The sequence below is a fragment of the Nuphar pumila genome, chromosome 16, assembly GCF_984573655.1.
Source record: "Nuphar pumila chromosome 16, dmNupPumi1.hap1.1, whole genome shotgun sequence".
Classification (NCBI taxonomy): domain Eukaryota; kingdom Viridiplantae; phylum Streptophyta; class Magnoliopsida; order Nymphaeales; family Nymphaeaceae; genus Nuphar; species Nuphar pumila.
The window spans coordinates 78,053,187-78,125,275 of record NC_143264.1 but is presented as its reverse complement, the minus strand read 5'-3'; the positions used below and the strand labels follow the sequence as shown (position 1 = coordinate 78,125,275).

Below are 72,089 nucleotides of genomic sequence, written 5' to 3'. Positions count from 1 at the left end.
TATGGTAAAGTTTATACTCAGAAGTCTATCACCTACATCGAGCATACTTGCAATATTATTAGAGCCAAATCGTTGCTTGATTGAGTTTTAAGATCTAAATTATGAAGACACTTCATACCCAACTTGTTTAGTTGTGATTTGTTGGGAGAATTTGATGCTCTGCAACCCTCCTCGAAAGACCATTAGTTGCCAAAGGACCAACACATCTGAAAAAAATTGCTCCACTCTCTTGACCCTCTTCGCAATGTCATAGGGGGCATGTTTGCTCATGATTGAGTTGTTATGCTCAACAAGCCACTTTGTTTTAAAAGACGCCCACTCTGCTTAGAGGACCAGACCACTTCCAACTTCAGTGGCCTTGCCTTGGCTACATCAAAACTTTATGATGGCTTGTCCATACCATACATCTTTGTGAGTGATGATTCTCACACTCCATAGTGACCTTACCTTGGCCGTTATCAAGAACTTCATGGCAACTTTAGTATCTTCTAATTGATGCTTGCTCCAATGTTCGTGATGTTTATTCAAATACATAGTTGGCTCAACGACCCTCGATTGCTCGTGCCCTTGTCAAATTAAGGCCATGCACCCATCCTTCATTGGCTTGGATGCTCATACGCTAAAGACTTTGTCATTGCCCTGCTACTGACCCATTCGACATTGTTGCTTAAGACAATTTCACTGTGCTTAGTGTGCATGAGATATGCACTGTCTTGAATCCACTTCTACTAGTATTATGTAACTCCTCACCTCCAAGGAAAGATGTGTATTGCACGGTCTAAATAACTTGCCAAGTTTCTTCTCTCTGCAAGGCAAGAAGTGCAAAAAAAGGTTGTGACACTTCGCACAAGATATATGGTGGATATTGAAAATCACCTGATCCCAACCCGCTGATTTGGGTCTAACCTTTTATCATGCACCCATTTTTTGTCAACAGATGCTTGGTGAGTTTCAGTTATGGGCCTTTTTTTAATGGACATCGTGCGAGTCTCTGATGCAAGTGATTCATTATCTCCTAAGATGTGCTCCATGAAAAAGCAAACAACACTATCAACACATAGTAATGACAAAACCTTTACTCAGAGAGAGAGAGAGAGAGAGAGAGAGAGAGAGAGATTACTGGTTTGAATGAACTCAGAATTTTCTTTTTATACAGTGATCACATGACCACCTATAGGATTCAATAGGTTAATGGCTGCACAATAAAACACCTCCTATAGCCTGTCACAAGGACACGACACAAAGGACATTAGATACGCCATTAAGTAAATTTTTATTAAGAATAGAACATAAGGAAACCCGACACAACACCATCCAGGTGGTATCCCATGTGGTAAGCGGAGTCCTATGCCAAGCTGAAGGCCCAGGTTCGAATCCCTCCGCCACATAGGGCTTAAGAGATATCTGGTAATGGTCGGCCTAACCCAGGCTTGCCTTTAAAAAAAATGACATGAGAGTAAATTGAAGTATCCATGTGACGGTCTTTTTTTGTATGATGACATATGCTTTCTTGCTCTTTTTTTTTTTCTCCTTTAAGAAAACCTCTCTCTCTCTATATATATATACTTAAACAAATGCTTCTTGCATTATCTGTTGTTGAAAGCACATGGGAAAAGCAAACCCATTAGATGATGGTATTCCTTAACCTCAAATTGTGAGGGTTTCACTTTAAAAAAACAAGACAATCCATTAAAGTCACAAATACATAGAGAGAGAAAAAATAAGGTTTTCCTTTTCAGGCAACCAGATGCTTCCTACCTGTAGTGGAAAATCACATTTAGCTAATGTTGGTACCTGGCTATTCACTATCATCCAATCCACGTCCGGATCCAGATCCAGATCCGAAGTAAAACAAATGAGCCAAAACCACCAAATGTGGGAAGATAAAGATAAATCCCAACGTGCTCAGCTGGACAACCACATATGTGGTGATCTCTATTCTGGCCAACCATACCAAGATCAGCAAACCTGTCAAGATGAGAAGAAGACGGTTAGTGCGAAGATAAACAAAAGAAGGTCGATCTCTCCGGTGGACGTAGACACAGTTTGCCACTGCATTCTCTGATTTCTCTCTCTATCTCCTCTCTCGATTCTTGTCTCTCTCTTTCCAACGAATCATAAACTTGCTTACTCACCATATTGATATCTTTGACTGCAAGCGAAGCATTCAGAATTTATAAAAAAATGGTTTCTGTTACAACATTCCCTAGTGAAAGTGCCACAACTTTATCCCATCTATATACCAATTGAGCAATTGATGGCTTCCTCATTGTCTCTTGCGTAGCCCATAAAAGCTTCTTGCCATGAGCTAGCCTTTGTTTCTTCTTCTGATGGTGATCTCCAAATAGGTTTATAATCAATCTAAGAATTTGAGGAAACTTTTAAAGGTAGCAGTACATTCCTAGACCCATGAAAAGCTTTACTCATGAACATCACCAAGCTAAAGGGATGTCACTAGTTCAAAATCCACAAGTTTACGTTCCTTGCTGCTAGGCTAAAATTGAGTGGGGTGGGCAAGGGAGACCTAGGGTTTTACACCCATGACTACACGAGTTTGTGAGGTGATATTCGTTGGTTATTCAAAAAAATAAAAGAAAAAAAAAACAGTAAAAAAATTTCTAATATATGTTTTTAATCATCAATCAAGAACGAATAGTTCTACAGGAGGTACACGAAAACATACTCTCTTTTTTTTTTTAGACAAAGAAAGCTGGGATTAGGCAGACCCTTATCAGTTATACAATCATATACCATTTGGGATTTGAACTTGCAACGTCCCAACACAAAGTCACGTCCACTAACTGCTCCTACCAGACAAGCGGAGCCCCCTTTGTTAGACGAACACATACTTTACAAGCAATGCATTTATCAAACTCAGAGAACCATTGCTTTGTGCAATAGTAAAGCGCCTACACTGCCAGTGAGTTATGTGTTCAAATGATGCTGAGTAGTAGCAAATGTCACACGGTTAGAAAACTTCCCCAGCTAAGCATAGAAATGTGGTGTCGGGATCAGGTGCCATATGATGGCACACAAATTTGTGCCTTACGCAGCTGATCACCCTCCATCTTGGGAAGGGGACCTATCAGTTATGGGGCCCAAGACCTGATTGAGGGCGATCAGGTGCGTAAGACACAAATTTTTGTGCCATCATATGGCACCTGATCTGGACTCAGAAATGCGGGTCCTCACTAGCTATGGCAACTTTTATTTGTATTTACAACAATAACAGCATGTATAGGACCAAGCTCTGTAACAAATATAGCGATATTTATGAAAATCTCGTGAGAAATTGCCTGAAAGTTTAAAACCGCAATTTCTCGCAAGATTTTCAAAATATCGTGAGATTTGTGAAAAAAACATAAATACTGTGATTTAAATGCGATATTTACATTTTAAATGGCTATTTATCATGAAAAACCCATGTATTTTTTATTTTCAAATATTTTTTATTAATAATTTTTTTTATAAAAAATAAAATTTTATTTATTTATTTTTATTGCAGAGATTTTGCCAAAAATGAGAGATTTATAAAAAAATTCAATTTCTTGCGAGTTTTTGACAAACGAGATTTTGCCGAAAAAAAAAGTTTGTCACTATGGGATCATGTAGTTTTTGATAAAGTAGGGCCCACACCAGATACGACCCGCAAGCAAACAAGGGATCTTAGATCCTCATTCTCTAAAGTTCTTTAAATCCACGGTTTTTTGGATCAGACAAGAGGGTGTGGGGGTAGGTATGGAAAAGGGGTGCGACTAGAAAGACAAAAATTTGAGATTTTAAGATATTTGGACACCAAATTATTTTATTTTGAAGATGTGGTTTTTTTAATCTTCTGTGTGTGTGTGTGTGTGTGTGTGTGTGTGTGTGTGTGTGTGTGTGTGTGTTGGGGTAGGGATGTGGGGTTTGTGTGCAGGGGAGATCAAGATAATTAAGTATCACTAGAAGCAAAAATCAGCCAAATTGAAAATAAAAAAATAAAAACTCAGCCAATACATACAACAAAAGCCTCTTTGAGTTATCTTTTTTGAACTCAAAACCTCTTTGCATTAGGTGCACCCCATAATTTAAGCTTACATCATCATACTCTCTAAACTGAATCCAGCAAAGGCATTGCGATCCCAAGTGGGCCCTCCTGCAACCACTGGTTGCCCTCTCTAATGGCGACACGTATTCTAAACATGCGGTTTACGAGATCTCGGCATGGCGCCTATGGAGAACGGCCACATGGCCCCGGGCCCTGGCATCATATGTTGCACATGGGGTGTGCTGGTTTGGTCCGCTTGAGACAGTGTGGACAGCACATGCACATATGCATTGCATGAAACAAAAACAGATGAGTTGTTTGGAAGATGGATACTGACACCTTCATAAGTGAGCATGGTTGAACAAAACTTGTATTTCTCTCCCTTAATTCACTTACAAAACTTTAACAATTGCAACAAAAAATCTTAATCTGATCTATCGTGGGGCCAATGCCAGAACTTTAGTTTTGAAAACAGAGGATCTCAAATCCTTGGATCTAAGATGTTCAAAAACACCCTAAATACAAAGATCTTCAACCCGATGTGACGGGGTTGGGCCAGAGATTGGGGTATTGGAGATCCTCAGATCTCTAATTCATGGATCTCAGATCACCTTGAATCTGAGATCCAAGGCAATCAAATGCACCCTTAAACTAAAGGTTGGGTTTGACATGCTTAGAGTTGAGATCAAAGGAGCAGCTAAGTGCCATACCCAATCACATGAGAGCATTTCATGTAGGGCCTGCAGCTAAGATTTCTAATTCACGGATCTCAGATGACATTGAATCTGAGATCCGAGGCAATCAAATGCAACCTTAAGCTAAAATTAAGTTGGGTCTGACATAGTTGGAGTTTAGATCAAAGGAGCGGCTAAGTGTCATAACCAATCGCATGACAGCATTGTATGGGGCCCACAGCTACAGATGCAGGCCCCACGTGAAATGCTGTCACGTGGTTGTCTGTGTCTAATAGTGATGGCACTTAGCCCCTCTCTGGATCCCTGCTCGACATACTTCACCTAGAACTGGTCATCGGGCTCAGATGCCCATGGCCCAGCTACTATAGGAACCAAATGATGGGTCCAGTTAATTAATGTGGTTCATCCCCTCTTGAGCATAAAATGTAGTAGTATGTCACTCAAACTAGTTCATGCCAACATGTTCAGTACTTGATATACTCAAAGTCTCGCTCACCAAGCTTAGTTACGGAACTTGTTAGCACAATATGAACGAACATAAGCGTGAATTATGTTACAATCCACAGCCATCTACCAACTATGCTCATTATATGTAAGGATGGCAGTGGATCGGGGCGGAGGACAAGGTCTCCACTCTCGCCCCCATTTCAAAATCCTATCATGCATTCCCGCCTTCATCCCCGCAGAGGTTTTCATTTTAACCTCCATTCTTGTTTCATGTTCTCCATCCTCGATCCAAACGGGGTGGGGCTCCATTTCCCCTCGGTCCACTGCCATCTCTAAAGAAGGATCAGGGACAAGGTGAGGATCGAGGACGGGAACGGAGTGGAGCGGGGGGAAAGAGTAAGTCCATCCCTGCCTCCATTCCCGCACGGGTTTTGATTTTAACCTCCATCCCCAGTCCAAACGGGGCAAGGCGGGGCAGGGCCCCGTTTCTCTCCGATCCACTGTGTCATCCCTAATTCTATGGGGGCATTAAATCTAGATTAGGAAAAGGTTTAGTCAATGATATCTATTAACCGTGTCTAGACGGGTTAGCTTTATCATAAAGGCCTCCTTGACGGTAAAAAAAAATTATGATACAATTATCGTCAATATTTGGAAAATACAAGGTTATTTTTCAAAAGCAGATACAGTATGGAAAACACGTTTTTTAATATCGCCTATTGATATTTTGAAAATATCGAATTGTTTTTCAATGGGCGATACAATACAAAAAAACATGGAATATCATTTTTCACCACGATTTTGCAGTCATTTTGTATTATTTATATCTTCCATTTCCCAATTTTTAGATCTTTCAGATATATTTTGTTTCTACATATGCCAATATTTTCTTGAGACCTTTCAAACCAAGTTTTCACGATATCGTGGGGTTTTGAATCGCCAAAATTTTCCCCATAACGGGATTTTTGACATTCAGAAACAATTGGGAATAGGGATGTCAATGGGTTGGATCTAGGAATTACTGAATCCAACTTAATCGGATCTGACCTAATGGGATTCAGATGAAAAAAGATAGAACCGAATCCGGATCTGACCAGTCCAAAACCTGATATTTACACTTAATCAGATTCAGATCCGGATTTCAATAAAAATTGATACCGAATCTTAATCCAATTTTTTATTGGATCCAGATTTAGCTACGGAATCCGACTAATCCGATTTGAGTTTGGGTCAGATATCGGGTTACATCCAACCCATTGACATCCTTAATTGGGAAGACTCTCTCTCTCAACACTCCCCTAACCTACATAACCCCACAAGGGCAACGGCTTTCATGGCGGGATCACCGGGTCCATGAAATTGCTGCCCTCCGAGAATTGCTCTGATCAGGAGCCAATGACTAAGACCCACCAACCAACCACAATTAGGCAAAATAGGAGAAAAAGAAAGCACTATGTTTGACCTACTGTGCCACGGTCAAAGACGGCAATAACCCATCACCCTCCTCAAAGGCGATCATTTCGGGTCAAATCTGGCAAAGTCGATCCGGGTCCAAAAGTCAAGTGGCGGTCAAAAGAGGGAAACCCCCTCCCCCAGAGAGCATGTGCTCGCACATGCACAATGGGCACGTGTCATTGTCACGTGACCAGCCCTCACATGATTGGCCGGTGCCTGAAGCCAGGCACGTGTCATTGTCACGTGTCATGTCTCCCTTTGATGTCTGATGGACAGTGTAACGTGAATGTCGTTTGCGCTAAAAGGTACCGGATAGGATTAAGATAAAAAGGGATCAGCTGACGAGGTGGCGAGCCCGGAGCAACCCTAAGATGTGGGGCCCAATCCACAACCAAGTGATCTGGACCTTTCATTCTGCAAGATGGGGGAGTGGATGATGAGACATCGTGCTTATCCCCAAATTTTGCCTGTTCCAATAATTGATAAATTTTTTTAGAGAGAGAGATAGTCTCATTGATGATAATTGATTTTCACATTAGTAATCTGGCACTACCAATAATTTATAATTTTCTAGAGAGAGAAAGGAGAGTATTAGCGTTTGACACAATGCAGATCTTGACAACCGTAATTTGGTTGTAAACCAATATTGTTATTTTTTTAGAGAGAGAGAGTATTACCGTTGACACATTGCATGGGATAGTCTCGTTGATGATAATGGATTTCGACAATTGTAATTTGGTAATAACCAATAATGATAATTTTCTAGAGAGAGAGAGAGAGAGAGAGTATCAGGGTTGACATATTGCGTGGGATAGTCTCGTTGATGATAGTGTGTAATAAATTTTTTTTTTACCATGGTAATTTGGTACTAACGTGACGATATCATTTGTAGCCATCTACAAAAAAATTAGGCAACTAACATGAATTTGGTTATTCGTTGAATTCATGTCTTTTTTTTTTTGTTTTTTTCCAAAATGGTCGCCACCTTTTCACCGATTTTCAATTAGTCATTTCTAATACGAATTTGCAAATTGGTCATAGCCTTTTTCACCAGTTAATGCAAAATGGACCTTGCATCAGTGTTTTAAAACCCAATGACTCGTCACACCACTTATCTTTTAGTGACTCGTGACTCGACCCGGTCAACTCGGTGACTCGGCCTGGTGATGTTAACTTTATATTTTACCTGTCTATAATTTATAGTATTTTATCAATATATTATATATAATATATATTATATGATATTTTTATAATATATTTAATGTATAATTTTATTAATACATGTATGACCATATTTATATATAATATACATAATATTTATATTATAATTTATATATATATATATATGCATGACTCACCCATGACTCGGTGGAGTTTTGTAAAAACCAAGTTAAACACATTTTCTTATTCAGTGACTGGGCTACACAGGTCGAGTCATTGAGTCAACCCTATGAGTTTTTAAACTATGCCTTTCATTAAAATGGCATCAACCTGACTAGGGCCAAACGTTGATTATAGTTAAATGCCACGTACAATGACTAATTTGCACTCGTAAGTTTCTTCCCAAAACCCTATGCAATCTCTGAAGAGATTCAAGAACAATGGTGAAGTCTCAGTTTCACTTGTACACCGTGAACTGAGATAATATATTGATATATATAACAGAGTGTACATCCAAGAAAGGCTAATAAACCTTTCCAACAAGCAGATAATGAAAAGATCTATGTATAACCAATACATAACCAAATTTATCAAGATATTCAACTACAATACACCCTTCCTTCTCTTGAGGATTCGATCTTCAACTGCTTCCTTGAATAGCACCTGAGATATATCCCTACTCGTTGATCAATATTCTATAATTATGGTATAGGACTTATCTTTATCCTTTTCATGCCCCTGCGAGCTCAGTGTGGGAGGACACACGTTGAGCTTGGCTCGTAACTCAAAGAAGCAATTTGCAGGTAAAGGCTTGGTGAGACCATCAGCAACTTGGAGAGCAGAGTTGGTAAATCGAATTTGAATATTACCTTTTGCAATATGATCCTACACAAAATGAAAATTGACTTCTATATGTTTTGTGCAGGCATGGAAAATCGGATTTGAAGCTAGATACAATGCCCCCAAGTTATCACAACACAATTCTGGAGCAGTATGAAGAGGATAAGATAATTCACGCAAAAGAGCTGACAGCCATAAGACTTTAGCTGCAGCACATCCCAAGGCTTTATACTCAACCTCGATACTGGACTGAGCTACGGTTTGTTGTTTTCGTGATGATCAAGAGATAAGGTTCAAACCAAAATAAACAAGAAAGGCTCCTGTTGACTTTTGATCATCTGGGCTCCCAGCCCAATCTGCATTGACATAGGCATATAGACTCATTTTCGTAAAAGGCTAAAAATGGAGTCTGAAATCGAGAGTCCCTTTAAGATAACGCAGGATGTGATTCACAGCTGCCCAATATGATGTAGTGGGCTGATGCATATATTGACACACTTTGTTGACTGAATATGCCAAATTCGGATGAGTAATAGTCATATATTATAGAGCACCCACTATGCTTCGGTAAAGTGTGACATCATGAAAACTAACTTCATGTGAAAGCTTAGAAGTCGTGCTCATAGGCATTGGATATGGTTTAGCGCCCGTCATTGCAGCTCGTTGAAGAATAGATAACACATAAGTGCATTGAGATAAGATCAACCCACATCCATAAGGAATCACTTCAATTCCTAGAAAATAACTAAGTCGCCCAAGATCCTTGATGGAGAAGGTTTGCCCAAGGCCAGATATTAGATTCTGAATTTCGTTGTCAGAATTACTTGTGATGATAATATCATCCACATAGACTAATATGTATAAACAAATTTTGCCCTTTTTAAAAATAAATAAGGAAGCATCAGAATGAGATGTGATAAAACCAAGTTACTCAAGATAAGTGCTGAGACGATGATACCAAGCTCTAGGGGCTTGTTTTAGCCCATATAGAGCTCGATCTAGCTTGCATACGTAATCTGGGTAATCAACATCTTCATACCCTTTTGGCTGTTGTATGTACACATTTTCATAAAGAAACCCATTTAAAAAAGCATTGTTAAAATCTAGTTGATGTAGAGGCCAAGAATATTGAACTGCAAGGGCAATTAAAACTCTAATTGTAGTCGGTTTTATCATCAGACTAAAAGTTTCTGAATAGTCGATTCTGGCCTCTTGACGAAAACCTTGAGCCACTAATCTTCCCTTGAATCTTGCCATAGACCCATCAGCATGATGCTTTATTTTATAAACCCATTTTGACCCTATAACATTAAACTTAGGATCAGGAGGAACCAGATGCCATGTGTGGTTTTGCCTAAGTGCCTTGTATTCCTCATCCATAGCGTTTTGCCAACAAAGTTGAGTTGAAGCTTCTTGATAGGTTGAGGGTTCAACTTGGAGAAGATTAATATTTAGGCAAGTAGGACGTATAGGATGGAGTGTATGGCTAAAAGCTTTTGGTTTTAAAGACCCGGTCATGGATCTTGTGACCATAGGGTGAACATGACAACTAGGACGATTTAAACTAGGAACATTTAAATCAGTTTCTAAAATAGGAGATTCAATGGGAAGGCTAGTAGATGTCGACATCTCAGAGTCATTGTGTAGACCTTCTGTATGAAGTATAGGCTCAGATGGGTCAATATTAAGGTTTCCTAAGGTTTGTGAGGATTGTCTTAATAAAATTGTAGGATCCATAAGGTTAAAAGAAACTTGATTTTTGGACTCAAGTTCGGCAGTTGACAATGAATTTGTTGACTCAAATTCGGCAGTTAGCAAACCAGTTGCTTCACTTTCATCATTAGAGACAAAAGATGAGAAATATATTTCTCACTGACTTAGATCCTTGAGTTCCTCTTCCGAATGTGGGATATTCTTGAATCTATTATATTAATCAAAATAAACATGGCAAGATATATACATTCTATGAGAAGATGGATCATAACATAAATAACCATGATGTCTTGGATCCATAACCTATAAAAATACATGGCTTAGTTTTGGGCTGAAATTTGTTTGCATTGTACGGCGTCAATAATGGATAACAAACTGATCCAAAAATTCTGAGATGCTTATAATAAAAAATAGTCTTGAAAACCATCTCATATGAAGATTTTTGCTCAAGAATGAGTGTGGGAAGTCTATTAATCACATATGTGGCAGCTCAAAAAGCTTCTACAGAGAATTTATAAGATAAACCAGCATCATAAAGCATACTTAAACCAGTCTCTACTACATGGCGGTGTTTTTGCTCCACTAGCCTGTTTTGCTCAGGAGTATGCAGGCAAGAAAATTGATGCAATATACCATGATTTTGTAAAAAAATCTTCAAGATGACTGCTAGTAAACTCCCCTCCATTATCTGAATGAAAAACTTTAATCGCCACTTCAAATTGCCTTTCAACTATATTCTTAAAGTTCATAAAGCATTTAGCCACATCTGATTTATTTTTCAAAGGAAATAACCAAGTGAAACAAGAAAAAATGACAACAATTAACAAATAAAATCTAAAACCTTTTCTAGAAGCAATTGCCCCCCCCCCCCCACACACACACATCAACATGAAGAAGGCTAAGAACACGAGTGGCACGAGTAGTAACAAGCTGAAAAAGAAGTTTGTGAGCTTTGCCAACAAGACAATGTTCACAAATTGTATTCTCCTAATGGGACTTGACTGAAATCAACTTCTTGGAATGAAAAAATGACACAACTTTCTTGTCTGCATGTCCTAGATGTCTATGCCAGTCTTCAAAGGTGTTGGTGTGCTTTGATAAGTCTGCCATAGACGCCTTCCTTTCTGCCTTAATTGGATATAGTCTCCCGTGAGATTTCGGCCCCTTGTGCAGAATTTTGCTTGTCTGAAGATCCTTAACCAAAAATTCATGAGGAGTAAATTCAAAAACATAATTGTTATCTACAGTAAACTATCCCATAAATAATAATTTTTTTGCAATTTCGGAAACATGTATAACACGATTAAGCTGAAATTTTGAGTCTTTAGTAGGCAGACAAAAATCACCAATATGAGTGATAGGAAAAGAATTAAAGTTGCCAACTATTATGGAATCTCCACCTTGATAAACAGATTTGTTTGACATCTGAAGATATGTGATTCGTAGCTCCTGTATCAGGATACCAGACCCCTTCACTACTTTGTTGAAGAGACATTGCTGAAAAAGCTTTCGGAATGTCATAACATGTTTTGGCAGAATGTCCCTTGCATCCACAAAATTGACACTCTATTGTTGATTTTGATCTTGATTGATTGTTAGAACCAACATATGAGAAATTTTGATTTGACTGATTGTTTCTTAATTCCTCTTTCACGACCTCTAAAAAAGGCTCGCCCTCTCCCTCTTCAATGGGAGGAGAAAAAAACAGTGTGAGTAGCTTCGATGGTCTCAGGCTTCTTAGTCTGCATCATCAGCACCCATTTTTCTTGGTTCAAAAGCAAATCCTATAGCTTCGGGAAGGTAAGAAACATTGTGGCTGATTTGGTTGTGATACAAGTCACAAAACTCTCGTACTCTGGTGATAACCCATTTATAGTTACATGAATCAAATCTTATTCATCAGCAACGTGACCAGTTGTTGCTAAGCTATCAACAAGAAATTTAATTCGATCAAAATAAGAGATCATATCTAAATTCTTCTTCTTGATGAAATTCAGATCACGCTTGAGTAGCATCACATGCAGAGGAGACTGAGAACCATAAGCTCTCTCCAACATAGACCACACTTCTCTTGCGGTACTGGCTCGCATAATTTGGCCAAGGACAAATTCTGAAATAGTGGCCTTAATCCAGCTTAAGGCTAGTTGGTCTGACCTTCGCCACACCAGGAACTCTGGAGTCGGTTCCTGTTTATCACCTTCCTTGGCTAGAACAAACTGAGATGGAACGGCAATCGAGCTATCTACATGCTTCATCAGATCTTGACTCAGCATCACGGACTCCAACCGAGTCCTCCATAACAAATAGTTTTCATAGTGTAGTTTCACATAAACTAGGGAAGCAATAGCATTCCACTAGGCCACATGAGAAGAGGACTCCATGAGCAAACTCGTAAGAGAGCAAAAGCTCTAATACCATGAAAAGATTTAAGAACAATGGTAAAGTCTCACTTTCACTTGTACAACGTGAACTGAGATAATATATTGATATATATAACAGAGTGTACATACCAAGGAAGGCTAATAAACCTTCCCAACAAACAGATAATGAAAAGATCTATGCATAGCTGATACATAACCAAATTTATCAAGATATTCAACTACAATACACCTTTCCTTCTCTTGAGGATTCGATCTTCAGCTGCTTCCTTGAATAGCGCTTCCCTAACCCTCCTTTTTTTCTAACTACATCCCCATTCCTCTATATTTTTTATCCTCTCAACTCTCCAAAATCTAGCAATTGGGCGGATCCTCCGACATGTCCCATGTTTTTTTATATTTACACAGAGAAACCGTCCTCAAGAACAGATACCTCTGTCTCTGACCGCTGTACTTACAGTCACTGTCCTGTGTGTACTTACAGTCACTGTCCTGGCAGCGTAAAATTCTGAGGGCTTACCCCTTCCCCAATGGAGCCTCCAACCATACCTTAGTTTTCAGGTTTTTCAGCTGCTGAATAGTGCTCTCTATTGGCTGTTGGTCCTACGATTCTCTCACATGGTGATTTTCATTATAGCTGAGAGACGTTCCCACGAGCCACAATACATTGATAGTTTCTCATGCATGATTCTAATTAGCTGTGGACCACTGTGCATAAGTTAAAGACAGAACTGTTAATTTTCTTATCATTAAAAGAAAACATAACTGATGCTAACTTTAGGGACTAATTTTCAAGGGTTAATGAAAAGGCAGGGACCGATTTGTAAATTTTCATAATATGTGACTGATTTGCAAATTGCTGAAAAGGCAGAGACCATTTTGAAAAAAACACCCTTTTTTTTTAATTTTGTGTGCAATTGATTTGGTTAATTTTTCATTGATTTTTGTGAGTGGGACGTGCTGGTATATTTTTGACATTTTTTCACATGAAACTCTCTTGACACGTACGCAACAATTAGGGATGTAAATGGGTCGGACAAGGGCTGAAGATAATCGGACTCAGAGTCGGATTCACTTAGAGCCATAGTGAAAAACGTTTTTTTCGGCAAAATCTAGTTTTTCAAAAACACTCGAGAAATTGAAAAATGTTCAGAAATCTCACATTTTTTTTGGCAAAATTTCGGCAATAAAATATGAAAGATAATTTTTATAAGAAAATATTAATAAAAATGATTTAAAAATTAAAATACATGGGTTTGTCACGATAAATAGCCTTTTAAAACGTAAATATCATGTTTAAATCACGATATTTATGTTTTTTCATAATTCTCGCGATATTTTGAAAATCTCACTAGAAATTGTCTTTTTAAACTTTCAGGCAATTTCTCGTGATACTTTGGCAAGATTTTCATAAATCTCGCATTATTTGTCACTATGCATAGAGCTTCTTTAAAATTAGGGGTATCAACGGGCCTGGTTTACCCGGACCCAACCTGAACCAAACCTATAGGATCCGGGTATGGTGATGAATAAGATGACCCGATTAAGACCTTGGTCCAGACTTGAAGGACCGACTAATACATTGATCCGAGAATAGTTTGTGAAATTTTATACCAAAACTGGACTCGACCAAAGTTTCGATTAAGACCCGCAATTTTTAATGTAAAAGTGATAAAATTTATGGCTTTATCGAGTATGGTCCGGGTTTGGCTCATGTAGTTCTTATTGGGTCTGGGTATGATTTTTCTTATAGTGAACCCGATTAGACCAGGACTTGGACCCGATACCATACCCAAAATTCTGGTCCAAGTCTGGTTCCACCTAGGTCTGAACCAAACCCGACCCGTTGACACCACTATTTAAAATATATACCCTAATAGATCCTAATAGATCCGACTTATACATCTGATCATATCTTATCGGACCTGGATGTGAAAATCGTACAACCCAATCTGAGTCCAAGCAGAATCTGATCCAGTTTTGCTTCAGGAATCTGACCAAACTGAACCCAGACTCGGTCGAATATCTGACCCGAACCCGAACTGATTATATATCTTTACCAACCAACAAATGAGCCAAACTCTTTTCTTTTTTTCCCCTAGTTGAACGCAGTTCTTGTCCTCGATGGACGGCTCTTCTGCAAGGAGATCATAACAAAAAAAAAATATTGTGAATGAGAGCTTCCAACGCTTTTAAATTCATCCTTAAATATTATATATGTGTATAACATATCTGCTTAGCCAGGGTAAACGCCAAGAGGTAGCCAGGTGGTTTCTTATAGGGCGATGTTGGTTGGCTCGGTGAGGCCTACCTCCGCTCTATTAGCTTTCATACTAGCTGATGTTTTACACATGGCTTGCCGACACACGGGGATACGAGCCCTACGTGCTTATATATGTGGCGCTCATTTGGACTCCGAACATGCACTGTAGCAAACAGTGTATCTTCGGGGGAGAACACGCAACACTCTCCCCTCTTGGGAGGCCGGCACAATTAGACCTGGGATGGATTTATCCTATCTTCGCCTGTTGCCCTGCTCTCTTTGTAAGGCTGGGGCCCTAAGGCCTATCTTTCTGTTCTGGTTTAATAAAACCAAGTCCCTATTTTCCTCAAAAAAACGCATTTTCTTTAGTTGTAGGATTAAACTTATCTAGTATATACATAAGATTCATTTTTTTTCACTATGGTGAAAAATGGATAGCTCACAAATCATGAAAACATCCCCCTAAAAACTTTCCACTATGGTGAAAAATGGATAACTCATAATTCATGAAAATAATCCCTTAAAAACTTTGCAACAGATTATGTTGAAATAAATTTTAAGAAATGCAAATAACAAGTAGAACATGGTACAAATGATCCAGCTTTTGGTCTTTCGCTTTAGGGGTAAGATTTATCTAAAACAAGAGTGTACTACTAAAAGTTATGGTGATTCACTATATAAAATAAAAAGTATGTGAATTATGAATAGTGTGAACTTTGCATCACTGAGAGTTGTCGACACTTTTTTTGCAAAGTCCAACTTTGTACATGTGTTATGCAGGTCCTTTTGCCAGGAACTGACTTTAGGAATGAAAAAACATGTCTAAAATTTTGAGTCATTGATTTTCAGTGTAAATAAACTTACTCAGGTGTGTATATATATATATATATATATATATATATATATATATATATATATATATATATATATATATATATATATATAGAGAGAGAGAGAGAGAGAGAGAGAGAGAGAGCAGTGTAGGTGCATGCACATTAGGTGCTTGTGATTCCTGCTTCATGAATTTTTTAGGTTTATTTTATTTTATTTTAAAATTTTGTCCATAGAGATGTGATCTATGTACTTGATTTTATAGAGATCAACTCTTAAAGTGTTCAATTCTGACGCATGAGTGGGTTTTTATAAAGTTCAAAAATTCAATGATCCAAAATCTTTGTAAATTTTCAAAGCTTCAAATATCAATTTTTTTCATCGAAACACGTGATACAGTTGTGGATTCCTCGTAAATCGAACATGCCCAACCCATTTATGGAGTCAGAACTGCATAAAAAAACACCAAAAGAGCAGAAAAACCCATCAATCACGTATATGCAGGGTAACTAAAATATGTTTACCAACCAAATATGTTTACTGGTATGAACCAAGATTTTTATAGGTTTTTTACTTTTTTTCAAAAAAATTATCATACGGATGTGATTCAGATGCTTTGTTTTTATAGAAATAAATCTTGGATCATTCAACTACGGTATATAAGAAGAATCCTTTAAGGATTAAAAATCAACAACCTAGAATTTTCATAAATATTCAAGCATAAAACATGGATGCTTAAAATCAACAACCTAGAATTTTCATAAATATTCAGGCATTCAGGGCGGGGTGGGCGCAATAGAATATGTTAACCAAAAGTATGCGAACCGGAGTATGCATTGATATTTTTGATGGATTTTTTTTTTAGTTTTTTTCTTAAATTTCACCGCACAAATGTAATATGGATGCTTGATTATATAGAAATACTCTTGGATCATCTGATTACTATGCATAAGAAAGATATTTTAGGCTTGAACATCAATGACTCAAAATTTTTGTAAATATTCAAGCATAAAAAAATCATATTTTCATAAAAAATACATGGTCCAACGATCGATTCCATGCAAACACACCTAATGCCTCTACAGGATTGGATTTGCAGAGAGAGAGGGAGAGAGAGAGTGGCATCATGTATCAAGTTGTATGGGTGTCATATGGTGTGGTCATAACTCTTTCAGGATCAGAGTGGGGGTCTGCCTAACTACCCCAGCTTGCCTTTCATATAAAAAAATAGATGTAAGGGGGTGGATCATGTACGTCATGACTCAAGCATGGCTTACTATGTACAAAGCTGGACAACAGACGATTCGGGCTGGCCCAGCCCGGTTAGTGGACGAGCTTGACTTGACCATAATGGGCCAGGCCTGGTCAAGCCAGACCAATGGACCAACCGGGTTGAGCCTGAGTCTAATAGAAAGCTCATGGCTTGCCCGTTTGGCCTATGGGCCTAATTTGGGGTGGGTTACAAGTCATCCTATATTCATAAAATTTTGCAATTCATTTCATTGAATATACATTTTTTTAGAAAAAACATGCCCGGACCCGATAAAAACTACATAAACAAGACCCAAACCATACCCGGTAAAACCATATTTTTTTATTGTTTTTACATTGAAAAATTGTGGGTCTTAATCGAAACCCAGGTCGGGTTTGGGTCTGGTATAAAATTTCACAAACTATACTCGGATCCATGTATTAATCTGACTTTCAGGTCTGGACTTGGGTTTATTATTTATCACCATACCCGGACCCTATAGGATTGGTTTGGGTCGGTTCCGGGTAAACCAAGCCCACTACAAGATTTTACCATTCATTTTTGACACTTTTTTTTGCAAATCCAATCCTACATATGCATTTGGCGTGGTCCATTTGCTTGTAATTGATCGGTTAGATCTATGCAAACATAAAGTATCATGTTAAATAACCACCACATATATATATATATATGGTTCAAAAAATAGATTCATCATAGGTCTCATTTTTTTATGTTTTTTGGACCCGATACCATACCCAAAATCCGTGTCAAAGTCTGGTACCACCTAGGTCCGAACCAAACCTGAACTGTTGACACTCCTACCTGGTGGTAGCACCATTGTAAATCACTGGCGTGCCTTCTAAAGCAGCATTGTGCCAGTAAATGTTTTCATTGGCACAAATGTTGCGCCAGTAAAACCCTAATTTCTTGTAGTGACCATAAGATCCTGCTTTTGAGACCGTGAAATTCAATGACTCAAAATTCATGAAAATAGTGACGGCCTAGAAATGGTATAAAACATTCTATTCCAGTCAACTTGAGCGCATGAAAATAATGAATAAACACGTTAAACATCATTCAAATGTTATACTTTGCCTTTGGAGCAAAGATTTATGTAAATCAAGTGTGTTATGGTGGTATGGTACCACTACAAAAAGCACTGTCGACCTGTGGGCTGGCTCGGCTTGACCCAAGATTTTGTCAAGTTGGGTAAGCCTGGCTTCATGTCAGACCTTTGAAAAACTAGGCCTATAACTAACTCATTCAGCCCGGCCATGGGCCACCCATGGTTTGCTCCACCCGTTATCCAGCCCTAATTATATACAACACCTATATATATATATATATATATATATATATATATATATATATATATATATATATATAGAGAGAGAGAGAGAGAGAGAGAGAGAGAGCGAGAGAACTGAACATATTAAGCCCTGTTTTTTGGTTCTCCCGGTTCGGCCCCATAGTTTTGAAGGGTTTTATGATAGGTCTGAACCGTCAGATGTGTTTAGCATGCTCGATTTAGTGGGAATCAACTCTTGGATTGTGTTTTTTCGACGAAAAAAACATGATTTTATGAACCAAAAAAAACTTGTACCTTCATATATAGCAATTGATTTTGGATCACTCAAAAACCTGAAGGTCAGATTCCAGTGATCCAAAAGTAGTTTCCCACTGAACAAAACCTAGATAAAAAAAACTCTAAAACTACATTTTTTTAGAAGGCAGAACAGGAACGAGAAGGTGGGCAGGTATATATATATATATTTGCTAGTGAAAAGATCAGGTGCAATATAATTGCACAAATATTTGTGCATTAAGCACCTGATCACCCTCCATCTTGAGGACAAACCTGTCAGGTGTGGACCCAAGATCTGAGGGAGGGCGATGGAGTGATGAATGCACAAAATTTTGTACAATCATATTGCACCCGATCCGGACTCCCTTTGCTATAGATATACATTTACAGGGTGTGGGATTAGGACCTCAATAGGCGATAATGTTGCTACTAAAATTTAATGCAAGCAACATGATACCCTCAACATCTCATTTTCTTGAGACTCCCTGTAGCAGCACATCACATGTGCTACGTGGTGGAGGACCCAACCCACTGCACCAAGAATTATTTGTGCAGATAACCTGCCCCTAAATTCCAAAAATCAACAAGTAAAACAAATCAGCAAAGTGTGGGTTGAAGACGCCCTGACAACCACCACCAGCGTGGAGGCAGCTCAGCACCACTGCACCCACCGGACTGGACCCCCCCCCTTTCACACACACACACAGTCTCACACCTACTGGGCCAGATGTGGGTCCGGTGGGGCCCATGCACCATGTGACTGTCAAACTACCACTCTTGATCTGCTCAGATGGATGGCTCATAATAGGTGGGGGGTCATTGATGTGGGACACACATTCTGTCGACCCTAATGAATTCCCTCCCTAAATTTCAAGCGGTGAATGTGCCTGGATTGAAGGGGTCTGGTTGGTTCTGTAAAGTCAGACTGTTAAGAGGGGGGTGAAGGTGTGGGAGGGCCCCACTTTTTTCATCTCATGGGGTGGTTGTGTTTTTAACCATGGTTAAGGAGTGAGAAGGAGAGAGAAACCATGGTTAGACCCAATTATTTTTTTTTAATTTCACCCTTTTCTTACCTTCACCATTAGAAAGAAGAGGAATAATACACAATTTTTTTTTTAATATTTTGAAAATGACATATCACATATATGTTCCCATGGTCAGTGTGGGAATGGATTGTGTGGACAGATTGGTCATTTGGAGAGATAGTGTGTGCATGGTAAAAGGGACTTTATGAGTAAACCGGACTGTTTTAGTCTTTGACTTGTCATGTTACCGAGAATGCCCTCATTTCCAGGATAATTTAGTTGTTTGTGTTCAATAATGGGGGTGCAAATTGATGATTGTATTTATTATACTCATTGCTGTTATTCTCCCATGTATCTGCCAACTGTTCTAGCCCTTGATTTTACGTGTTACCAAGAATGTCCACATTTTCAGGATAATTTAATTAATATCAATAATAGTGTGGAAATTTGTTGTGTGGGTATATACTAATCTTTAAGGGAAATTGTGTGGGTATACATACATACTCATTCTTGTTATTTTCTCCTCTCTCTTTTTCAAAGGTATAAACATCTCCCCGGAATCGTTTATTCATCATTCTCTTGTTTAATTAATTAATAAAGTGCCTTCGGAGTGCCCGTTGCAGATCAATGTTGTCAGTATCGGAATCGACCTGTATCGTTTGGCCAATGATTCGGGTGCATCGAGCCCCCCGGATACCGATACTCGAGTGTATCGTTCTTAATTGGCCAAACAATAATTAAAAAATATTACATGTCAATCAGAATCGAGACATGTGTTAAAACTATTAAAAAATAATTTTAAGCTATTTTTATATTTATTAAAAAATAGCCGATTCAGGTCATTATCATATCAATTTTCTGGCGATACGGTCGAGATGCACAGATAGTGACAACATTGTTCCACACGCCTGGCTAGGTGCGTTGGATTAAGATATTCAAGTTGAAGGACATTGCCAGTTCCATACCTGTGGTTTGTGTTCCTTGCTGTAAGGTCACCCATTAAGGGATGTCAAAACTAGGACGAAGATTTTTCTATGTTATTTATAATAATAATAATAGAAAAAAAAACTGTTTTGAGTTTTTTGTGCACCAGGGATTGTTTGATGGCTTGTCCACTGGTGCTATTTGGACAAAATGAACAAAATCCTGAAAGAGACCACTGGGTTCTATTCGTTCCTTAACAATTGTACCAAAATCTGAATATACCCAAATCTTACGACGATCTGTATCCAACATAGCGATATCTTGAAAATTTTACTAAAAAACTCAATATTTTGTCCAGCCTTTTTAGACAGTTAAAATATCACTATATTATTTTTTGACAAGTAATATCATGATATTATTGTGTTAATGAATATCAGCTTTATCTTGGAAAAAAAATTGGTGACATATATATATATATATATATATATATATATCTTATTTTGTTAATGAATTTATGATTTTTATAATAAGATACGATACGATATACATCTTATTTTGAGCCTGATGGATACAATTTATGATAGGATACTTACAACCTTGGTTTCTTCAGGTAAAAAAAAAGGAAAACATTGGGTTTTATGCTAATGAACTCTAGGAGCGAAGATATTTTTCTTGATTTTAAGGAAAAAAAAAAGATCTCTTATTATGTTCTTTTTAAGTGGATAAGACGGTTAGCATATAACGCTGGTAGGACTAGGACCTTCCTGTTAATATTAATAAATACATAATTTTTTCTTTCGGAGGAAAGAAAAAAATTCAGTAATTTAAAGGCGTATGAGAAAAGGGGGACGGGACGTACGTACGACGCAACCTCGACTACCGATTGGAGCACGTCGGACGAAGCGGGTCCCATGGGCCCGAGAGTCAGTTAAAGAGGAGAGCTCGTTGACGTGTCAGAAAGTGATTTGGCAGGTCTCGCATGTGATTGGCCGACGGGATTCCAGGTTGGCGGTCGACGGCGTCGGTGGTGGTGAACGGAGGCGGGGCGGAGTCCGTTGGTGGCGGTTTGGGGAAGTTATTTCTTTTGTGCCCCCTCCCTAACCATGGTTAGGAGTGGGGGTTGGGGCCAAGTGGTTTCTGTAGTCAGGGAGGGTTAACCGGTGGTTAAAGGAGGGGTGGGGCCGGGGAGCTTTCTATAAAAGCCCGCCTCATCGGTTGGTTTTTTTTACTGCGTTTGGTCTTTTTGGTTTTCCCTCTCCTTCCTTCCTTCTTCTCGAGTAGTAACAGTAGACACGACGCAGAGGCGGGGAAGCCATGGCGGAGAGCACCAAATCCCTAGCGATCGTGGCCTTGATGATGGTGGCAATGGCGATAGGTTTGATCTCCGGCGTCCGCGGCGGGAGGGAGGAGACGGATCTGAGGTACATTGTAGTTCGAACGGCCTTATTACTTTGATTTGTGCATGAGTGGATTCAGGTGAGCTCTGTGCTTGTTGAGGTTCGTGTTCGTGGTTTTAGGGGAGCGGATCGGGGTTTTAGGTTTTTTTTTTGAATAATTTGGAGTTTTTGGGGGTTTCGGCCGGTTTTAGGAGCTCCGGTTTTGCGGTTTCCGGGAGAATTCTGTGAAAGTTGGAGTGATTGAGTGGAAAGTAGGGATGTATTTGGATTTTGGATGATTTAGAGTGATTTACTTTGGTTTCTAGGTCGAATGTGCCGAGTGTCACGGTATGGATGATGGAGAATTGGAAGAATTAGCTGTGTTTTGCGATCGATCTGTTTCCGCTTCACCTAAAGATGACATTTCATTTTTTTTGTGTCGATTTCGTTGAATACTGTATAATTTTATTTTTTATTTTTCTTGCATTTTGTTGTTTCCCGTTTCATCGATTAATTTTGAGAAATAGTCAGAAGATTGAAGATGTTTCTCGTACATCTCGTTTTCTGATTCAGATCCCTTAGATATTTTTTTATGTTGAGAAGGCTTTTAATAGAAGCTTATGGTTTTTTTTTCATAAATGCAGGAAATTATTAGGATTTTATTTGCAATTACAGAATTTGAAGGGCATTTCTCCTTTTGTTAGATCAATTTTCAGTTCCATTAAGTTAAAAAGTATCCCTAGTAAGATACACGGTGAAAAAGATAGTAGGAGGAATTTTCGTTTCCGATCTTCCCGGAAAAAGATTGAATTGCTCTAGAAACAGAGGACCGGAAGAGTTTTACCACTTTGTGTTCATAGCAGATGAGAATTTGTATAATTTCTCATTCTTTTATGCCTGTAAGCTATATAATTCAGTTTACCGTTTAGATCGAAGCTGTAGAAGAAGTGCTTTCTTACACTTGACAGGGAAAACAGTCGAAGTAATAAGTTTTTTTCGGGTGGTTGAGTGCTCTTTTCTGGCGTATATTGATATCTTGTTTCCCTATATTAATATTTGAAGAGTATATTATCCAGTTAAATCGATGCTTTTTTTAATCTCATTTAAGCTCTTACTACATTGCTTAGATCTGGAGCCTCTGTTCTCATATTTAAGTATTTGAAGAATGATAATGAAACAAGTGATTGGTCCTCCAATCCGTCTTACTTCTTCTGGATCGTATAAGCATAGGTGGGTAGATCTCCACCGTCAGCTTGTCTAATGGCGAGATCTGGGCCATCGGATCCACTTTGAGCTCACATAGATGATAAATCTTTGGCCTTTGCGCGCCCTTCCGACGGTTCAGAATGAAAGACGTTTCTTTTTCTGACCCAATGCGTGGATCCGTTCTCCTATGCGTCTGTTATCTGTGTCCGACAGACCGTCTTGTGAAGTGCATGTGCGGCATGCCCGATATTGATGTGTGGATAGATCGGGTGGCCCTCCCCTTTTCGGGAGTTGGGTAGGTGAGGTGACCTTTCTGGCTCGAGTCATGACGAATTAGCTTTCTTTGACGGTGGAAAATAATCTATAGATTTTTTTTCTGGATAATTCAAGGGGAAAACCCCATCACCCCACCGACACCTTGGCTGGCCTCCGGTTGGTAAAACCCTTAAGGTCCCCCTGTCCATCGGAGAGTACACTCAGCTTCATCGTTCCCCTACTCACCGGGGAGTACACCCAGCTTCAATCTTGCAGCAAAGGATGCCACCCCCATCAACTTGTTTTTTTAAAGACAAGCTGGGGTTAGGCATACCCCCACCAGTTATTCAATGTATCACTGGGTTTTGAACCTGCAACGTCCCTCCACAAGGAGATGTGCACTGACAGCTCCTACCAACCATCCGGAGCACCCATTGGTGTCACCCCGTCAACTTGTGACATTCACAAGTCGCTCCTACCAGATGAGGAGCCCTTGTGGGCGATACTTTTCTTTTAAAGGTAAGCTGGGGTTGGGCAGACCTCATCAGTTACACAACATATACCATTGAGTTTTGAAAACGTCCCAACCCTTGGTGATGTGACCAAACAAGCGGAACGGTGAAAATATGCTATAGATCCTCTGAATAGACTATAGTATAGATCTCATTCATGGCCATTGTTTTTAGTTTGGCGGCAAAGTTGGCGAATTTCGCTATTTCAAGGTTTCCTTTCTGTTTTTTTATTGTAAAGAAAAAATAGACAAGAGGCGTCGTTGTTCTTAAGGGAAAATGACATGGTTGACGACCCTCTTTGAATAAAATGAGAAAAGATTGGCCTCCTCAAATGACAGATGGCGGATACTCGCCATCTTAGGCGGTTCTTTTGCCTTGGATGTCGTTTACCTTAAAAAAAAAAGCAACACCCATCAGAAGCATATGGACGGCTCTTTGTGAGTCTCTCCGCTGATGCCATTCATTCGAAGCATGAAGGCATCGGGAAAATGGTGGGACCCATCCAAAAGATGAGCATCTCATCCGTGATAGTTTGGATGCCGTTCATCTTAAGATTGAAGGCCCTGACCTGATCCCATCTCCTCTTTGAAAAGTTATGAACTACCCTAAGGTCGACGGTCGATACTTGTACGGTAGGTATTTTAGTTATTACCACTCCCCTCTCTCTCTCTCTCTCTCTCTCTCTCTCTCTCTTAGGAGAGCCATGTAGTTTGTCAAAACGTTACCATAGGCACTAAGAACATTATTAGATGGGATCTGTCGGTCTTTTCGTATTAAAAAGCATAATCTATCTGTCTGTTGTTGTAATGGTACGAAGATGTCATTCACATATGAGCTGTCATGTAGCAGGCTTGCTAATGTGTGGATTACAGTAAATACTGACCGACTCTTTTTTTTTTTTTTTTTCTTCTTTCTCAGAGGGCTTAGCGTCGAAGAACATGAAGCGGAAAGAGAGAGGCTTCAGAGGATGAGACCTAACACGTCAGTTCCATTTTCCTCTCCCCTTGCTCTTATTTTTTTCAAAGATGATCATCAGATTCGGTTCCTTGAGTCCGTTTTTTTATTACCATTCACTGGTAAAATTCGCTTTCTGTCTTGCTCACTTGGTGCTTCATGTCTAATGCAGGACTTTTGTCAATCCGGTCGTGGACGACCCTAATGCCGTAGCAGAGATGGTACACATGTAAGTTTCGAGTCCTTAGAACCAACTTACATCTGTAGTTTAATACACAGTATACAACTATTTGGTCTTATGCATACACATTCCGTGCGACCCCCGTAACATCATTCGCTTATACCTTGTGATCTGGCCTCGGGGAGGGGAATCCCTTCTGCGGCTCACTCACATGCGCCATCTGATTGTGATTCTCCATTGAACCATTGTTTGGCTTTGTCACCTGCGCATGTGCCTTTGTCTCTCACCTGGCCAGGTCAAGTTGGTTTCACGTTATGTATGCTACAAAACTAGACGACCCCTTAACTTTCTCCATCCATCTATTTACATATTAATTTTCATCCCTGCCCAAGTTTGGAAGCTTCTGTTACGTTAACTCTTTATCTGATTTTTTACATATTCGGCATAAGTTCATGTGCTGTAGGGAAATGACAACTATGGATGTATAGTTTACGAAACGGCAGAAGTAAGCCTTGCACGTGAGCGCACATGCACTGTAGGGTCTTTAGTTTTTGGAGCCCCACTTTTTGTAAAAATGACAGAGGAGGCCCGACCAAGCAAGCACTGTTTTATAAAAGCGAGATGTGAATCTTTTCCCTTGGATACTGTCCAAGATGTCCCTTCGTGATTCCTGTCTAAGCTTTTCTTTTTCTTTTTTAAATTCTTTTTACGATATTATTTTTTATCCAACCAGATGGTTTAACTCAAAGGAACCAACAAACCAACAAGAATATGAACTTTTAGCCCGTAGAGATTCCAGCGTAAAAGTCCTGCGCTGGCTTGGATCTATGAAGAGAAAAAGAGGCCCTAAAAAAAAGTTGGTGTTCACGCTTCCTTGCTGCATCATCTGCTGGATTCTTTCTTGCTGTCTTATTTGTCGGGTTAGATATAGCTAGATGGCATAGATGCTCACTGTCTATCAAAATTCAACTCATTTCTTGCTAAATGGCAAGGAGGCTCCAGTTTTCAGAAGCTAGGGTATTGTTTGAGTATCGTCTTTGGGAGAGTGGAAAATTGAGCCTTTTAATCTTGGTTGCGCGGTGAAATCAAGAACCAGTTTTGACCAAATCGCTAAAGAAGATTTTGAGTCCTATCAACCCTTGGCTTTTACTGTACATTCTATCTTTTACCACATTCTCTTGCGCTTTTAATTTTCACCTTTTTGTGACATCTATGGCTGAGGCACAAGTACTGTGCGCATGAGCTTGGGGGCGTTCAGTTGCTCGATTATCGCACCGCGTGTTTGGTCTTGCATGCACAGGTCGTCCCAATAACCATAGTGAGGATGATGCAAATCAGATCCACTCATCCCCTATGTCATCCCTATCTTCATACTCCTCCTTGGGATGTCACTGATGCAAGTTGTTTTGATCAAATCGGACTCCACAGATGTGATCCATATCATTCATTAATTAAGTAAAAATAAACATTTAAATATCGGAAATCCGACTTGTGGGCAGGATTTTTTAGTATTTCAATAATCAACGGCTGAAAAAACACAAAAATTTGTGATTTAAAATTTATTTTTTGATAAAAAAAATACGATCCAAGGTTCGATTCCTATTAAATCAACCATGCTGAATCCATCTACAGAGTCAGATTTTATCAAAACAACTTGCATCACCAGATTTAGGAGGGGATGATTGGAACCGAACTCTAGTGATTATGGGAGTAATGTTTGGAGATGAAGGGCCTTCTGTATATACTTCCTTTTATTATTCAACCTTATATAGATTAAAGTGTCATCGATGCATGTTTATCTTTTCCTAGACATCCGTAGAATAAATGAACATGGGGTTCTAGTATGACTGCAATCTTCTAAAATGAGAAAAGAGTACAGAGTGAGTGCGTTCTTTGTGAATTGTCTACATTAATTGGTGAAACGTCTAGTTGTTCTATGGTTCGTTTCTCCAATAAATGGGAAAAGGAAAGGGAGGGAGGCATTTCTTTTCACCCGCTACTCCGCTAGATGTGATGAAAATTTTGTGGGGCCTTATTTAATACCTATGCCTTTAATTAATCACTCTGTAAACAAATTTATTTACTGAGAACCACAATAAAAGACAGAAAATGACGGTTTGATAACAAGGACTACATTTTAGCTTTCACAAATGGATGATGATTTTGACACCTTTCAATTGTATCCCCCAAATAGGCATTCCTGTACATTTTTGCTAGCGCAACCACTTAAATGTACGTTCATCTGTCAAGACTCAAGACAGCTCACACTTGGTAAGCTGCGTACAACCCGGTCGTTCTCTCAATGAACACCGGATTGACTCTTTTGCATGCTTGATTCGTTACATTCAACACATCGACCTGGCCCACACCGGACCCATCTGGATTTGGTCCCGGGACCCCTAATGTTGTTGCCAAGTCTACCCCAGCGTAATAGCGAAGGGAACGGTGGTAATAATGACGCAGAAACACACCATTGGAAACCTGAAAATCAAGCCTTCATAGTGCTTAGCTGCCAGTTGGCAAAAGCGGCTTTCCATGTCAAACATGGTGAAACGTGTCAGCATTTGATTAGTTGCTTGTTGTGACCGTGCTCCTTGGTGCAAACCTAACCTTTGCGTTTCCTTTCAGGAGCATTAGGAACAGCACGGCGAGGAGGGAGCTGGGGTACTTCTCCTGCGGCACCGGCAACCCCATCGACGACTGCTGGCGGTGCGACCCCAACTGGTCCCGCAACCGGAAGAGGCTCGCCGACTGCGGCATCGGGTTCGGTCGCAACGCCGTGGGAGGCCGCAACGGCCGCTACTACGTGGTGATGGACCCCTCGGACCACGACCCCGTGAATCCACGCCCGGGCACCCTCCGCCACGCGGTGATCCAGGACGAGCCGCTGTGGATCTTGTTCAAGCGCGACATGGTGATCGTGCTCAAGGAGGAGCTCATCATGAACAGCTTCAAGACCATCGACGGCCGCGGCGCCAACGTCCATATCGCCAACGGCGCCTGCATCACCATCCAGTTCGTCACCAACATCATCATCCACGGCATTCACATCCACGACTGCAAGCCCACGGGCAACGCCATGGTCAGGAGCTCACCTAATCACTACGGCTGGCGGACCATGGCGGACGGTGACGGTGTCTCCATATTCGGGTCCAGCCACATCTGGGTCGACCACTGCTCGCTCTCTAATTGCGCCGACGGGCTCATCGACGCCGTTATTGCCTCCACCGCCATCACCATCTCCAACAATTACTTCACCCACCATAATGAGGTCAGTTCTTCCCATGTATACCAATTTCCCCCCGTTATTATATTTTCATTTACCGTCTATAAAATTGGTGTCCTTTCTTTGCTTGGGCCATGGGGTTCTAGAGCTCGAGCAACTGAACCGCTGGTTCCGATTCATGAGCCAAATCTGGATCGGGATCCGGATCTGTTCCAGATACAGTACACGGTCTAACAATCAGCTGAGTCAAAAGGTTGATATTTCTTTTGACAAGGGTTGTTGACCGTTTTACCAACGGTGGCGCGTGGCTGGTAGGAGCTGTCAGTGTACGTCTCCCTGTGGTGGTACGTTGCAGGTTCAAAACCCTAGTGGTAGTGGTGATTGAATAATAAATGGTGGGCGTCTTCCTAACCCCAGCTTGCCTTTAGGAAAAAAAAGTTGTTGATGGTTCCATATTGTTTGGTTGGCGCGTTCAGTTTTATTAGGGGTGAGTGATGTGCTCGCCAGTTTTACACAAGTTGGGAAATTCGGGAAGAGAGGAAACTAAGGGCCTGTTTGGAAGCTGTAGCTTGGATGGGCGTTTATAGAGTTTATGAATTTGAAGAAGTGAAAGCTGCCAAATCCTGAATTTAGTGTAAATACAAAAGAGAAAGGGCTTCACTTTCCATCTCAAATGCATTCCAAACAGAACCACTAAGGTAGTTTGACCAAGATTTTTACTTTGGGACCACCAAATGCATAAACGCCCATCCCAGCTCCGAGATTCCAAACACGCCCTGAAGCTTTTTGCAAAATGTGTGTCGTCAAAGAATTAGAGACAGGATCGGGTGCAATATGATTGCACAAAAAAATGTGCATTAAGCACGTATCCATCAGGTCTACGGCCTCACACCTGACAGCCCAGTCCCCAAGATGCAGGGTGATCAGGTGCATATTTGTGCAATCAAATTGCACCAGATCTTTTCACGAGGAATTCCCTGTTTGTTTTCTCTCTCTCTCTTATGCGAAGTTTTCTCCTCGCTGGTTTCCGATACGTGGTCTTATGTGGTTCAAACCAGCCTTAGAGCCTCTTTATTTCCTGATGCAAGAACGGAACGGACTTGTTTCCGTTCTTCTGGTCAGGGGAAGAAGATGACCCATTTCCTTGGATGCTTAGTTCCGTTGCTACAGTAACGCGAGTTTGGCCTTTCTGTTTAAGTGATCTGTCGTGTTTCCCACTTTTACCTTTCTGTCGGCGCCTTTCACTAAATCGTGTTAATTTTTGGTGCGTGAAGGTGATGCTATTGGGTCACAGCGACTCGTACGAGAAGGATAAGGAGATGCAGGTGACCATCGCTTTCAACCATTTCGGAGAGGGCCTCATTCAGAGGATGCCCAGGTAAAAACTGATTAGGACTCAGGTGAGCTGCACTCAGTACTGGGTGTGGGATCCGAGTCAAGAGGTCCAATATGGGTCCGTCCTGCCAATTCATCGCTTGTAAAAGTCAGGGGCGGAATAATTAATTAACGAATCTATTTTGTGATGAAATTTTCCATTTTGCCCTTTTTCTTCTTCTATTGTATTTTGGTGAATTGCCTACTTACCGCTGTTTGTTTTTCCTTTGTTGCGAGGGGATAACAGGTGCAGGCATGGGTACTTCCATGTTGTGAACAACGACTACACCCACTGGGAGATGTATGCCATAGGAGGAAGTGCGTCCCCCACCATCAACAGCCAGGGTAACCGATACCTGGCTCCTGTTAACCCATTCGCCAAGGAGGTAAAAATCTCTTATCCTTGTTTTTGTCTTGAAATGACCAACCGATCCTCGCGGACTCACCGGTCCTAATTGATTTTTGGTGGATTCATTGGTCATTTAGTTGGGCAAACCTCTTGGTCATAAACGGAAGACGTGGCCTCTCCAATCTCCATCCGTCTCAGATCTGTTCGAAGCGTCCTAGTTTGCACCGTTTAAGCCTATCTAGGGTCCGGTCATGGTTAGCTTATTGGCTGGTCTCTCTCTGCAATTATTGCATCCCCAATTTTGTCTCTAAAGAGTAAAAATAGGGGACCGTGACCTATTGCCTTAACTCGTCGTTTGGTGGGACTCCTAAGATGTACTATCTCTTATCTCATGCTAAATGCCAGCAATGAAGGTCTTCACTTACATGATGATGTCGCCTTTCATATTCATGCCAATATTGTTGAACGAATTCTGTGAGTCAATAGAAATGGGAAAGGATGGGGGCCTACCCAAGCACTGTAATACTATTGGAGTAACCGAGACTGTGGGTCCAATCACTGGATGCCACGCATCCCTTCATGGAGCATGCGTGTCAACCAGTTATTGGGGAAATGACCGTACATACAGCAGCGTCGATTACCCCAACAGTACGCATCTTTATGAGAAGATGGTAGATGGAGGTCATGCTGAAAATGAGCGTTTTCGCTCATGCTGACATCGTGGCCATCCGATTTGCATTTTAAAATGCTCAAAAGTCAACAAAACCACGTGGCATTCATCCAAAATGCAAACAGACGGCCACGATATCCGCATGAGCAAAAACGCTCATTTTCAGCATGACCTGATCTGCTTCCTGTGTACATACTGTACCCGTACGAACGCACCTCCGCTAGCTTCCAAACCTGGCCAATGCAAGGCAGGACCTGTAGGACCCATCCAGCAGGATGCATGTTCACGTCCTCGCATCGCATTCGTAGCACCGAACAGGTGGATCTGGCAGTTTCTTATCATTGTTGGTAGCCCCACCCTGCCAGTGCATGGACTGGCCCGAGATCTGATCTGGTGATCTGCCAAATCACTTTATGGCATCCTTACCGTCTACAATATGCACAAAGACATCAATGGACGGTGAAGATGTCAAATTAAGTGATTTGATAGATCACCTGACTGGCCCAGTGTTGGGAGGGATGACACACACCCCTTCCTTTGTGCCAATGGAGTGAATCGAATCCAACCATAATGGGTCCACCAATTTTCTTGAAAATCAACTGAATCTGTCTTCTTTTTATTATTGCTATTTGATTGTCTAGTTATTAAATGCATGTTTTGGAACTTGATTGGTTACTAGGGGGGTGTGGTGTGGTAAGCAAATGTTTGTAGATAGGCTAAGCAGGTGCGCTTATGTTGGATGAACAGGTGACCAAGAGGGTAAACACGGGCACAAACGTGTGGAGAGGCTGGAACTGGAGGTCCGAGGGTGACCTCATGTTGAATGGAGCCTACTTCATCTCTTCGGGAGTGGGCGCGGCCGCCAGTTACTCGAGGGCATCGAGTCTGAGTGCCAAATCCTCATCGTTGGTGGGCACCATCACGGCTGGGTCAGGGGCTCTCTCATGCCGATGGGGCTCCACCTGCTGACCCAACAGCAAACATCATCTCATCACCCCACCCAGTTCACCATCATATTGCTTCTTCAATGCCTCCTTTATCTACTTTTTCCTTTGTTATTTATTACAAGAAAAAAAAAACAAAAAGGAGAGAGAGAGAGAGAGCAGTCCAATCCGACGGTGTACATTATACACAGTCATCTGTCACACAGTCCTCCCCGTCCATCTTCATTTCAACCTCCCCCTGCTCCATTATTGTTTTTCTTTTCAAACGAAAAGAGAAGCAGATGTTTTATTTAAGAATTACAGGGGCAGGTAAGGTAGCGTTGTCCGTCCGTTTGCTTCTCCTCCTTGTATCGTCTTTGTCATTTCTTTGCTCTTTTTTTTTTTCGTTTTTCTGTGTCTTTGTGTTTAATGATATAGTAGTGAACGCTTTTTTAAATTACTGTTAGTATAGAAAGTTAAAAAAAGCCAAATTGTATTGTAGTGTGGCAATTGTATTCAGAGGTGAGAATGAAATATATCTTTTTCCTTGTATTTCTTACCTCTGGATTGTGGTTAAGAAAATTTGAGCTATTAAAGAAACCAAGCTATTTGATTATTGACATTTGTATGTTTTGCTGTAGTGTATCTATATATATATACATAGAGAGTAATGGATACAAAATATGTTAAATGAGTTTTTCAGGTTTTTTTGTTTTATTTTAAAATTTTGATCATACAGATGTGATCTATGTACTTGATTTTATAGTGATCAGCTCTTGAAGTGTTCCATTCCGACACATGGGTAGGTTTCTATAACGTTAGAAAAATCAAGTCCAAAATCTTTATAAATTTTTGAGGCTCCAAATATCACTTTTTTCATCAAAAATACATGATCCAAGGATTCTTCTTAAATCCACCATGCCCAAACACATTTATAGGGTCAAAACAGCAAAAAACAACAACTAAAGAGCAGAAAAATCCATTTAACATGTTTCATTTATTCATTTAGCACGTACCCATTACTCTCTCTCTCTCTCTCTCTCTCTCTCTCTATATATATATATATATATATATATATATATATATATATATTATTGGCTTGATATGATGTCTTGCTTATTTAAGATAATCCGTGATTCATACAAAAGCAGGGCATTCTTCACCTCTTCCATCTATTCTTTATTCCACAGCAAGTTTAAAAAAATGGAACTTATGTGATACCCTTGGCCCGTTGGAGGTTGTTAAACATGTTTATTTCCATGGCCCCTACTGCTATAGTTTAAAGATTATGCCCACCGATTTGGTTTGTTTAAATGTGTTAAATGGTAGATGGTAAATGGACATCATGACCCGGATGGAGATCCAGTTATCCCTAGTGTCATAACCTTATGGTTATACCCACCTTGCGATCTCATTGTTGCAACTTGTTTTGATCAAATCTGACTCCATAGACGTGATGTTTTTAGTGAAGATCAGCATTTGAATCACCGAAATCAGACCTGTGCATGATTTTCCAGTAATTTAAAAAAATCAATTGTTGTATGACACCAACATTTGATTCTTTTTAAAAAAACATTTTTTTTTAACTTCCAAAAACACGATCCGAGGGTAGAACTCTATCAAATTGACCATGCATAAATCTGTCTACGTGCGGGTCAGATTTACTTGAAACAAGTTGCAACAATGAGATCCTAGGGTGGGCATGACCATAGGGTATGATGTTATATGGATGACTATATGTCTAGATCCCATCTCGAATGACCCCTTGTGTTTGTAATAAAAAACAGATCCTTTTGCACTGGTATGACCAGCTCCAACAGACATTAATGCTTTCGCTGTAAACTTTTTGTCATAGGCAAGACTTAAGTGGCCTATGCTCATCACTGATCAGGTCGAGTCTACTTAGGTTATGAAATGGATATGAGAAGCAATGCTTGAAGCTAAAGCAGATAAGTCAGGGTTAAAAAGTAGTATGAAATGTGAAATGGAATTCCTTTTTGAAGTGATTGTGGAAATGTGTGAGAAGCCAAAAAAGAGAAAATGTATAAAATAAGATGAAAGTGAGGAAGAAACAAGGAGGAAGCAAGTGTGAAACAAAAAATAATAAATATCAACATGAAAACACAAACAATGAAGAAGTGAGTGGAAAGCGCAAAAAGAAAAATAATAAATATCATGAAAAACACAAACAATAATTTGGAAGCGAGTGAGAAGCGATAAGAATCAAGTGGAATGTGAAAGGGTAACGAAGGAGAAGTAATAGAGAAATGATTTGTGAAGCAAGTGGCAGGCCAGCTTCGCAGTTGCCTCACACTTCTTCCTCTTCGAGGGAAGCGTGGCACTTTCCCCTTAGGCACTTCCCGTAACAATGTTGTATTGTAGGTAAGCAGTACATGGATGGCCAGTGTCCAAGGCCTATTGATCTGGGACAGGGTCAAAACATGAGCATCTGAGAGGCCCTTTGACCAGGTGGTCAGCTCTTCCAGTATATGAGTCAAGCCAAGTTGTCCCATCTTCCAAATAATGTCTTGGGGGTATCTTTTGTAGGCTAGAGCACCCACAGAGAGTTTCCTATCTAAGATTGGGCCCATTGAGTGACCTCGTTCCTGGGTAGGCCTCTAGTCATAAAACATAAAAAAAAAATATTAGTAATTTTAAGAGACTAAAACTACCCCAACTTATGATGAGTGTTCAATATTCTGCTTATAGAATGCCAGTTCCGTGTGAATTATGGACCATCAATTATTTACCTACTATGTCCAACTTCTTAGACCAAGAGTTCTGCCTATTAGAGCACACTATCCTACCCTACAACTACCATATTAGTTTTATGACTTTATCCATAGTCACAAACATCATTCTTGGGAAAATAACGGCAAAGAAAAATCTTGTGATATCTTGAAAATCTAGTCTTGGCCCAGTTCAGATTTTGCATGCATCATTTTCTTTATATAAATATATATTTTTCATTTTTCTTTAAATATTAAACTTAAACTGTATATCACACATAAAATAAATAATTTTTTTTTTATCCATACGAGTTCACTCGAGCAAAACACTCTGTGTGCAGGCTTGACTCGTTTAAGTTAAATGAGCCAGCTCGCTAATGAGCTTGTGATCAGTCGCGGGCTGTTTGGTTTATTTATGATGCTTAATTGTGCCCAAATAAGTAATTTCATAAGGCAAAAAAAAAACCTCAAGTGCCATATGAGCAATTTTTTAAATGGGGTAATATTTGGTACCCTATTGGGTAAAGAACCCTGTAGTAAAAAATATAATATTTTAATTTTTTTAGTTTTTTATTACACATCTGACCCTTCATATATGATCTACATATTAAGTTTAGTGGAAACTGACCTTGGATAACGTTTTTCTGATGCATATGATAGATTTTACCAGAATTGAAAAATCAACAGCTTACAATGTACCAAGATTTTAAATCTCATAAAAACATATTTTTACATAAAAAAACTATGGTCCAAGAACCTGTTTCTACGCTGAACACTTCAAAGAAGTAGGGGTGGCAAAATCTGACACGACCCGCAAACCCACTTCTTAGCTGGGTTCGGGTTTGGCTTAAATGGGTCGACCTGCCTAACCCGTTTATTAAACAGGTCGGGTTCGTGTTAAGGGTATGCCAACCCGCCTACCTGGCTGACTCGCTTAATAAACGGGTTAGGTGGGTGGGTCAACCCGTTTACCTGAACCCGATCAGCTAACCCGCCCATCAACCCGTTTACCCGACTCTGACCCGCTAACCCTCTAACCCGTCAACCGGCCCGCCAACCCGTTTACCCTACCCGACCCATCAACCGTTTACCCGACTCTGACCCGCTAACCCTCTAACCCGTCAACCGGCCCGCCAACCCGTTTACCCGACCCGACCCATTTATTAAACAGGTTAACCATGGTGTCGGGTTACCCGTTTAATAAATGGGTTGGGTTCGTGTTTGCCACAGCGGACCCGTTTAATAAACGGGTCGGGTTCGTATTGAGGTATGCTGACCCGCCAACCCTACCCGATTGCCACTCCTACCAAGAAGTCAGATATGTCCTCCTATGAGTTCCAACTAGAGATTCCTTACCCACGATAGTAGCTATCCTCCTTTTTTTTAAAAGGTACGCAAATTATCTTAAATGTTTGAAACTGAGGCAGCTAAGCACAAATTTGTCATACGTTAGGGGCTTATTTGTAACGACGCTTTTTAAAAACCTCTCCTTGCGCGCCCACGGAACCCCGCCGACCCTCGCACCGACTTTGCGCCAAATTCGTCGACGATTAATCGGAGCGCATCATCACTCAAAGTCCAACGGCACAAAAGGTCCAACATGTCTCTCTCTCTCTCTCTCTTGTACTTTTTCCCTCTCATGGAGTGAGGAGCCGTCGTTGAAGGAAACCCTAGGACGACCGGAAGCTACCGGAGATCGCCGGAACGGAGACGCCGGATTCCTCGATCCCGCGGCATGAAGAAGCTCGGAATCGGTGAGCGCACGCAGACTTTGGAGCGGATCGGTTCGGAGAGCAGCGACGGTGTAGACTCCGAGAGCGCTGGAGTTATGGCATCGTGCTCCGACGGAACCGGTGGAGAAGCGGGTCGGAATGGTAATTTTGGAGGCGGAGGCGATCGGTGCTCGCCGACGGAGCGGCAATCGGATCCGTCGGCGGTTGACGATACCGGCGTAGTGGTGGAGCATGTTGCAGAGTTGCAGCCAGAGTGTAGCGGCGAGGATTATTCAGGTTCATCTCGCTAGTATGGATTCTTGTGATTCTTTTTTTTTTTGAATTCGCGGAAGAGATCGCATGAGAGGAGAAAATGAGGTTGAAATAGTTTTTGTTTATTAATTAGGCAATCTGATCACGAGAATCTGATTGCGGCGAGGATTCGTCAGGTTCATCTCGCTAGTATGAATGTCAGTGATTTTTTTTTTTAATCTGTGGAAGAGATTGCATGAGTGGAAAAAATGAGGTTGAAATCGTTTCTTTTCTTAATTAGGCGACCTGATCACAAAATCTTTGAGCTTAGTTGAACACATCGATTTGTGGATTCAAAGGAGTGCAAGAGTCTCATTGCTGGATTTTTCAAGGATTACGTTAGTTTTTTTGTGTTGTTTTCAATTGATATTTGAATTGTTAGTATGTGAAAATCTCTTTCCTTTTCATTTTAATTTCTTTTAGAATTATTCGTGTTTCATCATATATAAAAGAAGCTCTCGGTACTTCTGGATGAGATATCACGAATTTGATTGAAGTCTTGCTTATAAATGAAACATGAATGCTGATGCTTGTGGATGTGAACGTTTACTTGTGGAAGACTTTGGATAGTTTATGCATTCGATTCCTCTTAAGTTCTGTAATTCAATCTCCAGGATTGGAAATTAAATAGATTACTCTTGTTTTACGACTATAAGTTACTTGCTCTACAAGCCAGTAAATCATAGTTGAATCCCAGTACATAGGGTTAAAGAGCAATAGTTGTAACCGATGTTGGAGCTTGAGGAATGAGGACTGATTGTGAAGAAATGACTTCCTTTCATGGGTGTACTATCTGAAGGCCTGTCTCTTAATTAAATAAGTTGCAGTAAGACTGTATCAGAACAAAGAGATTTTGGAGCATTCATTCGAAGAAACAATCCATAGATTTCTGCAAAAAGCTGCCTATTTTTTTTTCTCTTAGATACTCAACTCAATTCCATTAATGACTACATTAGAGGGTCCTGCACTGTAATATGATGATCAAGAACATATTTATGTAGATGACACACAGTAGACTCTCTTTAGATGATTTGAGGATCACACTTGAGCAGTCATGCTATACCGAGTCCTGCTGATTGTGAAAAAGGGAGAAATGATGCAAAGTTCATCTTTAATTTCCACAAGGCTGGCAGTAGTTAAGTTGATTAGGAAAAGATAAGGTTTTCAACCCACAACTGAAATGAACTGAGAGAAAGAGATGTAAACATCAGAATACGTGTTCTTGAAGAACTGTAGGACTTCTAGGACTGTTAGATGAAAAGGAATTCTGCACCATCTTACCACCTGGAATATGCTGCAGTAACAACATGATTGTTGGCTTTACCAAAATAAAAAGCTTGCATCTTATATTAAGGGTTTCCAATCTAAAGTGTAGGCAGAGAGGCTCATGTGCAGAAGAAAATTGATGTTTTTTCACCGTGGTATTGATTGAGAGCCAATGATTAAAGAGTAACTAGGTGATGTTCTGACATGTATGCTAGGGTTGTTTAGTAGATTGACTAGATTCTAGGTGATGGCCTATTTGACTTGGTTGTCAAGTGACTGTGTGAGTCCTAGTCTAGTTGTTCCTAGGTGTTCCTTTTGCAACAATTCATTATGGTATCTTTCACTATAATGAGGGGTATGTTTCTAGGAGTTGAACCGAGCAAGATACTTTAGGTGAGGGCCGGATATTGTTGCATAAAGTGAATATTTTGAATGTGAACTGTAGATGGTTACCAAAAGGATAACTTACTATGTTCAAAATCTTTCTTCTATGTGAACTATGTAGTTTTGTGTTGCCATATTGTCATTGTAACCAGTAATATGTGCATGTTAAAAGCTTAGTAGTCAAAGGACCTAGGCATTCTAGGTGTTGACCCTTCTAGACATTAGATGTTGCCTACAAACTCGATAATATTATTTTAATGAAAACTAAAAACATTAGAAAATAAGAAAAATCTGAAAACTCTTAAATATAAACAACTACTAGAACAAGGTTATAGTTTTTAAAAATTTGTTAAAATGCATATGTACATACTATGTAGGTGCTCCTTACCTAGACGCTGCTAGGCACTAGGCCAGCACCTAGGGCATCTAGTCACCTATGCATGTGCTTAGGAGCAGTTTTGGCTATGGTTATGTGATTCTAAATTGCTCTAATTTGCCGTATGTTTGTATCTACTAGATATGGTATAGATTATATGCATAATTGTATACAGAGAAAGCAAAATCTCTATTTACCCATCTCCTCAAGCAAGTTTGTGTAATGAAATAGACAAAGTAATACAAGAGAGTGCCTCTTATGGGCTTGCAATAACATAATAGAAATAGCACGAGGACCTCTTATGGGTCAAAGCAAGAATACAATCACATAAGTCACTTAGGGGCCAAACAAACATAAAAAATATAGGATCTTATTGAGAGTGAAATGCTTGAGAAAGCATTGCATTACAAGAGGGGGTTTACTCCTTTATGTACACATTAGCCCACATACAAGGCCATTGGGACCATCCTCAACGGCTAGAAATAGAGTTGTTGGGGAGGTCCCAACGACTCTTAAGGCCTTTTACAATTATGTCCTTAACCAAATGGTTAAGGACACAAAGGTTAAAAACAAGAAAATAAAAAAATATGTTGATGACCACTGTGCCCTTAATGGGCACAACCTATTACAACTTTGTGAAAAGATTAAAATACCCCTAGTGGGTATTTCCTATTACAATACTACAAATATAGTCAATTTATATATACATACAACTTAACACTTCCCCTCAAACTTACGGTGTAATCACCGAAAGTTTGTCAAGCAAAAAATAAAACTGGGAGAGAAGGAAGCGCTTTCGTAAAGAAGTCGGCCAACTGAAATTTCGATGCTACATAGGGCAGAATGATGGTCTTCTTGAGGTACTCTTCATAAACGTAGTGACAATCCATCTCAATATAAGAGAGTGCTCTTCAAAGGTACCTCATGCTCTGATACCATGTAATAAAATAGGCAAAGTAATATAAGAGAGTGCCTCTTATGGGTTTACAAGAACATAATAGCAAATAACACAAGGACCTCTTATGGGTCAAAACAAGATTACAATCACATAAGCCACTTAGGAGCCAAACAAACATAAAAAATATAGGATCTTATTGAGAGAGAAATGCTTGAGAAAGCATTCCATTATAAGAGGGAGTTTACCCCTTTATATACACATTAGCCCATGTAAGAAGATGAGCTCTTATCACCACCAATCAATACTTCAAAGTGCTCCAACCAAAGTGTCGAAAAAGAACACTCACAAGAACTACAATGGTTCATACAAAATACCCAAAAAAAGGGTATGCAATAATAAGAGAGAGAAAAATATGTATTATTGATTGAGAATCACACTAGAGAAAAAAATACATAGTGAGGGGGCAATGCCCCATATTTATATACAATGAAAGAGCTTAGAGGAGTGAGTCGTTGGGAGCCCAACGACTCTTAGCTTTTTGACTAAGTCAAATGTTGACTAGTCAAATAAGCTATAAAAAAAATCCTATACTAACTAAACTAAAAAGAAAAGAACAAAAATTTCTAGTTAGCCTAGGCTATAACACATTATTTAACACTCCCCCTCAAACTTACGGTTGGATAACCGAAAGTTTGTCCAAGAGAAAGTGAAATCGAGGAGCAGCGATAGGTTTGGTAAAGAAGTCTGTCAGTTGATATTCTGAAGAAACATAGGGAAGATCAATAGTGTCGTGTAGAAATTCCTCTCGTACATAGTGACAATCTATTTCAATGTGCTTGGTGCGTTCGTGGAATGTTCGGTTGTTGACAATATAAATAGAACTTTTGTTGTTGTAGCATAGTCGTGATGCTCCTGTACTCTGAACACCCATGTCATGAAACAATTGCCTTATCCAAACTACTTCCATAGTGGTTGTAGCCATAGCTATGTACTTAGCTTCAGTTGATGAGAGAGAGACTTTTTGTTGCTTCTTGCGCCTCTAAGAAATTAATGATTCACCTAAAAATACACAGAATTCAGTAGTTGAGTGTCGATTATTGGGATCGCTTCCTCAATCCGCATCAGTATAAGCAATTAAATCTAAGGCGGAAGAAGCAGATAAGAAAAGTCCTCGAAAAATGAAGGTTTTAATATATATCTAATAATACGTAAAACAACTCCCATATGAACAGTGGTAGGAGTATGCTGAAATTGGCTTGTTGTGTGAACGACATGCGCAATGTCAGGTCTTGTAATGGAGAGACAAAACAGTGCCCTGACAAGTTGTCTGTAAGGTGTTAGATTTTCAAGTGATTCTCCATCATCAATCTCATTTTGATATTTACAACTTCGGGAGTGTTGACCTTTTTCTCATCTGAAATACCAGACCTGTCAATAATATCTAGAGCAAACTTAGATTGAGTTAGCAAATAGCCTTTAGAGGAATAAGCAACTTCTATACCAAGAAATAATTTTAAAAAACCCAAATCACTCATTTCAAAGTGTATTTTGAGAAATCTTTTAATATTTTAACTCCCTATTTATCACTTCCAGTGATGATCATGTCATTTATATAGAGGAGAAGGATAATAATACCTGCATCAGGATTCTTAACAAACAAAGTTGTGTCAGTAAGACAAGATCGGAAACCAAAATCAAACATAACTTGACTAAATTTGTCATACCAAGTTTTTTGGGGCTTGTTTAAGACCATACAGAGCCTTATTTAAACGAAGAACTTTTCCTTTAGGAATATTAATGCTTGGTGATTATTCTATATATACTTCTTCGGCTAGGCTTTTATTAAGAAATACAATTTTGACATCCATTTGATATATATGCCATTTCTTTACAAAGGCAAAAACTACTAAGGTCCTAACTGTGATCATTCTAGCGACTGGAGCAAAGGTCTATTTATAGTCTATTCCATACTCTTAGGAATAGCCTTTGGCAATTAATCTGGCCTTAAACCTTTTAAGAGTTCCGTCACTCTTGGTTTTAACTTTATACACCCATCGACAACCTTTAGGCTTTTTGCCTGACGGAATATCTTGAATAGTCTAGGTATTCACCTTTTCTAAGGCATTTAATTCCGTTGTCATTGCTTCTACCCATTCAAAATGTTCTTTTGCTGCAACATAGTTAGGAGGTTCTATATAGGAATGTATTAATACAATGTAGGCTTGATGCTTAGGTGAAAAAGACTCTTAGGACAAATTTTTCGGGGACTTTTGACCCTCTAGATGACCTTGTTGATATTTCTTCATGTTCTTTATTACTAGTATATTTTTCGAGAGCACATGGTTCTTAATTGCCCTGCCTAGAGTATTGAATATAATCTTGATTATCACGAAATGATTCTGTACTTATCATGTCATTTTTATCTCTTGGCTTTCATCAATATCAACTTTATCAATCTTTGGAACTAAGTCGAATAATAAGTGTTGAGAATAGGTGGTTCTTTGTTTAAGTTATTTTATATTAGAGGTTTTCTGAAATTCTGTCCTCATAAGGACTTAGATGTAATTTCCTTTTTTGCCTCTTTCTATTTAATATAGAGAGAAGCCCTAATTAATAAAGTTATCGAGTTCTATTCTCACAGCCGTCTCTCTCCCCTTCTCTCTCTCCCTCTCTCTTTCTCTCTCTCTCTCTCTACCTAGGGTTCGGGTCATCTCTTCTCTTCTTGAACATGGTATCAAAGCTGGCGATCTCAGGAGCGTGATCGATCTGATCTCAGGAGCGTGATCTACACCAAACATCAAGTACTCGAACCAGGTGTGGATTAAATTTTTGCTGAGATCTGATGACAGATCTGGCCTAGATCTGTTATCAGACCTAAAGAGCATCGTGGAAGTGAGCCCTCAGGTCTGGCAATCGTAATTTTTTTTTGAGTTTCATATGCCGTGACTTCTGGGTGTAGCAGCTGATAACAGATCCTATCTTCGTATGGCTATGACTGCTGCCATAACATCGTGTCCTTGTCGTGACTGTCTTTGTCCTTTGAAGAAAGGAACTTCCTGTTTGTGGCTGTCGTGATTTACAACATCTGTCCATATGATTTTAGCAACTGCTGTCGTGATTTCATCATGCTGTGCCGTGATTCTTCATGCTGTCGTTATTATTTTTTGTCGTGATTGCAACTGTTGTCGTGAATTCAGCATCAAACCCACATCAGCCGTGATTCTTCATGATGTCGTTATTGGTTTTTCATGCTGTCGTGATTAGTTTCAGCATCGGAAGCTCTATAGTGGAAACAACAACCTTGTTTTTCTCTGCTATGTTGAAAATCATCATGTTTCTGTGAAACTTTTTTTCCTGAAGGAGTCTGTGTTGAATATAGGTGCTGGTTGTTGGTTCTGGCTAATGCGTGATTGTTATGTGTCTGGGCTGCTGTCCAATACTGTCGTGGAAATTGCAGGCTTGATTCCTGTGGTGCTGTCCAATCCTGTCGTGGAAAAATTCTCCTTTTGTGGGTTGTTGTTCCTTTCTGTCGTGGTTCCTTTTTTGTGAACAACTGCTAGGTTGCTTGAAATCTGTCCAGATTTTTCTCTGCTGAAACAGAAATATTTTGTTAGTATGGCTGAAACGTCAAAATGTGATTCCAAATTGGAACATATTGGAGAATATAAAGCATTTGCCAACCCCTTCTCGTATGGCTCTTTCGTAAGGTTGAATGAAACCAACTATGCCAGGTGGTCCAGAACTTTTATGATGTCGGTATCTGGACATCGTCGAAAACATATTTTGTTGGAAGGCGAACCCACTGAGAAATTGGGAAAATATGTTACTTGGGATGAAGATAATGACATAGTTATGTCATGGATCATGAATAGTGTTGAACCCCATATTGCAGATGGATTGATCTACACTTGAAGTGTTGAACCCCATATTGCTAGGACCGAGTCATCATCACACTTGAAGGTTCTCTTCTTAAGCCTATTCTCTTCCATGCTTAATTCTTCTATCATGCCTTTTATTGAAGGAACTTTCCCTCGATGAAGGAGAACAAATTTAGTTGATTCAAACTCCGTTCTTAATCCATTAATAAATTGGAAAAAATGCTCTGTATTTATTTGATTTTGACGAAGTTTTATGTCTTTCGGATAATGCCACTTTGGTTCAAGAAGAGCCAACTCTTTCTATAATTTTGACAAGCTGTTATAATATTCTCTAATGCTCTTGTCCCCTTGAACCATATTTTATACTTTATCTTATAAATTACACACATGTGCAATATCTTTAAGAGAATACATTCTCTTAAGATAGTCCCATGCAGTGTTATTAAAAACCCGCCTCATGGGGCAAAAGGCGTGCCTCGCCTCAAGGCGAGGGCCTTTGTGCCTTGAGGCGCAAGTATAAAGCGCAATACCCCTGAGGCGTGCGCCTCATAGGCCTTGAGGCGCACTCCTTGAGGCGAGGCGCGCCTCAGACTGAGGCGCACACCGCCGCTGTCATCGCTGGCTTGAACGTGATGTGTATCATCAACGAGCCCACCGCCACTACTATCGCCTACGGTCTAGACAAGAAGGCCACGAGCGCGGGCGAGAAGAACGTCCTCATCTTCGATCTCGGCGGCGGTACCTTCGATGTCTCTCTTCTCACCATTGAAGAGGGTATCTTCATGGTCAAGTCCACAGCGGGAGACACCCATCTTGGTGGGGAGGACTTCAACAACCGGATGGTGAACCACTTTATTCAGGAGTTCAAGAGGAAGCATAAGAAAGATATTACCGGCAACCCCAGGGCTCTCAGGCGACTAGGATTCCCAAGGTGCGGCAGTTGATGGGAAGGAGCTTTGCAAGAGCATCAACCCTGATGAGGCCGTCGCCTACGGTGCTGCTGTCCAGGCCGCCATTTTGAGCAGAGAGGGTAACGAAAAGGTGCAAGACTTACTTCTTCTCGATGTCACCCCTCTGTCTCTCGGTCTTGAGACCGCTGGCGGTGTCATTGGGGAAAATTTTGATACACGTGTTTGACAGTGAAAAAGATATAATATGTTGAAATCACCGCCATGTCTAACTCGATTTCACCTAATTCCCATTCGTCTTTGTTGTGTCTGGATCCTTAGTCTGACCCTTATTGAGCCATAATGTATTCAGGTTCCTAGAGAGTCGTACTGGACCAGATCTGGATCTGATTGAAAAACTAGGCAGACCTTATCAAAGCTCCTTTTCAATCAGGTTGAGCCAATAAATTCTATTTGATCTGCGTGGCTCATTCTAGGTTTGGGCTTGGTCAGATTAAGAGGAGAACCACTCACTACAAGAAAGTTCAGAGTGATCCAAATCCAGATCCGGCCCATAATCAGCGGGTTTAAGAATATTGATGCCATGCTCATATCTTATGAGAAAGAAGCTGAGATGGGAGATATCCGAAATGGATGCACATATATTTACCAACCCCTGAAGGACCAATCTGGGAACACGATATCTTGTGTGGCGTCGTCCCCACAGTAATGAAACACGGGCTGCGACACAAGCCCTTTATCTCCATAGTCCTGTTTCGGGACCACCGGGATATCGCCACAATTGAACATGAGATCCAGATTCGGAATTCTGCCTGAATACTGACGGAGGAGCTGAAGGATGCCCCATATTGTGAACACATCCCTGGTCTGGAGCGATCTTCGGTACGTCTCCACGTATACCTTCCTGGCGATCTTCGGTACGCCTCCAAGTATTCGGGGCAGGCAGGACCCGGCGGGAATTCCTTGAATGTTGAAGGAGTCGGATTGGGGCAGATGCCCCAACCCTTTTCAGCAGGGCATTGTAGTAATTTTTGGGTTGCAGTAGTCCTCTTCAATGGGTTCCGTAGGACCCGGTTGCTTGGTGAAATGGATTGCACAAATTCATACGAAAACAAGAAACATATGTAAGAAGTAGTGTCACAAATCTCACAATTTTCTTGGCAAAGAAAACACAATAATTTTTGACAAAAAATTGTTTTATGAAAATTTGTTTATTTTTCTGCAGTTCATGCACAAAATAATTTGTTTGTTTTTCTTATATTTTTTTCAGTATTTATTTGAGATTTTTTATTTCTTGTTGGTTGTTGCTTCATCAATAAAGATTTTATTTATTTATTTATAATTTTAGATATTTTTTATAGTTTTTTAAAGTTTTTTTTTTAAAAAAAAACTTGAGGCTTACGCTTTACGCCTCGAGGCTTATGCCTCGCCTCAGATTTTGGTGGAGCGCCTCGCTACGCCACAGCGCTTTTCACAACACTGGTCCCATGCATCGTTTGCATGTTCAAATTTTGCAAGACCTTGAACATTTTTTGATATCGACACTACTAATGAGCCAAGACATAATCTTGGCATGTCCCATTCTTCATTTTTTCCACTTTTTTTCGTAAATGGTAATGGTTTTATTTTTCTCAACCTTCGTAAGAGGTATCTCTTTCTCACCTTCTACCTTTGTAAGGATTAGTTTAGGTTTCGAATCGGTCTCATCCACTAATCCCCACAACCCCTTTCCCCATATAAGGTGTTTCGTAATAGAAGCCCATGTAACATAGTTAAAATCATTGAGCTTTATGGGTTTAATGGTGACATTATCATTATCATCCATTTTATAAGGTTTGAGAAGGAAAAAAAAAAAAGAAGAATGGAGAAAAAGAAGAGAAGAGAAGAGATGAAAGTGAGGATAATGAGTACTCCACCACTGATAACAAGTACGAGCGTTCCTCCAAGCTTTTACACGATCACGATTTCACACACACTTGGTTAGAAATTACAAAAGAGCTTCACTTCTTTTTAAAACTTTGAATGACACATTTCCAGATGTCCCAAAAACAAACTTAGCTTGATCACCAAGCTCTGATACCATGTAGGAAGATGAACTCTTAGATCACCACCAATTAATACTTTAAAGAGCTCCAACCAAAGTGTCGAAAAAGAACACTTACAAGAACCACAAAGCTTCATACAAAATACCAAAAAAAAAAAGGTATGCAACAACAAGAGAGAAAAAATATGTGTTATTGATTGAGAATCACACTAGAGAAAAAAATACGTAGTGAGGAGGCAATGCCCTATATTTATATACAATGAAAGAGCTTAGAGGAGAGAGCAGTTGGGCTCCCAACGACTCTAAATAGTCATTGGGAGCCCAACGACTCTTAGTTTTTTGACTAAGTCAAATGTTGACTAGCCAAAGAAGCTATAAAATAAAAAGAAAAATCCTATACTAACTAAACTAAAAAGAAAAGAACAAAAATTCCTAGTTATCCTAGGTTATGACATATTATTTAACAGCCCACACACAAGGCCATTGGGACCATGGATGGAAGTTGAGTAAGTTTGATGTGAAAAATGCATTCTTGCATGGAGATTTGAAGGAGGAAGTATACATAGAGCAACCTCCTGGATATCAAGAACAAAACTGGAAAACCCATGTGTGCAGGTTAAACAGAGCTACCTATGGTCTGAAGCAAGCATCTCGCTCTTGGTTTGATAGCTTTTCGCTAGAGATTCAGAAACATGGATTTTCACGTTTCATGCTGGACCACTCATTATTTATTTTTAAAAATCAGACTGTGACCACTCTATTATTAATTTATGTCGATGATATTATCATCACAGGAAACTCTGCAGCCCACATTCAAGAAGTCAAAGACTTACTAGGTCAGAGGTTCAAAATAAAAGATCTTGGAGTTCTACGTTATTTTCTTGGTGTAGAAGTTGATAACCAGGCTCATGGCTTGACACTTACTCAACATAAGTACACCGTAGACGTTCTCGGCAAGGCAGGCATGAAAGACTGCAAACCTCTAGGAACTCCGAATGTGCTTCATCAGAAACTTAGTGCTGATGATGGAGATTTGTGTGATGACCCCACCAGGTATCGAAGCATAATAGGAATGTTACAGTACCTCACATTCACTAGACCTGACATTGTTTATTCAGTCAATCAAGTATCTCAATTTATGCATGCGCCACGTACTGGACATATGGAAGCCGTCAAGAGAATTCTTAGATATCTGAAAGGGACTATTGGGAATGGATTTATATATTCACCACAGTCATATGGCAAAGATGAGCACGAACTTATTGTATATTGTGATGCTGACTGGGCAGGAGATCCTGACGAACGAAGATCTACATCAGGATATTGTGCCTTTATTGGAAGAAATTTAGTCTCTTGGAGCAGTAGAAAACAAAAGGCTATCGCTAGATCAAGCACTGAGGCTGAATATAGATCCATGGTTGCTGCTACTGCCGAAGTCACATGGATCAGGCATCTACTAACTGAAGTAGGAGAAAAGATCTCCCACACTACCTTGTTATGTGACAACCAAAGTGCTATCAACATGTCATTCAATCCCGTACATCACAGTCATGCTAAGCACATTGAGATTGACCAACACTTTGTGAGACAGAAGGTTGAAAAAAAAGAGATTGAGCATGAATTCATTAGTACTAAAAGGCAAGTTGCAGACATATTTACCAAAGGGTTAACCAATGATCGTTTTTAGATGCTTAAAGGCAAGTTGTTCATGGTCCAAAACCATGATCAACTTGAGGGGGGGTGAAAAAGGTGAAAAGGATCCGAGACCCGGGACCCGACCCGATCCATGTAATGTAAAGATCGTGTACAGAGTATACGTTTACTCTTAATCGGGTCTGGATACACCAGACCCGAATCCATATCTATGTAAAATAAAGTTATAAATGTATTCCTTTAGGTCACGATTTTATACAGAAATCGTGACAGCCGCAGACCCATTCTTGTATTTCGTCTCTTCGTCTCTCTCTCTCTCCCTCTCTCTTTCTCAATGTAGGTACGGATGGTGGATTTCTAACACTTTGACATAGGAATATGTGCACTGCCGGTATGACTAATGGAGTGAGAAGTTTCATCTCCCGTAACTATACTACCTCTTTCAAGATAAGGCAATAAGTGAGATAACTTACCCGTATTACCCGTGACATGTGTGGCAGCACCAGAGTCAACATACCATTCTCCTTGTTCATTTTGCTTGATCGTCATATGTGACAATGTGGATAGTAAAAGTTGTTGCATATCTGCAGATGACGCTTTCGTGTCCACAGCGGTGGCTGACTTATTTTCAATTTTGTTTATTTTTCCTCTGTTCTGCAGATTAAACCAACAATCAGCTTTCACATGTCCTCTTTTATTACATAAGAAGCAAGTGGGCACTCTCCTCTGATTCCCCGCATTAAAAGCACCCGAAATATTAGGTGTAGGCAAGATACCACGACCTCCTTTCCCAAAATGTCCTCGTCCTCGACCTCCTTGATTTCCTTCATTCCCTCGTCCAAAACCTGGAGAAGTGTCCATAGCCAAAACTGAGTGTGAATGAGTTGATTCATTTTCGTCCACCCGTTGTTTTATAATCATCCCATGCTGAAGAAGTTTTGTCTGAAGATCATCAAAGTTGGGCAAGCAGGGAAGACAAGACAAAGTTGTAGTAAACATGTCAAAGTCAGGACCCAATCCATTAAGAAGTTGTTGTACTTTGTCTTTATCTGAAATAGCACTTCTAATAATAGCCAATTGGTCAGTAATACTCTTCATGCGGCCTATATATTCCATAACTGTCATTGAGCCTTTCTTCAAATTTTGAAACTCATTTTTTAAATACATGACACGAGCTTCTGATATCTGAGAGTATGTCTGAGATAGCTTACTCCATAGATTTGCCGCAGTGCAATCATCTGAAAGAGTAGTCAACACTTCTTGAGAGAGTGTTGACGTAATGTAAGCAACCAAGGACTGATCCCGCTTTCTCCAGGTTATATAGTCTGGATTTTTAACAGATGTGGTAACTGTGTCACCCTTCACATTCTTGGTTTCCTACAAAATAAGTCTTGGTGGCACAAGAACAGAACCATCCAAATGTTCATCGAGATCCTGACTCCGTATGAACGAAAGTATTTGTCTCTTCCATGTCAAGAAATTAGTATGGGTAAGTTTTTCTGTAACGAGTTGATTTAAAAAATTAGCAGAGGGACTAGAATAAGTCGAGTAGGAATCCATATCAATGGAACAACGAATAAACAAATTTAAGAATGATTAATCAAAACAAGATTTATGACACAAAGAATAAGCAGATTCAAGATATTTAAGGAAGAGACCAGATTTACGACACAGGAAATAAAGAAAGAAGAAGTCAGATTCACGGCCTGATTCACGACAGAAAAACAAAAATAATAATAATAGAAAGACAACTAAGGATGAAGGGGCAAAGGGACATGTAAGGATAGTGGCAGACGAGAAGGAGAACTACTTGTTTAAGGTCGAGATCGTCGGTGACTTGGCAGTGAGGAAGTCGAACCTGCTGTCAAGGTTTGCGAGGAACAAGATCAAGAGTAAATAAAAGGAAAGGAATAATGACCACGACGCAAGGAAGAAACCAGATTCACGATACAGGGAGTAACGACAAAAAAAAAACAGATTTTTGATGCAGGAAAAGATGATATAAAACCAAAAAAGGAAGATCCCAGATGTACGAGTCAGAAATCAATGACCCAACAAGTTATAGCCGAGTTACAAGTCTGAAGAAAACTGGAACAGTTCCAGTGACGGCACTGATGCACGTCTGATCATGCCCAGTCACGCTCGGTGCTCTAATACCATATTAGATGTGTTGAGGAGCCATTGCTGAGTTAGGTATCCTGCAGAGATTGATATCCTTCACAGAGAAGAAAGAATAGAAAATAGAGAAGAGGGAGAGACGAAGAGAGAGCTGCGCAATGGCTGGGGCTGCTGAAGATTAGTGTAACACTCAGCCACCGAGCCCTAATCAACATATATATATATATATATATATATATATATAACAGGTTACAATGAGACTATTTACATAAATGCCATTAATGAAAACACACGCACGTTGAACCCACGCACGTTAACAGCATTGTGCGTATGGATCTGGATCCAGACCCATACGCATGTGCATGCTCTATTTTAACACTTTTTGCTTAGACAATGCCAAACCTGACATTGCATTCTGAAAATCAGCTGGTTGAAGGTACCTAATTGAGATATTTGTATCTTATAGGCCAACTAGCGAATTCCCACATCCTCTTTCACGTGTCAAACAGCCCGCAGCATATAGAGTAAGTGAATTTACTGTTGTTTTTTTCTTTGGTTTTTATGCAAGTTTCAATATGTGTATGTGTGTGTGTGTGTGTGTTTCCTTTCTTTTTGGTTGCAACTATCTTAACATGACTAGGGTGCATTTTGCAGCTTTCTTATCAGATTGTGGACACATTAATTTGGCTAGGAATTAGGGATATGATCAATGATTTTAGGAAGAAGAAGCTCAAGCTGCGACCTATCACATATCTGAGTGGTTCACAAGGATCTTCTGATGATGTGCCGACTGGGTATATATGGAGTCCTCACCTTGTTCCCAAATCAAAAGGTTTACTGTCTATGTCCTGCTAGAGGGTCTTGTTTCTTTGTAATGATGAGTAATTGAGCTTACCATAATGATATTGCTTCCACTGCTTCTTAATGTTAGTTGTGTTTCTAGTTTCTTGTTTCTTGGTTCTTGTAGATTTCTCATTGATGGTCTTTAGCAAACAAGCTATTCACCATGTTGAAGGGAACCTCTCTCTCTCTCCCTTTATTTTTCCATTTGATCACTTTTGCAGATTGGGGCCCGAAGGTTGATGTGGTTGGATTTTGCTTTCTTGATCTTGCAACAAATTATAATCCTCCAGAGCCACTAGTGGAGTTTATTGAGAAGGACCAAAGAAAACCTATCTATATTGGATTTGGTAGCCTTGTACGTCCCTTATCTTTCATTTCATTCTTGTTAAATTGCTGTTACAATCGGATGTAAGCCCCTCTTAACTTTCTTTGGATGAAATCTCTTAGTTAACTGCAATTTGGCAAGTTGGGTTTGATTGATCTGCAGCTCATCAAAAAGTTTGATGGCCATCCACGGCCCACCCATAAGATTATAACAAGTTATGGGCTCAAGGCTGCTTAGCCCACTCTGTGAGCCTGACAAGCAGGCCATGAGCTTAGATTTGGTCCTGGATCCTGGCTCAACCCTTTGGCAGGCCAACTTTGACCAAGCAACAAGCATTGTTTTCGGTTGCCAGCCCATCCAATTTAGGGATCCAAATCAGGCATTGTTAAAATATGTTGTATGGATCATATATATATATATATATATATATATATATATATATATATATATATATATATATATATATATATATATATATATATATATATATTTGTTTCTGTCTATGGGTATTTCAGTAATTTTACACTGTAATAGGGATCAGCCTATATGGCTGATTCTTTTCTTTCTTTTTCTTTTCTTTTTATTTTTTTATTGTTTTGTTTGTTGCTGTTGGGGCAGCCCAACTAGTCGTTGGGCTGCTCCCAATGGTCATAAATATGACCGTTGGGGGCTAGCCCAAGAGCTAGTTGGGCTGCCCCCACTATCCCTTTTGTTTGGTTATAAATAAGGGTTTTCTCCTTGTATTCTATAATGTTTTTCTAAGCATTTTTTTATTCAATATGATTTATTTTTTACATTGTGTTGGTTGTGAGTCTTGTGACTTGTGTTTGGTGATTATCTCCTTTGCGAGATTGTAATTGGTCCATTAGAGGCCCTCTTGTGTTTGTGCACTTTTTTAGCCTTTTGTTGGCATTGTGTTTGTGCACATCTTGTTTCATTTCAGGTATCTCGTTGTTGACCCCTATTTATTATAATAAATGTGTGGGTCCAAATATGGAGGAAGAAAGGGTTGCGGGAGGGGGTAAGAAGCAAAATTATTATGGGGAACAAAGCCCGTTATTTTGTTATTGTGGTTGTTGTGACTGGTATATGAAACAGATAAGAGACATTAAAGACGTTTCTTTGTTATTTGACTATTGCACTTATAAAAATTTATTATTACTATTCTGCATAGACTGTAGGGCTCCTCTAGCCTGCTAGTCCTCCAGCCTCTCCCTCTGTGTTGTTGGACAGAAGGCCGATCTTTTTTTTTGTTGGTTCTCTTCCTTGGCAGCGGAGCTATAAGACTCTCTTTCCCCCACAGTCAATAATGACTCAAATAGGCTTTCCCTGACCAATCGTTGTGTGCGAGGGTGGTGTGTCCTTTACTTGAAAGTCATCATTCTCTCAAGCTCAAGTCTTTCCTAACCCTTCCCCTCCATCTTCTTCCACTTTGGATTGTAGTGATTTCCAGCCTATTCTATTGCAAGCCAAACTATGTCACAGGGACTCGGCCAACTGGGTGCCGCACACGCGTCGACGCGATGCGACGTGACACGACGCGGGTGCGGCACCCGGTGCGGTCAACCTGACCCTGGGTGCGGTCAACGCACCCAGGGTCATTTATGTCCAACTTTTGGACTTTTTATATATTATTTATTTATTTATTTATTTATTTATTTTTTGCTGCACCCCCGCACCCAAGTTTTTTCAAAGTGCCGCACCCCCGCACCCGCACCCATGTGACATAGAAGCCAAACTACCACCACACCCTCTTGGGTTATCACTGCTCTTTGATGCTCTCATAGAAGTTGAGAGAGGGTGCTATCATATCCAGTATGTATTTCCTTCTTTAAATATTTAATTGGGATGAGAATGCACCTACGAGCACATAAGATCTTGTGCATGGTTATACTGGGGCATTTCTGTGAGAAGTGAATAAAAAGCATGGAAAACATGTGCTGGTGGACTTCGCATGAGGGGATGCCATTATTTTATCACATTTGAGGCACTTAAGGCTGAGTGGTTGTCCTAAACCTGGAGTTTTACCTCGCAGGGAGGCAGGCCCATTAAGTGACCTGGTTCTCGATGAGGGTTTTCTTTCGTAAAAAAAAAACAGAGTATGAAAATGTAGTTGTCTTTATTGTTGATGCCATGTGTTATTCATTGTGTTTTAGTTACCCCATGATTATTTTGTTGATTTGAAGTTATTTCTTTTTTCTTCTAATCAAAGTTTACCATTTTAATTTTTTGCCTTTTAAACATTTTTTATTTTTTAACTTAAAATTTTAGTTTCTTAGTATCTTATGATATGATACAAACAAATATGTTTTTTACAACATTGCTCTGATCAGTGGCAGACCAGAACCCAAGGTATTAGAATGCAGTCATACATATCTGGATTCCTCTTCAAGTCCAGTCAGAAACCATGTTGGACTTTGTCAGACCAAATGAGTTGATAACTTTGGTTGGCTTGGCTTAGGGCAGATTGAGTTCAATTCTAAACCCTGAATTTTCAACAACTTTTACATGAAAAACATTTTTAAAACTAGGTTTTCCTTAATTTGGTCAGAAATGGTCTTGATTGGATCATCTTTACGACTGACCAATGCCTTCGGATTCACATCTAGTTATGAATCCTTGTGCTAACTTAAGACATATGCGGATTCAAACTAGACTTACGACTCTGGCTCTTGGGTGAAAATCTTGTCTGCCATTGCATATAATTGTTTGTGAAAATTTTATTGGCTTTTGTACTTCAAGCCTGATCATTGACTGTCTGTACTTTTCTTTTTTCTTTGACAAATTGAAGCCTGTTCAAGAATCAGACAAGATGACCCAAATCATTGTCGAAGCTCTGGAAAAGACCCAGCAGAGAGGAATCATTAACAAGGGATGGGGTGGCCTTGGAAACTGTAAGACACAAATGCATGGTCACACTCACATGCACACATTATTATGTCAATTATAGCAAATACAGCTTGAAACATGCTGTATTCAACTGTCAACTTTTGTATATTAATTGTGTTCCTTTTCCAGTGGCAGAAAATAAAGATTTTGTGTATTTACTGGATAACTGCCCTCACGATTGGCTTTTCTTGCACTGTGCTGCTGTGGTAAAGTCAAGTTTGTTTTTGTGAAGCATTCGCCATATTTCATTTGTATTGAACCCTTCTGAAAGAATTCAGCTAAAGGTTTTCTAGTGGTTAGACTAGCAGGCATCTTTCTGGAAAATGAAAGAAAGGCAGCAATGCTTGCTTTTGTTTATGTTCTTCCAAGTGTGGGTCGAGTCAATATTGATTGTTGCTTGCAGATTCATCATGGTGGTGCTGGAACAACAGCTTCTGGCCTTAGAGCTGCGGTAACTGCCACTTGTTCTTCTCAATCAATTCCTGCTTTATCAAATATCATTTTAATAGAAAAGTGTATCCAAATCCACTAATCAACAAATCCTAGGTTCACATGTTAAAAATGCATTTATATCAAAGACTTCATTAACAAATAGTTATTTAAATACAAAACATTGTTGCTTAACATCATCATCCAATACTTGGTCTCACCATCTGAGAGAGAGAGAGAGAGAGAGAGAGAGAGAGCAGACATAATGACGTAGATGATCATCTTGTGCTTCCAATTTTCTGAATTATGCATTTCCTGTTTTTTGTTCACAAGGAACTAATTCTGCTGAAAGTTCCAATGTATCAGAATCACTGCTTAAAGCATTGGTCTGGTGTATCCAAACTTTTCAACTCTTCTAACTACACTTCTGTGACATCGAACTTCTGCAGTGTCCAACAACTGTCGTGCAATTTTTTGGAGACCAGCCTTTCTGGGGAGAGCGAGTGCATGCCAGAGGAGTGGGCCCTCCTCCTATTCCTGTGGATCAGTTCTCACTTGAGAAGCTAGTTGTTGCTATAAATTTCATGCTATATCCTGTGGTATTTCCTTCATTACTGTGCATTCCAGTTCTGTTGGTGAATAAAGAAGACAACAAAAGAAGTTGCATGACAATAATTGCATGGTTTTCTGTCTGGCTGTCCATAAGGACGGGATGGTCATTAGTTTTCAACATCTCATTGTGGTTGGTCATCCATGCGGACCATGCCTATGCATTTTCATGCTCTGGGCTAAACAATTCTCAACGTTGGATTATTGTCAGGCACTTGGTCTCATGCCTCATCCCTTGTTTAGGGCCTAGAGAAACAATTACCATTTGATCATGTTTAATGCCATAGATCTGACTTAAACTGAGTTTTTAGATTTTGCCGTATTCTATCTGCCCCTTGGGGTGCGTTTGATGGTGCTGACTTTGTGGGGGCCTGCCAGCTTACCAACATGCATGGATTAAATTCCTGTGTTTTTTGGTAAGCCAAGCGACTAGACTTTCTGCCGAGAAAATAGACCGAAATAATGGGTGCCATGAAACGCACCTTTAGTGTGATTGGTTTTCACATTTGTGCACAACTTGAGATTTGGAGTGGTCCTTAGTTGGGCCAGAGCTGGCTGTATTGACTTGGGTAGCTTGGCTGACAAAAACTAGTTTGTTAATCCAGCCAACTCATTTAGCTGAGTCAGGACAGATTTGATTGGTTGTATAACCAATTTAGCGGGGTGAGTCAAGTATGGTCATTTCTCAAGCCTTTTAGAGTGGGTTCTCCCACTTCAAAGGCTTGATGTCATGCCGTGTTCAGTTTTTGGTTGAGTCAACCGAGTCTTACATAGGGTGGGGTGACTTAGCACTAACTATGGGCCATTAGGGCCTTCATGGAAACCTTCATACCATACAAGAACTTCATGAATTAACAAGCTTATGACATTCTTGTGAGTTTGTATCCACTCTCGACCTGGGTTAAGCCAAGTCTTTAGTTTGCTGGTTCCGAGTTAATAAGTGTGTTCTTGTTCAGAACAACATGATGCAGAAAAAAGAAATGTTCATTCGTACATTGGAATTCTACAGGTCAAGGATCGAGCTTGTGAGATGGCCGAGGCGCTGGCGTCTGAAGATGGCATAACGGGTGCAGTCAGAGCCTTCCATAAACATCTTCCGCGGCAAATGCCACCCACTGAGCCTCCCCCTGCGCCACCCAGTTTGGTACACAGTTGTTTTGGCCCTGTGACAAAATGTTTTGGTGGTGGTTACTAACTCTTGTATAATCATTTGTTTCACCACTTGTTGGTTGCCGCTTTCAAAGGGATTGTAGCTGCTCTCAGTAGAAAAAGGGAAATGACCATTTTTTCTTCTGTATAAAAAATGCCTTTGTATTGCACGTTCTTTGTCCAAGTCCTTATTACTTTGATAACATGTTTAAATCTAAAATCGTTATCATGGTTGAATTTATCTATTGAACCCTAAAAAAATTCACAAACTTGGACATTTGATTAAGTTCCTTCTCTCTCTCTCCCCTAAAGACTTGACCCTTTTTTTAAAGCTTTTTTTTTTAAATAAATTGTGAACAACCTAGTCCTAAGCATAGCCACAAGTATCGGATGTTTTGAATTTATCACAAGTGTCTAGCAGTGAGTTGATTGAGTAACGAAGTATCCGATATTTTGAATTTGGGAAAATATTGGCTAGTTCATTGAGTAGTAAATACCCAAATAAGATCACCAAAATTTTAATTCATCACAGTTTGCAACAAAACCGGGTTTAAAGGGTCAAAAGATGCTATGGCGCGTGCCCTTAAAATTTTGCTTTCACTTTCCCGTTTGTGCAACTTCAGCTACAACAGCCTTAGCAGTTCTATGAAAGTTTTAACCGTGAATTATAGTGTGCCAATCGTATCTAAGGGTGACACCAACATATCTGACCATCTGTCTGGAAGAGGTCATTCACCAGATAAGACTATTTTCAAAAGTCAAATGCAACACCTTTTTTATTTGCAAAATTTGAATGCAAAGGGAAAGGACAAACTCTAGACAGTCAAACCAAGGAAGTGAAAAATACACAGGTATAGGATGTCATCTACAGCAAAGAATAGAAGATAGAGGATGGGAAATTGAAAGAACAACCATTAACAGCTTGATGCTAAGAAACTAGCACCCCTCAAATTTACCAGTAACATCAACAAGCAAATTTACACCATTTTCATTGTTGTTAGTGACAAAGAATAAGATCATCAACCACATTAACCACCTATCCAATCAGCACGTAGTTGCACCACTTAATCTCACTGAGGATGTTACGTTAGCAACCCTCACTATTACAGAAGATGATGTGGTAAGCCATATAACTTGTATCAGCACTTCCAGACATAGTCAAGTTTGATTAACAGGTCTCAAAGATGATGCTCTAATTTTGTGAAAACTCTTACAAATTGTGACCTGCATGTAAAGATTGAGTATTCTTATAATGAGCAAACCCTGATGGAAAAAGTGAAAATATTTCCAATAAATATATAATACTAAGAAACAACTTAAGATAGACTAACCAGAAAAGCTTTTCTTTTTTGCTTTTTCATATTCCCCCAAGAAATATGTCACTAGTTGAGTCTAACTTAATCATGTAAATCTGTTCTTGTTAAAGACAAATATACATTCTAAACTGATTCATGCACCAACATAAACACTTGCATAGGATCTCATCACTTTGATTCCACCTGCTCTTGCTGTCATATTGCAAGAAGTCTTAGCCACACATAGATCAATCCAACAACTTGATTAACAAATACTGCAATAACTATTTCTGAAATTTCTTCCCAAAGAATTCACACATTGATCGATTCAGGTCTCTACTACAACATTCACCTTAGGTTCAAAACATGGGCAGCCAATTTCCATTGACAACAATTAGATGTACATCATTGAAGTCCATGATTTAAAAAGTAGATAATGGAAAGCTTATCCACAAAATACACAGTACACCCATCAATAATTAAGAGATACAAAAATAAAATGAAAAGAAAACAAAAGCTCTCATAGCATCCACATAAATGGAAAAAAGACAAGAAAAGCTGAAAATGCAGTTCGTCGGTTTGATTGTATGTTCTCATCACCCTGCACGCGCGCGCGCGGGCGGGGCGCGCAAAGCAAATGAAAAAGGAAACAGAGAAGGAAATCTGAATATTCTTTCTTCTAACTCAACAAATATTACGAAAACAAACATAGTAAACAAACCCAAAATTTTGAGGCTAAACCTGTTCTCAAATGTCATATTCATCCCAATTTCTAAAAAAATAAAAAAAAGAAAGAAAAGATGATGAAGAAGAGAGGGAAGGAAATCCATTAATCCAGAACGACGAGATGTATACACCCAACCCAGAAATTCTAAATCTAACATTCTCTTTTTCTATTTTCATCGGTCACATGCACAAATAATCCTTACTTCCACATCCTAATCCAAAGAAAACGAACTTTTCCAGCAGGTAACAGAGCTAAGCCAAAAACAATTGGTATCGTCATCATCAAGATTTTCCATCATAGAAAAAGGCAAGGAAATCGATTCTCGTGATCTCATCAAACAGACAACTTGAGAGAACAATATCGGCAGATTAGAATCCGCAAAAGAAAAAACAAAAGAAAATTGAAAGGGGAAAACGAGGAACCAACTCAACGCAACGCAACAGAGAGATACAATCGAAGATGAAGAATTTGCAAAGAGAAGCAAGAAAAGGGGGGGGGGGGCGAAGCCTAACCTATTGGTCTTCCCTTCCCTAACGTAGACCCGCAACTTCCTTTGGTTTCAAAAACGTCGATGCTTTTTTTTTGTCTTTTAGTCCCCACAACTCTATCAATGGTGGATGGAATCCGTCTCCCTGACAGTCGACGGATATGGCTCCCTTGCTACCGGCGTTACGAGTTGCAGATGAGGCGAAGCCAGACCTCCGCTGGTCGACCCACCGGAGTGACCAGAATGAATGCTGGAAGAGAGGCAGCAGTGGTGAAAGTTGGAAAAAAACTGAAACATAAAACAATGGCGAAGAGAGGTTCACGGGAGGGACCAGACGGAGGTTCCAAGGAGGGATCGCCGGAGTCGAGGGTGAGAGAGGTCTGAAATCGAGGCTGAGAGAGGCGAGATGGGAGTTGAAGTCGGGGGTGAGAGAGGGAGAGAGGGTCGAGGTGAGAGGAGAGAGTCGAGGGGAGAGAGAGACGGAGAATGGGAGAGTGCCCCCGTCGATTTTGTTCCTCTCGTCTTGTAACAGGGGGAGGGTGGAACGAAAATAACATATGTATAAGGACTCGGAGGACGCGCGGAACGTCGTCCGCCGCGTCCAACGTTTGTTGAAAATCGTCGTTCCCAGCGTGATTTTCGTCCGAATTACGCTGGGAACGGCGCATCAAAGGGAAATAAAAAAAAGGACAAGTGTCCTTGTAAAGAGCCTTTAATGAAATCCATTCAAAATTATTATTATTATTATTATTTTGTCATTGAGGCTAAAGCCATGGGCATTGTGAATTACTGACCAAAGTTTTAAAACCTGTGGCATTTAAATATTTTGAGAAGTTCATTTTTTTGTATTTTTTGTTCTTTTATATTTATTGTCAAAAAACATTGACATATATATAAATTAAAAAATTATGAACAAAATTTAAATATATATAAGTAATGATTAACCTATTATTATTTTTTTGTGATATAGCCGATATAAATATAAATATCATGATAACATTGCGGTATTTACATTAAAGCGATAATGTCACAATATTTTGGCAGTTTAAAATTAATGATGACCAAAATATTGTTTTTTTTATGTTGTTCATCTTTAGGCGTACGTTTACTCTAAAATTAAAACAGTGCGTGATTTTTAGGGCTTTGAACAAGATGATTAAAGATTACAGGTTTTGCTTAGTAGGAGGGGGCCTTGGCTGCTAGACGGGTGGTCAGGGTTCCATTCTCACAGGTGTCAGCCCCTTTCTTATAATAAAGGGCAAGGGTATTATGCCTCTTGCTTGTGCCCAATCAAGGCGACTCCGTTAGGGCAAGCGGTGCACCATGGGAAATGAACCCTAAGTGCCGTCGGCATAGCCAGTGTGACTAGGTCTCTGATTAGGGATGGCAATGGGGCGGGGGACAAGGTCTCCACTCCCGCCCCACCTCAAGATTAGAACCTCCATCCCTGGCGGGGATGGATTTTAATCTCCACCCCCGCCTTCATCCCCGTTTCATGTCCTCCATCCCCGGTTCAAACGGGGATGAGGTGGGGCAGGGCAGGGATGAGGCGGGAAAAAGTGGCAGGGACGGGGCGGGGATGGGGCAGGGCAGGGAAAAGGGTATGACCATCCCCGCCTCCGTCCCCGAACGGGGATGGATTTTAACCTTCGTCCCCTCCTCCATCCCCGTTTCATACCCTTCATCCCCGGTCCAAACGGGGCGGGGCCCCGCTTTCCGCCGGTCCACTGCCATCCCTATCTCTGATCCCAAAGGTGGTTTTCTCGTTCTTCATAGGAAAAAAAAAAGATGATTAAAGATCAATGAGGAAGAGATATAAAAAAAACAGAAGCAATGGAGATCTTGCCACTTTTCTGTGAAAAGAAAATAAAGTTTGAAACACATGGGTGCTTCTGGAAAATAATAAAACAGAGTTCCCTACCTTATAATCTGAAATCTGCCCTCCAATGTCTCACTGGCTTGCGTGGATTTCAAAAGAGATTCATGTGCACGTGGATCAAGGCATGGATCTCACACCTTGATCCAACCCCATAGATCTGAGATTCTCATTTTAGCTGAAAAGGCCCCAAATCCACGAATTTTTATTCTCATTTGGAGGGGGGTAGGACTAAAGATCCACGAATCTGAGATATGAAGGTATTATTCTCAATGTAATGCGGTAGACAGGAATGTCAATGGATTGGATTTTTTCAATATTCGACCAAATCCAATCCTGTTTAGTTAAATTTGGTAGGCCAAAACCATTTCTGAATATAATCGGATGGAGATATGGTTCCATTTTTTTGCTGCCGAATCCGATGAATATCTGGATCTGTTTATATGTAAAAATGCAGATTGGGTATGAGCTTTTGACTGTCTGAATCCGAACCCGGGTGCAGCCAACATTTGATTAGTCGGATTTAGTATTTGGCCATATCTGACCTGAATCCGCGTCCGGTTCTGAAAAAGGCCTATGAACTTGGTGGGGGTAAGAATGGTTTTAGACTCCCTAGGGTTTAGGTCTTATCTCATTGGCTTAGGGTTATTCCTTTTTCAGTAGGAATTTTTGTCTCAGTAAATGCAATAAAATGTACTCTCTTCTTTATTCTAGGTTGGGAATTGGCGCATGTGGGGCCCAAGATACTTTCCAGGGTTTGGAACCTTATTCTTTTCTTAAGAAAATAATAATAAATTCTTTCTTTGCAGTAAAAGAGTTCAATAATTAAGTCTTGTTTAGTAGTTTTTCTACAACTTTCCTTTCAATAAAGTCTTAAAAAAAAACTTTCCTTTCATAAGAAACTGGACATGATTTGAAATTATCACTTGTTAGGGTCTTGGAAGTTCCCTACAATCTGTGGAACCGTTAGCGTTAGGTAGGATCAAGCTCCATAAAAATCGGGTTGCGACCAGATCCCATTGACCCAAGTCATCCAAACCAAGTATGTTTTTGTTCTTCAATAACTCATCATAATGCAACATTACACGTGCTGGTTTTGGACCAATTAATTGTCCAAAATCGACAGCCACCGACTCTGAAGGCTCAAATGATTAGGGGTGGCAAAATCTGACACGACCCGCCAACCCGCTTCTTAGGCGGGTTCGGGTTTGGCTTAAACGCTTTCATGTCATAAATGGGTTGACCCGCCTAACCCATTTATTAAACAGGTTGAGTTCGTGTTAGGGGTATGCCAACCTGCCAACCCGGCTGACCCGTTTAATAAACGGGTTAGGTGGGCGGGTCAACCCGTTTACCCAAACCTGACCCACCAACCCGTTTACCCGACCCGACCCGCCCGCCAACCCGCCTGCTAACACGAACCCGACCCGCTAACCCACCAACATGTTTACTCGACCCAACCTGTTTATTAAAGGGTTACCTGTTTAATAAATGGGTCGGGTTCGTGTTTGCCACAGCTGACCCATTTAATAAATGGGTCGGGTTCGTGTTGAGGTATGCTGACCCTCCAACCCAACCCGATTGCCACCCCTACATATGATCTGTTGGGCTGAATCTGATACCATCCATTATAGGTAGGCAATGTATAGTAAGAAGAGGATCTAGTCTGGATACGAAGATATCTTTCAGGGTTAGTGTTTAGCCAAATGTAGGGTTTGGCTTAATATATAGCATAGTTACCAATATTGTTGATAATTTGAAAATAACTCAATATTATCGGGTTCTTCAAGGTATCCGATAAAAAATTCAAAATATTGTGATAGTTTCAAAAATAAGGTCATAAGATAAAAATCATAACATGACAAAAAAAATCATATTTTGTTTGTTTGATTTTTTTTTGTAAAAACTTTACAATTTTTTTATATTTTCATAAAAAAATTACTGCTATTTTAAAAAAAATTTGTGATTTTTTTTAGATATTTACAAGAAAAACTAAGGATGGCAGTGGACTAGGGCAGGTGTAGGGGACAAGCTCTCCACCCCGACCCCGTCTCAAAATTTTTCCCTCCATCCTCAGTCCATCCCCGTGTCGGGTTTCGACTTTCACCTTCAACACTAGTCCACTCTTTGTTTATATATATATATATAGAATTTAAATATCATTTTAGAATAAAATAAAGGGTTTTAATTTTCACCTCCATCCCCGGTCCATTCCTCATTTCATGTTCTCCATCCCAGTCCCAAACGGGACGGGTTCAAATGGATCCCCATTTCCCCCGGTCCACTGTCAACCCTAAGAAAAGCCACCGTTACGAAAATTTCTTGAGAGAGAATCCCATCTGAGAAATTCCTCAGAACAAAATTAGTGACTATGTATGTAGGTGGTATGCAATCTGATGGCCAAAAATGGCAGTGGGGGCCATAACTCAATGCTGCATGCACGAACAGCGTGCGCAGGGCAGCTCGGGGCAATGTGTCGCTGCACCTGATCACCCTCCATCTTCTGTCACCATGGCCCAACAGCAGATGGATGATGATCAGGTGCAGCGGCACATTGCAATGGTGCAATGTGATTTCACACTTTTGGTGTATTGTTGCATCTGATCACCCTTCATCTGCTATTGGGCCTCACAACTGACAGGTGGTGCAGCAGCACACTTTTAGTCTGCAATAACGTTGCACCTAATTCGGTGTGCAAAGGTCCCCAAAATGTAAAAAAGATCCTATTCTCTAACATATGATGCCGGAGGATCTGTGTTTATGCTAGCCGTGCATCTCTACCGTTAGGATTGATCCATATCTAGGTTAAAATGTATACTAATCCTAGCCATTGGTTCGACAACCAAGAGTGAATTAGGATAGATGATGGGATCATCTTCCCCCAACGTGGGTTTTGGGTATCTACAATGAGATTTAATATAACAATGATGGGTAAATCAGGTCTCCTTGCCAAGTAATAAAAGTAATTGTTGGGAAGTGCCTACCAATTTACCAGGGTGCCCACGCTGAAACCCAACATTCTCAAGTCTTAACTCTCCCCCCAATCAAACCCCACTATATTACTTTGTTACTTTGCATGCAAAGCTTTTGACGTTGTGCTTTTTTTAGAGATCACAAAAAAATGAGGAAGAAAGGTCCTTATCTCTTATTTAATAGTAGTACAAGATATGCTTCAAACCTCATTCCATCTCTTGCAGCCTTCTATTTGAAAATCCAAAAGAAAAGGCCTTCAGAAACTAGAAATATCTTTATCTTTTTTCTTTCTAGTTTTTGTGTGCCCTCTATCATTTGATTTGCCCTTTTTCCTACTAGTTCAGAGATAACATAAATTACCCCCCACTCTTTTCACAGTATTCTTTCTCATGCACACACTTATATATAAATATAGGCATATATAAATAGAGGCAGACCCCCACTTCCCTGCTTTACAGAGCACAGAAGGAAAATGTCATTGAAAGGTTTGTTTCTGGCCCATTATCCAAGCTCCCCACATTCTTCAATCCAAGAAACAGAAGCTTATTTGATTCCTTTCATGGTATTTCAATCTGTTCCCAGAAGTTTTTTTCTTCTACACCAGTACTGAAAAACTTTGTGTAGACCCCTCTTATTTGTTTACTATTGCTCAAGCATGGCAGATGAGGAAAAAAGTGGTGCAACCAATGAAGTTTGTGAGAGCTCAAGTGGAGGGAAAAGGTTCTTCCCCTGCCTTTTCTGTTCTAAGAAGTTTGTTAGTTCACAAGCCTTGGGTGGTCATCAAAATGCACACAAGAAGGAGAGGACAGCAGCAAGGCAGGCACAAAGAGCAGCTGATTACAGACTTTACGGCCTATCCTCCCCACCTGTGATTTTTGCTCCAAACCTTGGTGTCTTGAGTCCGTCCTTCTACATCAATGCTCATTCTGGGAATCATGGTGACCCTCCAAGTGGGCACTTTGCTTCTCAATTATCTGATAGGTTTGGATCCCTTAGGTTTGACAATCCTTACAGGGCGGCACCATGCTTTGGGGATGATGATTCAAGTTTCTTGAATTGGCAGAGGGGTTACAGGGACAGGGTGGTGAATGAGGGGGAGTTTCCATCAGAGGGGCCCTCAAGAAAGAAGACTCAGTTTTTGGGGATTGATGATGGGGCCTCTGGTTCTTCTAGCAGTGACCAAAAGCTGGACCTGTCATTGCATTTGTAGAAGTTAAAGGTCATCAAATAGGGAGAATACAGTACATCACAATTTTATTGTTAAAGGTTCTATATATGTTCTTTTCTCTTCTATTGGGATGTTAGTTTTTTATGTTGTGTTAGTGATAAGATTTTAAGTTTTCCAAATTTCTTCATGGCCTTCAATGTATGAACTATGAAGACATGCTTTGCCAATTTAGTAATTTTTCTCTATCTGTTCCATTTTTTTTTTCTTTGATCCATGGTTGAAGCTTAAAAGGATTTCCTATAGAAACTGTTTTTATATCTTATATGAAAAAACCACACCCGGGATCAGAAACCTAACTGTGCTGGTCTTAGCTTGCCATAGCTATGGTCGCTATTCTTGTGGCAAAAAACTCTTTGAATGTCTCCCTCGACAGTACCAAGTAGCCTCCAGCTTTGCCTTGTGAAAGGGGGCGATCACATTGAGACTGGAACTCCAGCCTGTGACCACGTAGGCAATCTCTTGGGGTCAATTTCTTATAAAAACTTGAATTGCATGTGGGGCATGAAGTATGAACCAATATGTTCTTATTTCTTTCCCTTCTTCAGTTGGTTGACAAGTTCCATTTAACACTATTAAATTGCTTCAGCAAATTTAGCTTTCCATTCCTATCAATTTCTAAGTGCAGTTCGCCTGTTTCAGATATATTGAGTTCAAATATTTAAAAAAATATAGTATTCAGGCAAGGGTGTTGTAAGAGTCTGTGACCAAATTAATGATTCCTTTATTTTAGGAGATTTTTAATATTCTACTAAGCTTCAAAGGAAACTGCATCACTTGTGAGTTGTACTTTTGCCGCTTTGGTTGAACAACACATTGTTTTCGTTTTCACAAATTCTTTACATGTTTAAAGACAATTTTGGTTATTAATGGGGGAAAAAAGGTCAACCCTTCACAAATTCTAGAAATCTTGGGCTTTATTTGGATAATAGGACTTTTACCATTGAGCAGCAAATAGTAAAAAAGGCTGTTTGTGATTTCATTTGATATCCTTTTGGTGGTAACCCTTTAATTCATTGTGAGTTGATACTGTTGCATCAAATCCTGGACAGAATAATCAACTTTGCTTTTTGCATCCTATCTTTAGCTCTCTAGAGTATAGGTAGGTTGGCTGGTGGGACAAGGAAAGAAGTTAAAGTACCTAAATCTTATAACTTAATCACATTTCCTTTTGTTATTTAAAAATGTGAAAATGGCAAAGTTAGGGAGAATCCGACGGTTGGATTTGAAAGAATCTTTTAGGTTCATTTTCTGACTCAGATGGGTTCAAAAAAACAATGCAATAAATTGGTGATGTATAGAAAATTTTGAAATTTATGAAGATAGGGTTCAAAACAAGAATAAGCCAATTATATATTAAATTTTTATTTGGGTGGTGAAGATAATAGAAACATTACAACATTCTTCTTAGCTTAAGAGTACAACTAGCTGCTAGCATAGCACATAGCGTCAATTTTTTGGAAGCCAAGCAAGAATAGAGTTCTCAGAAACTTGAACGTGTACTAGGCTGAACCACATCTTATAATTTAGGGAAAATATTGGCTACTCTTGATAGTACCATATTTTGTAGCAAAAAATCATAGGTGTAAGTTTTATTTTCTCATTCTGACCTGTATAGATGAGTTTAGTATGGACCATTTCATGGTAAGTGAGGTGATTTTCATCTGTTATCAAGAAAAAAAAAAGAACTAAGCCTATTTTTAGAAATTGTGGTCTTTATTTGGATAATAGGACATGCACCATTTATCACAAAATAGTAAACCCTGTGGCTGACTTTGGTGCCCTTTTAGAGATAACCCTTCAATTCATGGCGAGTTGATCCTGTTACATCAAATCCTCAACAGGATAATCACCAACTAGACCGAGTGGTTTTGACATAAAAACATGATTTTCTTAATTGTGAAATTTTGGTGTATTATCAACTGCTGATTTTTGCTGCTTTTAAAAGACTCCTTATACAATGCAATCTGATAATCTAAAGCATATGCCTTTAACTAAATGAACTGTATAAATATATCTGTAGGGATTGAATTAAAAAAAATCAAGAAAATGTGAAAAATCTATTAATTTATACTAGTGAATAAGATGTAGTGGAGGGCATCCAATGTTAACCCTATAGCGGTTTATGTTCACTCCAGTTAAACTAGGGTTACCTCCATCCATTTTAGAAATCAATAGTAACTTTGGGCCCATTCATGTCATATAAATGATGGGATGTGTTGATTAAATTTTCTTGTTATGTACAAGAACAGCTGGAGGATCAGTCTTTTGCACAACCAACCAAAGAACAAACAAATAGGAATAGAGAATTGGTATACAAACAGCAAGAATATGAATTTGTGTTACTTTAATCTCACCCTCAAAGGTAGGGTTAGGTTGTGGACCATGGTACCATTCCCAAGTGATTATTTAGCCAAGATGCTACCTCATAAAAAGGACTTTATGTTTGGATTGCCAAGTTAACCAGATTCGACACTTAATATGTCCAGAAACAAAGGAGTAAATTAATAACAAAAAAAATAAACTTTGGCATGAGTGATCTGTATTGTTTAAATTGCACTGAAAGCCAGTCAAGTCTTCCAAGTGGTCCAATTGAACTCACAATAAACTACAATCAAGATTAGGATGAGTGAATGAGAGGAAATAAAATGGCTATTAATACAACTGGGAAATCACAATTTGGTATGCTAAACAAAGAGGGTAAGTGAAGCAGCTGATGGATGAGGGAGTTGTAAAATAGTATGCTTATAAGCAGACTAGGGATGGCAGTGGACCGGGGGAAAGCTTGGCCCCGCCTCGCCCCGTTTGGACCGGGGATGAAGGCCGGAAATCTCATAATAGAAAATGTTTTTTGAGAAAAATCTTGGAAATTATCTTGGCATATATAAATTCTAAAAGTATAAAAATACAAGGAAAAATACAATTATAAAATTCTTTAAAAAATATTAGTTTCATGTTAATATCAGAATAAAAACAATGATGCTTTATATATCGGTGACATTTTGAAACTAACACCTTTTTGGATGCTATATCGGCTTTTGAATACGCCGCACAAAGTTATTCTGAGTGAGATCCTTCTGAGTTCATCAAGCCCATCTAAGTTCAAACTAATGATTTATAGAGTGAGTATACATGTTGCACTGTTATCATAACACAATTGTTTCTTCAATGACTGCAAATTTTATTGTAAATAAAATGGAAATCCCTAGTGAGGAATAAGTAGCAACTTCTCATTTAACTAGCCATCCTTTTTATCCTCCTGCAAAATAAAAGGCTCATTGAAGACCTAATAAACATCTCCTTGATGGTGTGTTCTAAATGAGTAACGCGGGACAAGTAGCAAAGCAACGATTACTGGGACATGAATAATATCTGTTTATATTTTACTAATTCTTATCCCTATTCCTTTCCTAATGGCAAATCTATTTCATTCAAATCATTTCACTTTATTCCTAATGCATTTTGCCTCATCTAGCCTATCAAATCATGGGAAATTGGTTAAATTGAGTAAACTCCAAAGCTTCCTACCATACTTTTGTTTTGGCAAAGTGACGAAAATTAGGGGTGTCAATGGATCGGGTATGACCTGTTCCTGACCCATATCGGATCTTATAGAGTCAGGGATTGGTTACAAAGAAGGGGGTCCAATTAACTATCTGGATCAGACCTATAAGGCTCGATTATCAAATGGGTCGGGTATGGTTTATGAAGTTTTATATATGCCAAAACCGGGTCCGATCTGAGCTCCGAATAAGATCTGTGATTTTTCAACGTAAAAAGCTTAAAGAATATTATTTTACCGGGTATGAACCGGGTCTGGTTACATAATTCTTATTCAATCTGGGTATGGTTTTTCCTATAAAAAAAACAGTCAAACCTGAATCTAGATTCAATACTTTCATCGCATTGTCAGATCTGGTTTTGGACCCACCCACTTTAGGGGGTTCTGACCCATTGACACCCCTACCGAAACTCCAACCTAAGTAGTCTATATATGTATATGTAGTCACTAGAATATGAGAACTAATATATATGTGAACTATGGTTTTCATGGATTTTTTGCTATTTTCTCTTGAATCTATTTGGACCCATCCACTTTAGGGGGTTCTAACCCGTTGACACCCCTATGGAAACTCCAACCTAAGTGGTCTATATATGTATATGTAGTCACTAGAATATGAGAACTAATATGTGAACCACGATTTTCATGGATTTTTTGCTTTTTTCTCCTGAATCTATTTGGACCCACCCACTTTAAGGGGTTCCGACCCATTGACACCCCTATGGAAACTCCAACCTAAGTAGTCTATATATGTATATATAGTCACTAGAATATGAGAACTAATATGTGAACCACTATTTTCATGGATTTTTTGCACTTTTCTCTTTAATCTAACCACATGTGATCTATATGCTTGGTTTTATAAGAACCGGCTCTTGAATCGTCCTATTGTGTTGAATAAACAAGATTTTTTAAAAGCTTTAAAATCAATGGCTCATAATCTTCATAAATATTCAAGCATTCAAAAATCACATTTTTCATCGGAAATACATGATCCCATGGTTGATCCCTAGCAAATTCACCATATCAAGCACATCCACATGGTTGGATTTGCAAAAAAAGTGTTGGAAATGCCCATATTGCCGGTTCTCATATTCTAGTTCTCAGGCCATAAGGTCTAGCCTGAAGATATTTTGATAAATAGTGTCACAATTACATTTGAATACGGTCTACTTTATAGGGATTTGAGAGATAAAATGAAGTGTTATTTTAAAAAACAGAGATGAAACGAAGAGTTATCTATTCATTTTAACTTGGGGAATCCAAAATATTATTTCAAGAAACGCGCCCTTATTAATACTAATAATAAGCAAAGGAAACTAGTTAAGCATGTAGGCATACGTGCCTCTCTCACTGGCTTCAATGTACTTTGTCTATTTAGAGAAGTGCTGGACCACCGCCATTGACTTAGGCTCATGGTTGGAGACCCAAATCCAAATCTGGCTTCCTATCCTCACTGCATCTAAGTTTACTTGGAAAACAATTCAATCCAATATGGATATGGAAATTTTCAGATTGTTTGATGCACGGGAATTTGGAAACCCATTTATCAGATCTGGCTGTTATCTACTTGGGATCTGTAACGTCCTACTGAATCCAAATGAATGGAATTGTTGCCAACCAGACGCCTGTCTTCATCCCATATAGTTGATGTTGCTAGTTTGATACGGTTTAGCATGAAAGCTGACCAAGTTCATGAACTCCCTATCTTTCTATAATTAAGGCATATGTTAATGTTTTCACAACTAATACCAGAGGTGCAGGAGTTACTGAAAGCAGCACTTTAAGTAGGACTAAATTTCTCTCAAAGAAGAAAAAAAAAAACAGGACTAAATTGAGAGTCAGTCACCTTCCTTCCAGAAAGGAAGAAAATTCTTCCTCAATTCAATAATGTAAACTTGGTGAAAGTTTTATTTAGTCTTGGAATTGATATAAGGGTGTGTTTGGGATCTCACCGTCGGAGTGGAAAAGGGGGTATCGGGCTGTTTGGGACGAAGGGAAAAGCAAGAAAACGTGGAACTGGCGTGGCATTTGTCGATGCCAGTTCACCGTCGGGAGGTGGATTTGTCGACTACCACCTCCCGACGGTGATCCCATCAGCCTCCGACGCCCTCCCCACCTACAAAATTAAATACCTCTTTTCCTTCCCTATTTTTCACCCACGATCTCGATCTGGCTGCAGGCTGGCTGCAACTGTGCGTACGGAGAAGACGATCTCGATCTCCTCCTCTTTTGGGTTGGTTGAGCAAAGACGATCTTGATCGATCAGGCTGGGCAGACGATCTCAATCTCGATCGAGCAGGCCGAGCAGACAATCTCAATCTCGATCTAACTGGCTGTGCGTACGTAGGGTTTTAGCAGGAGCTAGAGGATGCGACGATCTTTTAGGGAGATGGCGATCTAATCTTGTCTTGAACAATTCTCATTGCCTTCAAAATAAATGCTATGGTCAAATGAGATCAGAAAATCGATCTATACTCAATCAGTGAAACATGAATTTCCTGTACCATTATCTAAAAGCTGTATGTGAACATGATGCATTTATTTAATTAGGATGGTATGTTTAGTCTTTATGCTTAACCAAGTCTTCGAGTTGTGCCATATAGGTGTATCATCGAGATGAACATTAAGAAAATATATTTTGCAGGTCCATCTGATGAAGCTCTGTATCATATTAGCTGCGTGTAATCAAAAGAATCCTTAGTGGATTTGGCTAAAAAAAAAAAATGTAAGCATTGTAAATGCTTTCACATAGATCATTGATGATGGGGTGTAATTTGTTGCCTTGGATCTCAATTCAGAAACAATTATCTATCTTAGATCCCTGGATCTTGGTCCGATCCTCTATTGGACCAAAAAACCATGAATTTGATGTGTTTTAGAGGGCATGAAAACTTCGTATTATAGATCCAAGAGATCAGCTCAGAAATAATATATTCTTAAGTGTGAAAACATAGTGAGACCTGTGAAAAGCAATGATATATGCTTCTAAGTGTGGTAGAATACCCAATTCGAGACATAGGTTTTTAAATGTGACTGTTGTGGCCATGAATCATCCCAAATACCACATTTACATGTCTGTTTGGAAGCTGTGGAACCGAAGAGGTAACTATGAAATCCACACATCATCCCAAACAGCTTCAAAAATGGATTTAGAAATTCATGCTGGAATTTTGATGACAAGCAGGTGGGGAGTACCAAATCCAGTGGATTTGTGGATTCCATACTTCCTTTCCCAGCTACCATGGACGCCCAGATTCCAAACAGTACCTAAGTCGAGCCCTGTAGATAACTTTATTTTTCGTTTTTTTTTAGAGAGAGAGAGAGACCCAGCAGATAAGGTCATGCAACGTTCAACGTAGGTCGAACAATTATTCTTCAATCCGAACATACTGAGCCCATATTAGATCAAAATCTCAATAATGAAAACTTTCCATTCGATTCAATAAATCAAGAGTGTTTACATGTATATATATATATATATATATATATATATATATATATATATATATATATATATATATATATATATATATATATATATCATCAAGAGAGTCCAAACAACATGGAAATAAGCATACAAGAACTTCCCCAAGACTAATGACTACAACAAGTGATGAATGGAGGGTAGTTCATAAAAATTTTCAACAGTTGAATACAGAAAACCCCGTTGTGAATATGACAAAAAGGATGGAGTTAATTAATGGACCTAAAATAAAAGGATTTTTATCCAAGAACTAGTGGTGGGCCCTCCACTCCAAGTCCACTATCTATTTCCCAATTGGTCAAGGCGAAATGCC

General features: G+C 39.6%; 3 protein-coding genes across 3 annotated transcripts; all 3 read left to right on the top strand.

Moving 5' to 3' along the window:
* The first annotated feature begins 21,821 nt into the window (after window positions 1-21,821).
* LOC149813727 (putative pectate lyase 8) lies at window positions 21,822-32,242 on the top strand. The gene is made up of 7 exons (XM_089992484.1): window positions 21,822-22,017; window positions 24,864-24,926; window positions 25,072-25,128; window positions 27,709-28,351; window positions 29,581-29,684; window positions 29,928-30,066; window positions 31,447-32,242. The coding sequence occupies exons 1-7, from the start codon at window positions 21,911-21,913 to the stop codon at window positions 31,666-31,668; spliced, it is 1,335 nt and encodes a 444-aa protein (XP_089848610.1). The 5' UTR covers window positions 21,822-21,910; the 3' UTR covers window positions 31,669-32,242.
* Window positions 32,243-43,809: 11,567 nt separating this feature from the next.
* LOC149813726 (sterol 3-beta-glucosyltransferase UGT80A2-like) lies at window positions 43,810-56,385 on the top strand. The gene is made up of 9 exons (XM_089991191.1): window positions 43,810-44,108; window positions 50,367-50,424; window positions 50,555-50,732; window positions 50,965-51,098; window positions 53,860-53,962; window positions 54,087-54,163; window positions 54,361-54,408; window positions 54,836-54,985; window positions 56,005-56,385. The coding sequence occupies exons 1-9, from the start codon at window positions 43,810-43,812 to the stop codon at window positions 56,188-56,190; spliced, it is 1,233 nt and encodes a 410-aa protein (XP_089847317.1). The 3' UTR covers window positions 56,191-56,385.
* Window positions 56,386-64,157: 7,772 nt separating this feature from the next.
* On the top strand, window positions 64,158-64,712 carry LOC149813725 (zinc finger protein 7-like). The gene has a single exon (XM_089991189.1). The coding sequence runs from the start codon at window positions 64,158-64,160 to the stop codon at window positions 64,710-64,712; it is 555 nt and encodes a 184-aa protein (XP_089847315.1).
* The last annotated feature ends 7,377 nt before the right edge of the window (window positions 64,713-72,089 follow it).

What these genes read in the sequence shown, in the direction of transcription:
- LOC149813727 (XM_089992484.1), top strand. Translation starts at nt 21,911, where the DNA reads ATGGCGGAGAGCACCAAATCCCTAGCGATCGTGGCCTTGATGATGGTG. An exon ending in GTAGCAGAGATGGTACACAT is followed by an intron (nt 25,129 to 27,708) that starts GTAAGTTTCGAG and finishes GTTTCCTTTCAG; the next exon opens with GAGCATTAGGAACAGCACGG. An exon ending in CTCATTCAGAGGATGCCCAG is followed by an intron (nt 29,685 to 29,927) that starts GTAAAAACTGAT and finishes AGGGGATAACAG; the next exon opens with GTGCAGGCATGGGTACTTCC.
- LOC149813726 (XM_089991191.1), top strand. Translation starts at nt 43,810, where the DNA reads ATGTGTATCATCAACGAGCCCACCGCCACTACTATCGCCTACGGTCTA. An exon ending in AACAGCCCGCAGCATATAGA is followed by an intron (nt 50,425 to 50,554) that starts GTAAGTGAATTT and finishes TGCATTTTGCAG; the next exon opens with CTTTCTTATCAGATTGTGGA. An exon ending in ATGGGGTGGCCTTGGAAACT is followed by an intron (nt 53,963 to 54,086) that starts GTAAGACACAAA and finishes TTCCTTTTCCAG; the next exon opens with TGGCAGAAAATAAAGATTTT.
- LOC149813725 (XM_089991189.1), top strand. Translation starts at nt 64,158, where the DNA reads ATGGCAGATGAGGAAAAAAGTGGTGCAACCAATGAAGTTTGTGAGAGC.